Here is a 65,999-nt window from a genome sequence, read left to right on the forward strand (position 1 = left end):
AGTGAGAAAACAGCTAAAAATGAAAGAAGATTTTTTCTCAACATTTCGACCAACTAGATGGTTGGTGATGACAACGAAGTTGTCAAGAGCAGACAAATGCTTCCATCAACAGTTCAGGAAAGGCTATAAGGCTATATACTTTTATGCCTTCCTCTAATGTATGCTGAAATCTTTGGCTATAAATAATGTGTCAGGCATTTGAATGATTAGTAAGTAAGTCAGTACTACAAAACTAATAAGTTAATATTTTTGAGGGCTTAGCTCAATGCGTACATACAGTATACCATAATTACTATGCATCAATCGATTGATGTGATGATAATATGTGCAGATCTGAGACAACCATGGACCCTACTATATACTATAGTAACTGGGCAGATATATAGAGTTATGTATACTCTGATATAATTGTTGAGTGTTGTAGTTTGCCAATGGTCAAAGCTAAATTGACCATTTTAGATAGCTTTTTGTGTTGTTGAAGGAGTCAGGCAAACTCCAGTTAGGGCCAGGCAATAAAAGATTATTTTTCAAAACAGGAGAGGAACATGCTTAGGCCCGCAAGGTACAGGCTTAATCTATTTACCCCTGTATAGTGCAGTACATAAGCCCTTAAAATTGACATAATCGTTCACTTTTTGATAAAAGCACCAATTTTTTTACAGGGTATATGGAACGTGCACTAAGTGTTTTAAGAAGGGGAGGCACGTAAAAAGTCCTCAGGAACACCCCTTTTTGCACCCTGACAAGAAAACCATTTGTTACTATTAAAAATCAATCACGTTTCTATCAAGTTAACTGCTGGGCCTAGTATCATAATAGTACAAAGCATACAGCTGGAACATATTAGCCTATTAGTAATCTATAAAAAACAAATAGTTTTCTCACCTAGGCAGTAAACAAAATCACTAAAATTTTCCATTTGCAGGGATTCTGTTAAAGTTTTGGACCTTCAATGCTGATGATTATGTAGTACTATGTACAAGGATCATCCTGATGTGTATCGTTTCTTTATTAAAGGAGTGTAACAAAAGTTATTTAATGCTAAAGTCACATGTGGATATCTCAACAGAAAACCATGAACTACAGCAGTTCAATTATCAAGCACAGAGCTCAATCAAAAGGTCCCTTGTCCTTATACTGGGCACCATATGAAAGGTACTTAAATTTCTAGTTTAATGAAGGCAGTTGCAAGTTGTTTCAACATCTTGTTCTCAAGTTACAGCGCTTTCAATTCAGTGTAATATAGCATAAGCAAGTAAAGTACACAGGTGAATATTAAGGTATTTCTTAGTGCTGTGATAATGCTCAAAATAAGCATAAAGGAGCTGGGTTCCAATGAAGTGAGATTTTGAGCACTAAGAAGTACCGTATGACACACCCTTGTGCTTTTCTTGCTTATACTATATTACACTGAATTGAAAGCGCTGTAACTTGAGAACAAGATGTTGAAACAACTTGCAACTGCCTTCATTAAACTAGAAATTTAATTACCTTTTATATGGTGCCCAGTATAGGGACAAGGGACCTTTTGTTCCAGCTCTGTGCTTGATAATTAAACTGCTGTAGTTCATGGTTTTCTGTTGAGATATTCACCTGTAACTTTAGCATTAAATAACTTTTGTTATACCCCTAGAGAAACAATGCACATCAGGATGATCCTTGTACATAGTACTACACAATCATCAACATTGAAGGTCCAAAACTTTAACAGAATCCCTGCAAATGGAAATTTTAGTGATTTTGTTTACTGTCTAGGTGAGAAAACTATTTGTTTTTTTATAGATTACTAATAGGCTATTATGTTCCAGCTGTATGCTTTGTACTACTATGATACTAGGCCCAGCAGTTAACTTGATAGAAACATGATTGATTTTTAATAGTAACAAATAGTTTTCTTGTCAGGGTGCAAAAAGGGGTGTTCCTGAGGACTTTTTACGTGCCTCCCCTTCTTAAAACACTTAGTGCACGTGCCATACACCCTTTAAAAAAATTGGTACTTTTATCAAAAAGTGAACGAATATTTGGCTTAGGCGCTGGACTAGTAATGCATCTATCAATGTATTGCCCCACTACCCCTCCCTTCAGGCATATATGGGGCTATAGTGGGCACAACCGAATGTTAAATGCCCCATGGTAGGGCAAACCTATTGTGTCAAATCCCCACCCATTGGCTCCAGTTGCAACGTGGGGATTTACTCGGGATTTGACATAGCGTAGAAAAAATACTTGGGTGCTTAATGAATGATTGTCCCCCATAGTGGGGCAGCAGTTTCATGTCAATTCCCCTTGTAAAGCCACACTTACATCCAAGGGGAATGGTGGGGCAACACATTGATAGGTGCATAATGAGTTTGCATCATAAACCTTGTGTTAAAATTTAGGCTGTCTTGCTTTTGTTGTGCTTATAGCAGCTAATGTGCTTATTCTCAAACAAGGACTGGAGAAACTACAAATTGTCTTCTACCTTTATCTATCAACTAGATCACTGCTGGTTATAAAATTTCCTTTGCTGTTGTAACTTGTTTACCATTATGCTATAACCGTTAGTCCCTCCTAGTTAATATGTCTCCTAGCAACGAAAATTGTTATGTCAACAATGTAGCATAGGTGAGAACCACAAAACAAGTCAATAATATATTACAAAATTGGTCATCAACTGCTACCAGCTTCAGTATGCTGAATAATACATCTTGGGAATGGCTATGTGGGATGCCTACTTTAATGTATATAAAATGATGTGATGCTCATGTTGTATAGATGTTTGTCACACTGTTTTATCTGCAGTCTCCTCCCATACAAGACCTGCCTCAATCTGATCAACCCAAGGAACCTACGTAGGACCTCCTGACCATAAAGACTTTTGTAAAGTACACTGGTTGAAGTCCAACTACAACGTGTGATGAGTATAATTGGAATGTTGGTGTATGTGTGTAGTGCATATTAGTTGTGGGACAATGGCAGTGTCCTGGATTTGAAGAATTAGCCCAGACACATACTTAGCTTGAATAACAATATGTACACACATATGCTACACACACACTATACATATTTGACATGTTAGTCTGACTATATGATTACATGTTTTTAGCTGTGCCTTACCATATACTGTATCCCTTTCTGTATGTGCAGGGTGGATACTGATGTTGTGACTGTTTGTAGGTGAATTTATGGTCAATGGACAAATCATGCAAATGGTGAAGAACAATTAATATGTGGTACCAAGACCCCACTACTATATTATGAACTCTCGGTGGACTTCAAGCCAAACACTAGTGTATCTGGCTTCTTGTGCTATTGTAGTCATTGTTTTTTTTATTTTATGGGACCATCATAATGTAAATGTTTACTATTACTGTATATTCATGCTATCATTAAAGAGTTTCTATAATTGTGGGTGGTTGCATGAGGGTCAAACAAGTGCTGTGACTGAAAGGTGATGCGCTGATGCTGGCTTTTAGTGAACACTGAAGTTTCACCAGCACCGAATGGCTGGACGGAATTAGAGACATGCACGGGTAATGTAGCAGTAAATTACTTCAACTGTATCCCAACACTACAGCAGGTAGGAAACAGCGGCTATAGCTATGCCGGTACGGCCCTGCATGGGGGAGTAACGCTATAACGAGTCAGTATTGCATCCAGGTCTGGAGCCCTTACTTGGCGAAAGATATTGATCTCCTAGAGAAAGTACAGAGACGTGCCACCAAGTTATTACCTAGTTTATTTGATTTATCATACGAAACTCGTCTAGAGAGACTTGGTTTATATTCACTGTATTGTAGACGTCAAAGGGGAGATCTAATTGAGACCTACAAGATATTGAATGGTTACTATGACATCAACCCTACCTCATTTTTCACTTTGAGTAATACGGATACCACCAGAGGTCACCACCGTAAACTCTTTAAATTTCGAACTCGGCTGCTAGTGAGGCATAATTTTTTCACCAACAGAGTAGTTAATTTGTGGAATTCTCTTCCAGCAGATGTTATTTCTGCACCAACTGTGGCATTGTTTAAGAAGAATCTTGATGATTTATGGAGAACAACAAGATATGGGCACTCTCAAAGGCCTGCGGCCTAGCTTGACAGTCTTGTACTGCCAAGCAATTTTTGTCCATTAATAATAATAATAATAATAATAAAATAATAAGTGGAGGTATACCGTGGTGAATTTAAAACAAATCAGTGACTGGACTCACCATTATTAAACCCGGAGTTGACAGCACAGTGTCCATCAAATCAGCCAGCTCGCTATGGCTAATGACCTTGCCCACTTCCACGTAGTTGGGAATTGAGGCGGGCGCCTCACCCCTCGACATCATGGCGGCAAGTTTGAATCTTCAAAGAGCACAAAAGCGATCTCATAAATCAACAAACAACTTTTAGCGAAATTAAATGTACAGATACATTGTGTAAAAGCCCCTGATAGCCGCAGCCTTTTCACAATACGACTTCATGGTTGAAAGAAAATCGCTCCAATGGGATGCGATGATGAAGAAAATGAAAAAATAAGAACGATGCACATTTGAATAAATAATTTAATTAATACATTGTAAATGGGTGGGCGATGGAACAAAACTACTCCAACAATTCGCCTGACTTTTTGTGTGATAGATACTCATTATACAAAGGTTACATTCCCAGAGCTCTCAACCTGTCAGTTACCTTAGAGTGATGACTGAGTTTAAAATGAGTGAGAAATAAGTATGTAGGAGTGAGGCATGCTGGTGAACATCCGACAGTGTACAAAACATACTTAGCTAAGGGGTCTGGTGGCCATGTACCCTGGGAAAATTTTGAAAAATAGCTAGACTAAACAGATTTGAGAGCATCTTAAAATATTATTATTAATGTAAGTGATAAAGCAGTAAAAACAACTCACTTGCATGGTACAACTATACTATTTAGCTACAGTATGTAACATAGTCTATAGAGTTATTGTTTGCTACTGTGAGCTTTATTGTATTCAACACACAAAGAAAACACCATAGCAGTGCACAAAGGCCACTGTGAAAGGGGAGTAACTTGTACTGAGCTAACCAGATATTACAAGTAAACAACCACTGTGAATAATATTGGTGCTATTCACTATAGGAAGCCTTACAGATAAAAATTAAATTTGCTGCTCCATATGAGCAGCATCACAGTGCAGCTGCAGAGGCGTAGCCAGGATTCTTTGAAGGGGGGTTCCAGCACCAGCATTGAGTTACTAGGAGCAGGGGTCTGGAGGCGCAGCCCCCAGCCGATGAGAGACTTTCAATATTTTAATAAATCAAAACTCAGCAAATTGCTATATTTTATGCAAAAAGTACATTAATTATGATGCATTAAGTGCCTATGGGATGAAGGTAGTACTAGATAAAGCCACCTAGTGGAAACAGACAGCATAACACATAGAGACACATATAGTAATCTGTAAGTGATGGTTATATCTCACTGTGGTATAGGAGCCATGAATCCACTGATACAAATGACAATCAAAACAATATAACTATACAAATATGCATAGCATGAATTCATTTTGCATAACACAAGTGATAACTTACTGGAGCTCTATATCTTTAAACACTGCACACCAAAGCTATAGCAGTATAAGGTCATGCTAAGTTTTGCATTTAATGTTGGAATGTCCAAAAACTTCATATGGACATGGATATTTAAATGCATGTTCTATTAGAGTATACCTGACTGCTCTATTAGAGTATATACCTGACTGCTCTATTAGAGTATATCGATCTTTTTAACAAGTTTTGAAGAGGGTTCATGTTACCTCTGTAAATCCTTCCCTGAGAGATGAATGTAAATTTTATCAATTGTTGTGCTGTGCCATTACACTATATTGCTCACTCATTTTGTCCTGCCACACTAAATGGTGTGTTAGGATCCTGCTTGCAGAAGTCTAAATTTTACAGGGGGGGGATTCCTGAACCCCCCGGAACCCCCCCTCCCTACGCCCCTGAGCTGCACGTGTATTTGCATGTGATACAAGCGAGCCGGCGCCGTTGACTACGAAATCTCAAGTACGAAAGTATACGGCTCGTTGTCGCGGGGGTACAAAGATTGTAACAGGCTCGGATTATAAGTTAATAGAGACTATATTATAAAGCTAGACAGTCTGTTTCTGAAAAAATGCGTGATATTTTTGCAAAACTATGCGTGAATTGCAAAATCAAGAGTGAGATAGGAGTCAAATGCGTGTGTCTCACGCGCAATGCGTGAGAGTTGAGAGCTCTGCATTCCCACTGGTTTCGAGGTGGAATCTTTTAGTAAGGCCGAGGTGTCTAACTTTACCAATGCATCATATACATCAGCTTCCGTAATTGTAACCTGACAAAGTGATTCAGGAGAAAAGAGAGGTAAAAAGAAGGTGGCAAATCGTGAAAAGTCTTATTTAAAAAATAGTTATTGAAAGCATTGGCTTTTGCGTATCACCGTGAATTGGAGCTAGTTGAGTTATGATACAAGGTAGAAGGACTGAATAGATCTAGATTTTGTAAATATTAGGAGAGGAGAGAGACGTCTTATTTTGTTAAGACAAAATACAACTTAAGTACAGGGGTTTAGATATTGTTATTAATGTTATATATATATATATATAATGATTGTAAAATTCACAAATTTGAGTATAAAAACAATGTCATTATATTAATTACTATTTTTCATTGAATGTGTCAGTGTTGATTGAAGAACACTATCAAAATTATTTAGGGAAAAAATATCATTGATTGGTAGTTGATTCCATAGGTTAATTGATCTTGGATAAACATATATTTGATTAATTAAAAAGCACTGAACATAGTCACAGGTTATAATTATTATTACCTATGACATAGTAGTTTGGTGCCGCCCGCCCCTTCGCAAAAAAAGTAAGTAACTTTTTTTCCGAAAGGGTGAGCGGCGCAGGCCTATGAGCATAGACGGTGACCATAGGGCATGGCGTCTTAGTCACACGAGCCATTAAATTTTATTATTATTATATTTATTACTGTGCAACAATCAAAAGATTATAACGCACAGGTGTGATCATAAAAGTTACTGAAGTTACTACAAAACTCATTAGAGGTAGAGGAATTAATTTCATCAGCAGGGAGTTGGTTCCATCAATTAGAGCCATTGGTTGGTGATAGTAGCCACTCCTTAAATTTGAAAGTTTAGGGATAAGATCATCTGTAGGCACAATCAAATATCCGTTAATTATTTTGTAAAAAGTACTTAATTTAGCTTGGGTTCTTCTTGCCTGTAACAATGGTAGATTAAGAGAAGACAACATGTTAGTAACACTTGAATATCTTGAAAAGTCATTAAAGGAAAATCTAGCAGCAGTTCTCTGGATTGATTCTAGCTTGTTTATATTCAACAAGGTGTGGGGATCCCAAGCAGACGCAGCATATCCAATGATTGGACGAACCATAATCTTGAAACAAGTACATTTAATGTGAGTATAGGACATTCACGAAAGTTATGATACAAAAAGTTGTTTACTTGTTTGGCCTTGTTAGTAATCCTTTGGACATGCTCATTCCATGATAGGTTGCTTGAAATTGTTACACCAAGGTATTTGGTATGAGCAACTTGGGCAATAGGTACAGCTTCAAAGCAGTAATTAAAGACAATGGGGTTTTTCTTATTGGTAATTCTCAAGAATTCACATCTGCTGGGGTTAAACTCCATCTGCCAAATACGTGCCCATAGTGCAAGAGCATCTAGGTCTTCTTGTAATGCATGACAATCAGATTCAGATTTAATGTAGGAGTAGAGTAATACATCATTGGCATACAACTTTACTTCAGAGCATACTCGAGAAGGTAAATTATTTATATACAATAGAAAGAGCAGTGGGGCTAGCACCGTACCTTGAGGAACTCCCGATGATACTGGGGTTGGATGGCTCTTATGGTTATCTAGTATGACATATTGTGATCTATCGGTTTAAGCCAAAGTAGTAGTGCTCCATGAATTCCATAATGGTGAAATTTTTGGAAAAGGCGTGCATGAGGTACCTTGTCAAAGGCCTTTACGGAAATCTAACAGCAGGACATCACATTGACCCTTCTCATTAAGACACTTGGCAAAATCATTAATGGTGGTAATCAGTTGTGATTCACAGCTTCGTTTCTGTCGAAATCCATGTTGCCCATCACATAAAACTTCATGGTACTGTAAGTGTTTGGTAATGTTGGAATATACATATGTGTTCTAAGATTTTACAGTAAATACAAGTTAGGGATACTGGCCTATAATTGCCTGGATCGGATCTGGCACCTTTTTTAAAAATTGGGACAACTGCTGCTGTTTTCCAAATGCTTGGTAAAACACCTTGGTCTAATGACGCTTGAAAGATAACAGTAAGGATTGGTGCAATCTCATATGCAACTTCTTGTAGGAAACATGCTTGAAGGTTATCAGGTCCAGGTGCTTTGTTCACTTTGATGTTAGATAATAGCTGGGCTACACCATCTGAATGCACTACAATTTGTGGGATACTAGATAATGTTTCACCACTTAGGTCTGGGATATGAGATGTATCTCCGTGGGTAAACACGGATGAAAAGTAGTCTGCAAGCAAATCTGCCTTTTCCTGTGAGCCAGTATAGGTAGACCCCCGATGTTTCGGTGTACTAACTCCTGTGTGATCTAGTTTTTTGCTTTTAATATAATTATGACCATAAACGTTTGGTGACAGCATTACTGTTAGGATCGATGAGATTGGCTACATACTGGTTAAAGCATTTGTGGCATTCATACTGACACTGTCTTTTAATATCCTTATATTTAGCCCAGTCATATTCTGTGTTCTGAGTGGCACGGGCATGATTGTAGGCACGTTGCTTTTTACGAGTTGGACGCTTGATGAAGCTTTTTTTTTTTTACATACAGGGGTGTATATCAGAAAACTTCTTTTGTGGCTATTAATCCAAGGTTGGTGATGCTTATTTGAAGAAAGTTTGGTCGGAACCATGCAGGTCCATGCAAGTATTACAGATGGACATAAAATCATTCCAGAGAATATCAACTGATATTGACGTTGAATGTGTACTGATAAAATGTTGACAGTGATTGATGAATTTTATGATAGTCTAGATGATTTTCGCATTTAAATGATGAATTTTATGATAGTCTAGATGATTTTCGCATCAAGACACACGATAGTGTGTCGTGCGGCCCAAGAAGCCGGCGCGCCACACCGTGAGTATATTGACAGGAAGAACGAAAACGTCATTTTCACACCTTTGTATCTCGGTGATCACTTATCTGATTGGAACCAAATTTGCTACACAGTTGCCCGCCAGCCAAGGGAGTCTACTTTCCAAATTTGAAGGAAATCGCTCCAGCCATTTCCGAGATACGAGCTGCCAAAGTTTGGTTTTTTTTTTTCTTCGTTTTTTTTTTCTTCTTCTTCGTCTTTTCGCACACTTGCAAAAATTGCTATAACAAGCAAACGCGTACTCTGATCGCCTTGAAATTTGGCAGACAGAAAGGGAGTCCAAAGGCGAATCCTAGCATCAAAGTTGGTACAAATCCGATGAATGGTTCAGGAGTTATGACCGATTATTCACGTAAAACAAGATCGATTTGTTGTCACGCCTACAGGGTAAACCGCTTCATGGAATGAGTTGAAAATTGCTATGTAGATGGAGTAACCATCGTAGGAGTGCCTTTTGGTGGTTTGAAAGGAATCGAGATAAAGACCACGGAGATATGACACAAAACCCAACCTGTGTCATAATTACGCGATCGATTTTTATGAATAAAAAAGTATTAGTTTTCACGCCTACTAGGCAAACCGCTTAGATCAATGAGCTGAAAATCGGTGTATATCTGGAATAATCTTCATAGAAAGTTCTTGCAGTAGTACAGAAGAATCGGATTACAAACCGCTGAGTTATGATTCGAAAGCCAACTCCGTGTAGCAAATGCGAGATCGAGATACTCTAATAGAACAGTCACCCTAATACAGCATTCGGCTAATTTATTTACTCCATTATAGAATTTTATTACATCACAAGTTATTCTGTAGGGAGTTCAGCTGCAAACAGTTAATCTTATAGACAGTTCAGCAAGAAGACAGTCACCATGTGGAGAGTTAAGCAAATATATCACTATAGAGATTCAGAACATTACAAGTCACACTGAAGAAAGTTCAGCTATAAACAAGTCATGCACTGTGTAGAGAATTCAGCTACAATTAAGTCACTCTCTAGAGAATTCAGTTACACAGAATTCAGCTACACACAAGTCACTGTGGGGAGAGTTCAGCTACAAACAAATTACCCTTTAGAGTGATCAGCTACAAACAAAACACTTTGCAGGGTGTTCAGCTGCAACAAATCAACCTTTAGAGCGATCAGCAATGAACAAATCAACACAAATCTACCTGTAGAGAGATCAGCTAGAAACACATCACCCTGAAGAGAGTTCAGCTACAAAAAAATCACCCTGTAGAGACATCAGCTAGAAACTAGACACAATGTAAGGAGTTCAGCTACAAGCAATCAACCTGTAGAGAGTTCAGCTAAAACAAATCAACCCGCAGAGAGATCAGCTACAAACAAATCACCATATAGAGAGTTCAGCTACAAACAGATTACCTGTAGATAGATCGGCTACAAACAAATCAACCTGCAGAGAGATCAGCTACACACAAATCACCCTGTAGAGAGATCAGCTAGAAACTACACACAATGTAAGGAGTTCAGCTACAAACAAATCACCCTGTAGAGAGATCAGCTCCAAACTAGACACAAAGTAAGGAGTTCAGCTACAGGTAAATTACCCTGTAGAGAGTTCATCTACAAACAAATCAACCTGTAGAGCAATCAGCTAGAAACAAATCACCCTGAAGAGAGGTCAGCTGCAAAAAATCACCCTGTAGAGAGATCAGCTAGAAACAAATCACCCTGAAGAGAGGTCAGCTACAAAAAAATCACCCTGTACAGAGATCAGCTACAAACAAATTTACCTGTAGAGAGATCAGCTACAAGCAAAACACCCTGTAGAGAGTTCAGCAACAAAGAAACCACCATGTAGAGAGTTCAGCTACCAACAAATTACCCTGTAGAGAGATCGGCTACAAACAAATCAGCCTGTAGAGAGTTCAGCTAAAACAAATCAACCTGCAGAGAGATCAGCTACACACAAATCAACTTATAGAGAGATCAACTACAAACAAATCACCCTGTAGAGAGATCAGCTACAAACTACACACAATGTAAGGAGTTCAGCTACAAATAAATCACCCTGTAGAGAGTTCAGCTAAAACAAATCAACCTGCAGAGAGATCAGCTACAAACAAATCACCTTTTAGACAGTTCAGCTACAAATAAATTACCTTGTAGAGAGATCGGCTACAAACAAATCAACCTCCAGAGAGATTAGCTACACACAATTCAACTTGTAGAGAGATCAGCTACAAACAAATCACCCTGTAGAGAGATCAGCTAGAAACTAGACACAATGTAAGGAGTTCAGCTACAAGCAAATCACCGTGTAGAGAGTTCAGCTACAAACAAACCAACCTGTAGAGCGATCAGCTAGAAACAAATCACCCTGAAGAGAGGTCAGCTACAAAAAAATCACCCTGTAGAGATATCAGCTAGAAACAAATCACCCTGAAGAGAGGTCAGCTACAAAAAAATCACCCTGTAGAGAGATCAGCTAGAAACAAATTACCCTATAGAGAGATCGGCTACAAACAAATCAACCTCCAGAGAGATTAGCTACACACAATTCAACTTGTAGAGAGATCAGCTACAAACAAATCACCCTGTAGAGAGATCAGCTAGAAACTAGACACAATGTAAGGAGTTCAGCTACAAGCAAATCACCGTGTAGAGAGTTCAGCTAGAAACAAACCAACCTGTAGAGCGATCAGCTAGAAACAAATCACCCTGAAGAGAGGTCAGCTACAAAAAATCACCCTGTAGAGATATCAGCTAGAAACAAATCACCCTGAAGAGAGGTCAGCTACAAACAAAACACTTTGCAGAGAATTCAGCTACAAACAAATCAGCTTGTAGAGAGATCAGTTACACACAAATCAACCTGTAGAGAGATAAGCTAGAAACAAATCACCCTGTAGAGAGTAGCTACAAGCAAAACACCCTGTAGAGAGTTCAGCAACAAAGAAACCACCATGTAGAGAGTTCAGCTGCAAACAAATCACCTTATAGAGAGTTCAGCTACAAACAAATCACCCTGTAGAGAGATCAGCTAGAAACTAGACACAATGTAAGGAGTTCAGCTACAAGCAAATCACTCTTTAGTGAGTTCAGCTACAAACAAATCAACCTGCAGTGAAATCACCTACAAAAAAGCACCCTGTACAGAGTTCAGCTACAAACAAATTACCCTGTAGAGAGATCGGCTACAAACAAATCAACCAGTAGAAAGATCAGCTACACACAAATCAACTTGTAGAGAGATCAGCTACAAACAAATCACCCTGTAGAAAGATCAGCTAGAAACCAGACACAATGTAAGGAGTTCAGCTACAAGTAAATCACCCTGTGGAGAGTTCAGCTAAAACAAATCAACCTGCAGAGAGATCAGCCACAAATAAATCACTTTACAGACAGTTCAGCTACAAACAAATTACCTTGTAGAGAGATCGGCTGCAAATTAATCAATCTGCAGAGAGATCAGCTACACACAAATCAACTTGTAGAGAGATCAGCTACAAACAAATCACCCTGTAGAGAGATCAGCTAGAAACTAGATACAATGCAAGGAGTTCAGCTATATACAAGCAAAATCACCCTTTAGTGAGTTCAGCTACAAACAAATCAACCTGCAGTGAGATCACCCACAAAAATGCACTTGTACAGAGTTCAGTTACAAACAAATCACCCTGTAGAGAGATCAACAACAAAGAAACCACCATGTAGGGAGTTCAGCTGCAAATCACCCAGTAGAAAGATCAGCTAGAAGAAGTTACCTTGTAGAGAGTTCAGTTACAAAGGAACCATCATATAGAGAGTTCAGTTACAAAGAAATTACCCCGTAGAGAGTTCAGCTAGAAGAAGTCACCTTGTAAAGAGTTCAGCTACAAAGAAACCATCATGTACAGAGTTCAGCTACAAAGAAACTACCTGTACAAAATTCAACTACAAACAAATTACCCTGTATAGAGATCAGCTAGAAGAAGTTACCTTGTAGATAGTTCAGCTACAACAATTCACCCTGTAGAAAGATCAGCTAGAAGAAGTCACCTTGTAGAGTGTTCAGTTACAAAGAAACCATCATGTAGAGAGTTCAGCTGCAAACAAATCACTCTGTAGAGAGTTCAGCTACAAAGAAACCGCCATGTAGAGAGTTCAGCCTCATACAAACTACCTTGTAGAGAATTCAACTACAACAAATCACCCTGTAGAGAAGAAGTTACCTTGTAGAGAGTTCAGCTACAAAGAAACCATCATGTAGAGAGTTCAGCTACAAAGAAACCACCTAGTAGAGAGTTTAGCTGCAAACAAATCACCTGTAGAGAGTTCAGCTAGAAACAAATCACCCCGTAGAGAGATCAGCTGGACGAAGTCACCTTGTAGAGTGTTCAGCTACAAAGAAACCATCATGTAGAGAGTTCAGCTGCAAACAAATCACCCTACAGAGAGTTCAGCTACAAAAAATCACCCTGTAGAGAGTTCAGCTAGACGAAGTCACCTTATAGAGAGTTCAGCTACAAAGAAACCATCATGTAGAGAGTTCGGCTACAAAGACACCACCATGTAGAGAGTTTAGCTGCAAACAAATCACCTGTAGAGAGTTCAGCTAGAAACAAAATACCCTGTAGAGAGACCAGCTAGAAGAGGTTACCTTGTAGAGAGTTCAGCTACAAAGAAACCATCCTGTATATAGTTCAGCTATATTTCAAGTCACCCAGTAGAGAGATCAGCTGCAAAAAAATATCCTGTGGGGAATAATGGGCATTTAATAACTATATGTATATAATTTGTATAATTACTAATGAAATCAAAAATAATTGAAGTACTAAAAGTCTTCTTTAAGTTCTTTTCTTCTTCCTGTAGTAAAGAAAAAAAACACATGGGTTAAAAAAGCCCCAAAGCCAGCCATAGGCCGGCTTTGCAGTATACAAATACAAAAAGAAGTGATATCTAATCAAAAACAGCCAAGCTGTAAAAAAAGGTGCGGCCCCCAAAAATGCCATGGTGAAAAAAGATGTGAAATCCAAGGTGGCGGCCAAGAAATGGCTGTGATGGTAGGTTAATGGTTACATTTTAATAACGACAATTCAGGTGAATTTTGTGCCGCTTGGTCTTGGCACCAAATTCACCTGAATTGTTGTTATTAAAATGTAACCATTAACCTACCATCACAGCCATTTCTTGGCCGCCACCTTGGATTTCACATCTTTTTCACCATGGCATTTTTGGGGGCCGCACCTTTTTTTACAGCTTGGCTGTTTTTGATTAGATTTAAATATACACGAACGCAAACATTAACAAACTGTGATGCTTAGTGCCGTGGTTTGTCTAGCTACACCGATTGAAGCCATAGCCAACTTTTTTCCAAGACCCGCTCGACATCGCACACACGACCAACGAGTCTATGGTAACCGTACATAGCACTCGAACTTACATGAGCCTGAGCAGTAGCTGCCAAGACCAGCAATACGCCGCATACCAACAGTCCAGTCCGCATCTTCTAATTCGTTCCTCCTAATGTGACTATAACCGCAGCCAGGGGGCGTTCGAGCCGAATATGGGAATTGGCTCACAGTAACCTCCTGTTAGGCTCAGGCTAATCCGACTGGGTGGCCATGGTGGTGGTCAGAAGAACGGCTGTTGCCGACTGCCTGGACTCGAGGTCAAATCAAATAGGTGGCGGTTGAGGCCACTTTTGGACGCCAAACAAGGGTTCAGGCCATTCCAAATAGCTAAATTCTGATTCCTGTCCACTGCCCGCATCTGATTACTGTCAGCTCTAGGCATCGAAACTTTCTATATTCTCAGGGGCGTAGCTAGACGTTTAGTGACGGTAGGGCCTAGGTGGGGCACACCTTCGCATCAAGTCCTCCCATGCAATATAAATACACGACATACGAGTCCATCTCACTGTGGACTCTTACACATTTATACAGAAACCTTATTAAAGTGCATGGTTGTGCCTAGCTAGCTAAATATACTGCTTCACTGCTGTTTCTGCAGCTAATTGACCCTACAACCTACGCTATTACTCGATCAGCATGCAATTTTACCTAATTTCTTCTTCCACAGCTCTCACGGATTAACTCTTGATCCAAATCATCGGCTAGCAACATGTCACACATCAGCACTGCAGTGTTGGAGATCCGCTAAACCACAGCGGGCATTAAAAGGAATGCGTAGTAGCATGCCTCATCATCTTAACAATCTCCTTAGTATCATAGGTCTAATCTCCAATCACTATCAGCTCATTATTCACAACCTTTTTGCAGTGAGCATTAAAAGGAATACTTCATTTATTAAACCTTTTGCACGTCTTCTATCAAGAAGGTGGGGACTATTCTACGGAACGGAACGGAACGGAATGATGGACTAAACCACGGAACGGAACGCTTTCTCAAATTGAAGCTTGCAACTTACCATTGCTGAAACTTCCCTTATAAGTTAGCAGTGGCATCTCCAGTGGGTGATTAAACATAAGACAAAAGGAATTAACGGATCGATTGTGGGTTTTTGTTGGTTGTCATTAGTAACGAAGTATTATTGTGGGATGAGCTGTATCAGTGATGTTCATCCATACGGAAGGGAACTTTATGTGAGCTATTTTTCTTATTTAGACTTTAGAAAACAGTCTGGGCCGGTCTTTCAAGTCATAAGTCAGTGTATAAATAAAGCAAGCAGGAAGATACTGGTAATAGGAAAGAGCCAGCTGAATTAAAACTTGAAGAATTTTGTGCAGTGTGTGAGGAGCAAATATTTTGGCAGACCGCAAGGAGGGTATATTCTGCAAACATCACTGAAGTGTATGCATGGAGTTATTTATATATTAACAGCTGGTGCAGTGGACTAATGCCGTATTCTCAATAGTGAGCTGATTTTATCTGTTGCACAATTCAAGGATGTGTCTGACTGCTAGCCTTGAATGAGGCTAAATGTCAAAACTCCAAGATCAGCCAAATCTCTATTATAAGCCGCATGTGAAACCATGCCCGTAGCCACCAGGCAAATGTGATTTGGACCAGGATGTGTGTGTAATTTCAATGTATCTAGTCAGACCTGAAATGGAACACACATTAATTTCATACCACCTAAGAATCCTAGGATTTCTTAAGTGTAACATTTCACATGCTTCACTTCAAACTAAACAGGTTAAATTTGTTCGTCTATTTTCAAGTGATTCCCAGTCCAGCTGGTCCATGAAATTACAATGGGATCACATGTATTTGTTACAGTGCGGGCTGTCCTGTGTTGGATCTACTCTAGAGTTGAAATTTCAAGGTAGACTCACTGCCAATGTACTGACACTAGTACTGTTGTAGCATGTTTAAGTGGAGGACAAATGAAATAGTAATGCTAGATTATTTATGTATACAAATTTTTCATAATGAAATTGATATCCCATTTTGATTTGAACTTCCACTTTGCAACATATTCAAGAACAAGAAGCTACCACACTTAATCTCCAACCACTGTCATTAATTAACCAAGATCTCACTAGTCTGTAATTCACCTTACTGTAGTGATTTTATTGATTCATCTGTATGTTTTCTTCATTTTCCTTTGAAGTTGTACCAAGAGTTCATAATAAGGTGGAGAGTGTCTAACTTGAATGCATTCACCAAACACCCTGCTTAAAGTAACACCTCGGCCTTATTACAGAACAAAGGCTTTACCTTCTTCAGCAACACTAATCAACAGTTTTCTACCCCCCAGTAAAGGTGTTGATTTGATGAAAGGTGAACTTTACACAGGGTGTTTGTACAGGCCATACTGAGAGTTAGACACTCTCCCCCATACAAATCAGTATTACGAACTCTTGGTTGTACAGTATAGGTAAACAAAGATAAGTTTCTCTCCCATCTTATTCTAGGATTTCTATTGACAAGGAAAATTCAATTATTTGTATACAGGCTCAAAATTGAGAAAATATAAAGAAAGTGAATTAATATTATACAGTCAGTTTGCTTTTGGATATTTAATGTCTCCAACCACAACAAAAATTCGATGAATCCATGCATCTCATCACTGGTCGTCTGAACTTTCTGAAAGTGATACCTCACTCAATCAACCATATATTCTGTTTATTAGACTGAATAAAGTCATGATTACCTAAACAATCACTTAATTAATGTTTTATAATTATCCTATTCCATTTTCCAGGAGGTTCCACTGATAAAATGCAATTTCAGCAATGATAGCAGCTAGCCAAGCTGCAAGTTGATTCAGAAAGAATTCCATTCTGTAAAATAGACCCCATCCAGAATTCAACTCAGTACTCAGGCTGAGATATCTGACAATAGTCCACTACTCTGTTAATGAATCATTGATGTTCACACAATATAGCCTCCTTGAGGTATCTGAATGTTTGCTCCTCACACACTGCACAAAATTCCTTTAGATTCTGCTTAGACTGAGCTGATTCAGCTTGTCACCATACTTGTTTCCTTTGTAGTGTAGCTATACACATACTGATTTATGCCGATTAGAAAGGCTGGGCCTCAGACTGTACATTCTAATGTCAAGTAAGTAAAAATAATTCACATACTAGTAAAAACAAGTCATGCATTAAGTTCCCTACTTGATATATCCGAAGATGAACACAATGAATCAGCTATTCCCACAATTAGTACTTGGTTACTAATGACAACCAACAAGAACCCACAATCGATCCTTAAATTCGTTTTATCTTTCTAGGGGTACGTTTGATTACCTGCTGGAAGTGCCACTGATAACTTGTACAGCAATGGTAAGCTGCAAGCTTCAATCTGAGAAAGCATTCCGTTCCGCAGTTTAGTCCATCATTCCGTTCCGTTCCGTTCCGTTCCGTAGAATAGTCCCCACCTATCAAGAACACCTCACTCAACACCTGTCATAGAGTAGTGTGTTATCACCGACTTGATATAATCACGATGTGTACAGCCTCATTTTACTGACACCTTCCTTCCAACTCACACATTTGAACTCGCGATCACGTGATGGTGGGCATTTAATGAAATTCTAATTCTTTGTCCGCTGATGTTAGTAATAGCGAAATAACAAGAAATTGTATCTGCAGCGATGATTTTCATATAAAAATCTACATGATAGCGTTGTGAAAAATCGTCGCGCGTCGAATCACGTGACTTGCAACATTTACTGACGGTGGGGCCTGGAAAGCTTAAGGTGGGGGACAGGCCCCAGTGTAGCTACGCCACTGCATATTCTTCCATTATTTTCCGGTTATTCTTGCATTGTGTACAGGTTCAGTAAATGCCATCTTGTAACAGTGTCAACTCACATAACAGCAGTGCTATCTAGCCGATAAAACTCACGTGTAGCTTGCCAGCAAATAAGCTGCCAATTTTATACCGCCCGCCCGCATGCCGCATACAGGCTCTGTTATACCATGCAGCATCAGTATGGCAGCCTTCTTGCTTCCTTTGACATCCGACACCAAGCTCATCTCACAACTCTCTCTCTCTCTCTCTCTCACTCATCTGGTGCTAGCAGTGGTCCTTCGTTTGTGGCTTGGAATTCCTCTCTTTCTGCTTACCCCATTGTGTGTGTGCCTTGCTCCTATTGACCAATTTGGTGATCACCTTTTGGAATGTTCCCATGGCCCCATGAGAATTCGTCGTCATGATGCTCTAGTTGATATTGTCTGTCATGCTTTGTCTCAAAGTCATCCGGGAGTTTTAAAGGAGCAACAAGGATCATTCCCACCCAGGTGATGTGTACCACCCTGATTTTCAATATGGTCATCCTGCTTATTTGATGTGTCAGTTCATAGCACTACCCAGCCATCTCACATTTCTTCCGCTTCTTCTTGTGCTGGGGTAGCTGCTGCAGCTGGAGAGTTAGCCAAGAAAAAGAAACATCAAGAGGTTGTAGAGGAGGCAGGGTGTGACTTTGCCCTACTTGTGTAGAAACCTTTGGTGTTTGGTCATCTTGCTCCATGCCATTGCTGACTGCACCACAGCCAGAAGTGGTGCAGTGACTAAACATATACGAAAGAGCTTGTACAGCAGATTTCTGTTTCATTATGGACCAACAATACCCATATGATTTTACGGTACTGGGCTCTTCATTGTGGAGACAGTGATTTTCCCTTCCCCTAACCCCTGTTGTAACTGTGCTTGTAATTTAGTTGTAGTAACTATGTACAGTAGTAGGGTAGTTTTATCATAGTTGTTTTGTGATTATTGTATTACTATCACTAATAAATTCTTTGTTTTCCGTCCTGGACTCAGGCATGTGGGAAGGTAATCTATTTCCATTAGATTGTCTGCTTTTCAAGCCATTATTTGCCTGGAATAACCATAGAATGCTGCTTAAAAGAAACCTTCCTTTATATATAATAAGACAAGTTTGTGTTGTTATATATAAAGGAAGGTTTCTTTAATGTGAATTTGTACAGACTTGATAGCACTGCTGATGACACTTTACTTTTATCTTTAGTGCAATTGTACACTAACTCACTTTTATTGTTGCCGGTGTAATCATGTACACCTGTAACATTGCACTATAAAGTTAATAATTGAATTGAATTACTGAGCCTGTACAGAATCCAAGAATAACTGGAAAATAATGGAAGAATACGGAATAATGGAGGCAATTCAGTGTGATGCAAAGTGCTCACTTTGTGACTCAAAGTGGCCTACCACAGCCCATGTCTTAAGTGGCTGTCCAACTGTAACAACAATATACTTACAGGCATAATCAAGTTCTCTCTGTTTTGGCCTCAGCTCTTGTTGAGGTCTTTGCAAATGCTCCATACATTAAAGAGTACACTGATTTACCAAATTTCTATGCTGATAATGCCCTACAAACAACAATTCCAACTAATCTCCCAATCACCTCTTACCATCCAGATATTGTGATACACAATTCCCAAAGTCCTTCTATCACTTTGTTTGAGTTAACTTGTTCTCTGGACTCTTCTGCTCATATCCAGGCTGCTCGAAGCAGAAAGCAAAATAAAGTTGAATACCTTCAGTTGCTGGCCAAATTTGATCGCCTTACCATTGCTAATTACTATGATACAATTGAGATATCGGTGCTGGGCCACTACCAGCTTCTTCTATCAAGAATCTATTTAACTTATTAAATTTTGTTCACCCTGAATTGAATACATCGAAAGGTTTTATCAAGAAATGTTTGGATGATGCTGCTTCTGCCACTGTTTCAGCTTCAAGAAGGATCTTTCTGGCAAGAGATTGTAAAGAGTGGACCACTGATTAGATAATACTTACATTGTAGCTTATTATTTTTGAATTGGTATTTGTCTTGTTCTTTTTCATTTGTTTGTTTGTCTGTTTGTTTGTTTTTGTTGTTGTTTTCTTGTTGTTGTTTTTTTTTGTCGTTGTAGTTTTCTTGTTGTTGTTGTTTTTTTGTCTTCCCGTGCCATGCCCACAATGGTTCCATACTTGGTTCTGTTTGTGGTCGCATGTTGACCGAGGACCCACATGCATTTAATCTTTTACTTGTATATACTTTCATCAATAATGATGGTTCTTTTCTCACATATTTAGAGCTGATAGTAACCAGATGTGGGCAGTGGACGAACTTTTTTGGAGTGGCCTTATCGAGTTTGCATCAGGCAACACTTCAATGGGGAACAAATAATTTATTTCAGCGAGATTTTAACCGGGGGACCTAATATTTCGTGGGTCCAAATATTACGTATAATACTTCGTGCCACCTGATCATGACCACATCATGACCACATCAACATGCGTATATGGCAGCATGCTACTTTCAGTTTCGACTTACCAGCATCATTGACTGCATGAGTGTTGTCTAGCGTACTGGCACTGATACATCGCGAGAAGCCTATAAAGTGTAGCTATCGGAAGCCTATTATTATTATTTATACCCTACAGTTTCGTCATCGTCTTGGTCGGTACGGTCAGCTGATGGGGCAGCAAAGCACGGCAGCGCTCCTTTTGATTATTTTCATCGCATTAGAAATGCATCAAGCTGATTCTCAATCTGGAGAGACAGGAATGTAAGTAGCATATATTTTGTTTAAGTTATACAGGGGCGGATCCAGGAGTTGGCAAGGGGAGGGGCGCAAACAGGCCAAGTTGTAGATGGTTGGGGAGAACCAGATTCTCTTGTTAGTGGCTGCATTATTGAAGCAGCAAATAATCACCTCTTAGTAGTGTGATTTAGCCATTTTGATCTTTTAAGGTGGTTGTGAGGTCTTAAAAGCTGATTAAAGGCTATGAATGTCTTAAACAACAACACGATAATTATCTTTAGTGACGCTTAGTACGCACGAAAGTGCTGGGTGATAATTTCAGAGCTATTTTGGCTTTGGTTCGCTTTGGTTTCAAGTGGATTTGTATTAAAATGTGCATGTTTTCATGAGTTTATACACTGATCTTTGGACTGGCATAAAGTTTAGTAGCTAGCTATTTTAATCAGAAGTATGGCTGGCTCCACCACAAGGTGAGGGGGAATTTGCCCTAAATGCCCCATCCTGGATCCGCCATTGTTATATAACATGCGTAGCTATAGCTAGCTATATTTCAATTTAGTGTGCCAAATTTGTATCATAATAGCTTGTCCTTAATAAGTGTTAACTTGGTGTTTTTGTGTGTGCATGTGTGTGTATGTATAGTATTATTTCCTAGCCATGCCCACAACTGATCAGATATGTGGCCGCTGTTTGCCCGAGATTCACATAGTACACATACGTAATACGATTTCAGTTTTTGTACACATCATCATGGTTTTCTCTCTTTTACATCACTGGCATCATTCTTGCATCACTATCATTCTAACATCATACACTGGACTTGATTAATTCTGGCTTATACATATTAAAAACTTTGATACACTTGCCGACATGGGGTGAACATAGCTGCTTGTGTCGGTGTGTATAGCTGTAGCTATAAGCTTGCATACAGTTACACTTGCAGTAAGGTTCACACAAAAGTATCCATATATATAATTGGAGGTTATGTGTAGGCTACATAGCTTTTATTATTTATTTTGCTTTTTAATTTAATGCAGGTTATCAAGCCTGCTTTTATGGCCTGTGGGCAACATGTACTCACAGCCAGAGAAACATACATACATGCATACATACATACATACATACATACATACATACATACATACATACATACATACATACATACATACATACATACATACATACATACATACATACATACATACATACATACATACATACATACATACATACATACATACATACATACATACATGCATACAAACTAAAATAATTAATTATCATTACAATTACATATCTACCACTAAGGTTGTAACTAGCTACATATTACTACTAGAATGATTAAGAGTAGTGGGGATTGGTTCCCTAGAACAGCCATGAAACATGGGCGATAGAAAAATGGTATATATGTACAGGCTCTCTCAGAATTAAAATTGTCATTGAAAGTGAATCCAGAAGTAATCAGTTATAGGATGCATATATTTGAGTGTCAGTAAACAACAGTTGTATTTATAACTGGTAAGCAGTTAATAAAATTCTGTTGAAGTAAAATTAATGATGTTGAGTTGCTGTTGACATCCTAACTTTTGGTGCATGGGTTCCAGTTTTGTGGTACCGCTAACAAAGGTGATGTGATCATTGAATTAAAGTTGTAAGTATTGCTATAGGTCCTTGCAGTTGGTGTTTGGCCCTTAAACTCTGCAGTGAAAATTCTGGTCACCTTTGGGACCAAATTTTACCATATTAAACAGGTGGCAGCATTAAGCAGGTCACTTTATATACAAATAACACACTTGGGGATTTACCAGTTTAGTTTAAACAGTAACCTGTTTATACAGGTTTCACTGTTAATGTGACACTGGCTGCTACAAATACAAGCAACGCCAGTGGAGGTGGTAGCTATCCAATGATGAAGGAAGCAGTACAGAGATTTCTATTGCAGCATTTTGTAATTCTGAGGGTATTGTTCCAAGATGCTCAAACTTTTTAGTATCTCAATGTCTTAAGTGGGTGTAGTTTATTTAGTTACATGTCTCTTATAGTGCCAACCCAGCTGCTTCTAAGTTTCTTAATTGATTTGAATGACTCCTTACATCTGCATAATTATATTATGTTTCTAAGTACAACAATTATCACTCTTCTTTCTGTAAGTTTGCCTGCAAACCATAAACAACAGGATGAAACTGAAAGATTTTCTGTATGGTTAGTGTAATTATTAAACAAACAATTGACATTCCAATTTGTGGAGGAATGTTACAGGGGCTGATCCAGGAATAAATGAAAGGGGGTGGCTGGCTTAGTTCACAAGCTTTACATGTGCAGTAAGGGTGTAGCTATACACTGGTGAGAGAGGTGACTGCAGACAGCGTGCGGAGCACGCTTAGCGAAGTGCGAAGCACGAGCTGTCTAGGGGGGTCTGGGGGCATGCCCCCCCAGGAAAATTTTTAAAATTAGGTGTTCAAAACATGCTATTTAGATCAAATTTTACTTAGTTTCAAAACTTTTGTTCTTATACAGTAACTGTTGGCTGCTACTGCTACTGCCCTAACTACACTATAGTGTACAGATACAATATCCTAAAAGGGTCCCTTTAGGATAAATTGTATCTGTACACTGTAGTGTAGTTAGAGCAGTAGCAGCTAAGAAAAGCAGTAGCAGCTAACAGTTACTGTATAAGAACAAAAGTTTTACCGTAGCCCCCTTCCCTCCACCCTGAATCCACCAAAGAATTAGATTGAATCTGGAAGTGATTTTGACTGAAAAGAACAATTGTATGTAGCTACTAGCTAGAATTTCAGACAGTGTACTAGCTGTTTAGAAGAAACACTGTAAAGCTAGCTACAGCATATAGTTTAAAAACTTGTTGGCAGCTGTGCTATTATGTCCATTTAACAACTGCAGCTGTAAATGAACAAAACCATAATAATAAATGTCCACCTGAAGGTTTTGCTTCAAATAAAGTGCACTGTTAGTGTAGATGCCATGTGCTAGTTTGTACAGATGTCCAGGTCTATTTTAGATTATTTTAGATCAAAAGTTATAGCCCAACAAGGACAGAATCCTCTAAGTGAAACCCTTACTACTGATGGAAGTAACAGTGACAGTGAAGTTGGGGAAGAAGGTTTGATTGACAATGAGACTGAGTCTGGAAGTGAAACTCCAGTCACAATCACTAATGAAAGTGGTATCAACAATGACAGTGATGGGAATGAATGTCAATCTCAGGGCATAAATGAAGAGACAGAGGCTACCCCTTCCACTACTGAAAGTATTAGAGTTAATGCGGATTTCATTGAAGCAGCTAACTGGCCAGATAATTTGACAGTGAGCCTTCAACAATCAACTGGTGAGCTTTGCCGTGAGGTTGCACCAGAAACTTTCCATGATAGTGATCCTGTTGAATTTAATAGCAATGGTGAGCCATCTTATCCTAACGTGAACTTTGTATCTAACTCAGAATCTAGTGATATTCTGCAAGTGGCCATTAGTAGATCAAGAATAATAAAAGATCATGAAAAATATGAATTGATTACTTCATCACAAAGCAATCTAAGGAGCACTGATTTTGACACAGTCTACTTCACTGTTTCTGGAGGAAGGAAAAGAAAACAGATAACTTTTCAATCTCGATGGCTTCAAGATTACAAATGGTTACGTTATGGTTTGGAGAATAGTCAAGGAGGATGGTGTTTGCCCTGCATTTTGTTTTTAACTGACAGTGAAAAGACACATCTCGGTGCATTTGTGTGTACGCCCTTCAAGAATTACAACAAATCCAAGGAGTTGATGGAGAGGCATGCCAAACATGCATATCATTTGAGAGCAGTAGATCATGCCTTTGAATTTACAAGAAGGTGGGCTAATCCTGAATCAAGAATCGATAGTCAGTTAATTGATAAAAGCTCTAAGAATTTTAAATTTAATACTGAAGTATTGCCAACAATTGCTGAGACAGTATTATTGTGTGCAAAGCAACGAATTTCTCTCCAAGGTCACAATCAGGATAAGGTGAACTTTACACAGGAGCCATTAAGAAATGAAGGAAATTTCATTGCCATACTTAGATTGCTGGCAAAGAACAATAAAGCACTGAGCGAACACTTAATACTTGGTCCAAAGAATGCAAAATATACCAGTAAGACCGTTCAAAACGAGATACTGGAAATAGCTGCTGACCAAATTCGTGCATTTTATCGAACCTGCATACAGAAGTGTCCACATTTTTCATTAATTGCTGATGAAGCTACATCTCATGGTAAGGAGATTTTGTCGGTTTGCTTAAGGTTCTTGGAAATTGATAATGAAAATTTTCGTGTGAAGCCAATAAAGCACGAAGTGTTACTTGACTTCCATTTTCTTCAGAGGATAACTGGGAAAAGCATTGCAGATGGCATCTTGCAAGTTTTACAAAAACATGAAATTGATGTTAAAAATTGCCGAGGGCAGGCATACGATACAACAGCTTCCATGAGCTCTTCAAATTCTGGTGTACAAGCACATATAAAGAATAATGCACCAGATGCAGAATTTCAAGGTTGCTGCCTGCATAGTTTGAATCTAGTAATATGCCATTCTTCAAAGGTTCAAGCTGTAAAAAATATGATTGATAACTGTCATCAGGCGTTCTTATACTTCCACAACTCTCCAAAGAGACAACGGTTTCTTGAACACATAATTCAGCGCTTGTGTCCATCTGCCAGGAAATCTAAGATAAATGGGCTGTGTAAAACAAGATGGGTTGAACGGCATAATACTTTCACCACAATTTTAGAATTGTATCCTTACCTTATTAAGACTTGGGAACATATTTGTTCACCTGCTGATGATGACAATGAAATTTATCCTGATGGAAATACTTGGAACTGGGATTCTGAATCTCGTAGCACTGCTAATGGTTTGAAGCACATTTTTACTAGCTTTGAGCACGTGGTTGCATTTTTGCTATCAAAAGAATTATTGGAGCCGATTAAACCAATTGCAGAATGTTTACAAGGTAGACTACAAGAGGTATACTTTGGTTTTAAAAAAGTTGATGAAGTCAAGGAGCATTACAAGCAACTTCGTGAAAATGTAAATGCTGAACATAATAGAATTTATCATAAAGCTCTAAATCTATGCAGGGATATTAGCAGCAGCGAAAGTATGCCCCGTGTTATAAGAGGCCGTCAAACTAGACCAAACCCTACAGTAAGCTCACCAACTGATTACTGGAGAGTGACAATTACCATTCCTTTGTTAGACTCAATTATAAGTGAATTGGAAGCCAGATTTTCTGTAGATACACGAGCACATTATGAACTGTGTGCATTGGTGCCCACTGTAATTACCACAAAAGACGAACATCAACTGTGTACCATCTTAAAATCTAAATGGAGTCATTTGCTACCAGCAGAAGATGACCTTGACAGTGAACTTGCTAGATGGAAAGCTCACTGCAATAAATTCCATGCCACTTTAAAGGAGAAGTCTATAACTCACTTGCTGAGTGAAGATGCAGATCCAATATTCTTCCCCAATATAAGAGAACTCCTGTGCATATTGGTAATACTTCCGATTGGAAGCACTGAAGCAGAAAGGACCTTTTCTTGTCTCAGGCAAATTCATTTGTGGTTGCGCACCACTATGACGGATGAAAGACTGGGCAACCTTGGGGTGTTAGCAATGCAAGGATTTAGCTTTCAACTGAATGTTGAACAAATATGTAAAGAGTTTGCAACTAAACATAGCAGAAAAATGTGTACAAGTAGTGTTTTATATGATTAGTATGAGCTGTTAATGCTTAATTTGCATGCCGTGATATATAGTTTAATCCAGGGTGGGTGGCTAGCCACCCCATCCACCCCCCCTGGATCAGCCCCTGCTGTTATATAAGTTTCCCTGTAAAGGTTTAAGTTGTAATCAAAAGGTAATACACTATATGTATCATACAGCAGCATTGTAAGTGGGCCGGATTATCTGGGTCATTTGGGTCACATTTTGTCCGGGTCAAGTGGGTCTTATCCACTGCACTGAATATCTGGGTCTGACCCGGATGAGTTCACGCGTGACCATAAGTTAACAAGATCGATTGTATTGGTGGAAATGCAGTTGTAAACACTCAAGAAACTTACGTGGAGCCACACCCACCATTCAGGAATATGCTTTGCTGTCTGTGCAGGGTATGTAGAGCCACGCCCACTTATTGGAACTGTATCAGCTGTGCTCTGTGAGCATGCATGGCATCACCAGATACGTGTTGCTATTTGAAATGTAGGTAACTAACTTCTGGAAATTCTGTAGCTGTATGTAAACTTACATGGAGCCACACCCACTTGATAATACGTAGCTACTCACGTCTTGCAGACAATCCTTTCTATAGTGTAAAAAAATGTAGGGCTAACTAGTGGAACTTGTGGAATTTAATCTAGCTCTTGGGGCACACCTCTAATTTAATTAAACCGAGTCACATGAGGGTCAGATCCGGGTCCCATCCGGATTATTATTCGGGTCAGTGGGTCAAACGGGTCAACAGTACTGACCCACTTACAATGCTGTCATTCAGTATCTTACCGTAATTTACTTTTTAAAAAGTTAATTGGGTTGATCAACTCGTACTTTAATACTTGGCATGTTGAAGGTAGATCTTTTGCATTCACACACGCACACGCGCACACACACAAACACACAATAATGATTGCAAACAAATACTGGTTGCAGATTGTGGTTTGAATCTCTTACAATATGAGTATAGCACCCACTTTTCCGCCATCTTACTTAATGCTGCAGACTGTTAAAATATGGGTGTTGTACTAGCACCTTTAAAGGGTGCTCAGTTGCATGTTTAAATATAGTTCCCTGAAGTGCTACGTAAATGTGTTATGGGTACACCCCTAGAGTGTTAGGCAGCACTGCTAAAGAGCTATGGGAGTGTCAGGCAGCACTCCAAAAGTGCTATGGGTACACCCCTAGAGTGTTAGATGTACAGTTATAATAACACTAGGCACTTGTCTATTAATTTCCGAAGCTTTGTGTGGGTGGAGCTCTTTTCATCTTGGCCTGCATGTTATGCATGGTTAATTGGGAAATACATATAACCTGTGAAATACAGTAATCAAACAAGAATACAGATAGGCTTACTTGCTTCTCTCTATATACACTTTATATAAGTAGCAATTTGTACTTATAACGTAACCACCAAAAAAATTTTAATTGTGGGATTTTATCCACAGAATGACACCCTGGGTGTTCTCACCACACCCCATCAGAGTTAAAGTGCAGCACTTAATATGCTATCCCAAACAAGCTAGCTTCAACCAATCAAGAACAAACAATGCAAAGTTTACTCAACATTAAATATATAATCACCCTTGCAAGTGTTTATCTTGCATAATAGTGACTAATACATTTTAGCATATATTTTAGCTACAAATCAGCATAATGGATGTTTTTATGATTGCTGTTGAATTGTGGAACTAGGAGAGTTTAGAACAACAAAGGGTGCTTGAACATATCATTACGAGGCTTATAGATTAGGCAACACCAGGTATAACAGATTACCATGAGTGGTGTCTTCATGACACCCTGACACAGAGGTGTTGAGAAGCACAAAGGGTGTTCAAACACATTCTTTTGGGGTGTTATACATTAGAGAACACCCTACAGGTGTAGTTGTAGCACCTTTACACTATTTGTGAGTGCTATCACAACACCCCTTTACAATCGTAGTAAATTAGGGGTGTCACACCAACACCTGAATTTTAACAGTGATAGCCTTACACATACATGTGTGCCACTGATTAGCACCAACTGTGCTTGCATTGATCTGATACTATGCACAATATTGACATAACAATCCAGTGCACAAGTGTTAAATTAAAATTATAGCATGTATCTTTTAACATAGTTACAGTGTTTGTTCTACAAACATGACCTCATATCGAATGAATGCAAATACTGCATATCGAACTCAATATCGAGCCAGCTATTACACATACAAATGTGGACGCCGGTGGAGGAGGCGGAGACGATGCACAGGCTCCTCGTAAGTATATTTAATGTATGCAGATAACTGTTAATTACAACTAAATTTACAGTGCAACCAGCTACAGCCAATCTTACGTTTACTACCATCAATCTGTATACTATACATCTGTACCAATTTGCTGTCCTGGTTACAATGGAAATCCTCCAACATGTCAACGTAAGTGTTTTTTGCATAATAGCTATTGTAGCTGTACATGGACTAACTAAAATGTATAGTAGTAGTATGCAACTAGGAGGAAAAATTCGGAATTTAAAAATTGGATTTGGGATCAAATAAGTAGTGAACAAGGGAATAGAAACAAGAGAGGTTGCAGATATACATACTAGTGGACATTTAATCTGCAGGTATAGGCAGGTGGAGAAAAGTGAAAAGGTTTGGGAGCTAAATATTATTAATATTTTGAGCTTACACATGTATGTGGAGCTTACACATAGTCACTGTAAAGTGTTAATAATAATTGTGTGGAAGCTGGAGACTTGTTCATGGTTGCAGTGATTGCAAAGCATGCTCCCTTTAGGGGTCTGGGGGTATGCCTCCAGGAAAATTTGAAAAATAGGTGAATGGGATTGAAACTGATAGCTCTTTTGGCAAATTCAGGTGAGACACACATACAATGAATCCATCTAAATTATATGATAATATAACTACCAGCTCGAAAACCAAGATGATATTTCATCAAGTGATACACTCATGACAAAACACAAGGTATTTATTGGAGGAGCTCTGCCCCTCTTATCTGAAAGTTAATTTAATGATTTAATGAATACAGGGCAACTGCATCAGCTATACGATCTGTTTTCAGCAGTGCCCTACAATTCAAAACATACAGCTATATACAACCACAAAGCAACACAAGTACCAGCAACATAAAGCAAACAAGGAGTACAAGAACAAAAAACAAAAAAAAATCAATATGCACTTGCTTAAAAGCAGAATTAAAATTAACAGATGATCATGATCAACTGATGTAGGGGTAAATTGTTCCAGATTACAGCTCAACGATAATATAAACTACTTCTCCCAATAGAGCTGTTGATTTCTGGGGATAAACAATGATGCTTGTTGCATCCATTGCATCCTGTGGGCTCCAGGCCCTCTAGCTCCCTCCCCACCCCCCCTCTTCTGCTGCCACTACCTCTGTTGTTTCTATTCCATACTTTTTGATCCATCTCTAATCAAACTTTAAAATTCCTAATTTTCCTTCTGCTTGTCTATTGAAATGTGAAGTGCCATTAAACTTTGTTTTCAGCCATCTTTAACCTGTTACACTGCACTACAGATGAAGAACAGTATGTAAACATCTCTTCATCCAATTTAGCCACCACAGAAAATATGGACCATCTCATTATATTAAAGCATGATAGTCAGCAGAGAGGAAATCATGCATTATATTATTCTTGCTACCATGAATTGACATTTTGTACTGTCAGTGAAAGAAATAAGACACAAATGAGGTCCATGATCGATGCATTGTAGGACTATACTGTGGTATGACAAAAGGTACCAGTTCAGGTGGGGCACCTTAAAAAATCAAGCTCATAGCCTTAGTGGTTATCAAGTTATGCTTCAGTGTCTGAAGGAATTAGGCAGGCAAGAGTTATATAGTTAGTCAGTAGAATATTCTGCTCAACACATTTTTTAAAATTCTGTAGCAACTTATTGAAAGTGTTTATGGCTGCTCTGAAGACACTTTGGGGCTTGATTGTACCTCACAAACACTGCGGTGAAGGTATTGTGAGGCTGGTTTTGTGGGTAACAGTTTTGGTCAGAAAAGCCCAAATATTCGTGATCCTTAATATACAGTACTATCATACTATAAAGAAATCTGAGGATTTCTTGGAAAGGGTTAACGTGATATAATTATGTAAACCTAACTGTGTAATATCTTGAGTTAATGAGATAATATTATATGCACTACCTTAACGAGACATATGCACTGTTTACATTGCGTACATCTCGCTAACTTTCCTGAACCAGTGCAATATGTGATATATGCACTGGCTTTTCTTTGATCTGAGGTGCGTAATAAATAATGCAATAGCATAGCTATATATATATATATATACAAGTACACAAAAAAAATGTGGAATTTTCAACTAGAGTAGGGACCATAGCACATTGATAAAAGTACTGAAACAAGCTGGAGTAATGCATGATATTAAGTCACAGTAAAACAACAAGAAGTGTTATAGCTATCCCTACTGTGCTCAAGATTCCATAATAAAAATGCACAGTAGGGATATAACAATTCTTATTGTTTTACTGTGATTTAATATCATGCACTACTCCAGCTTGTTTCAGTACTTTTTATCAATGTGCTATGGTCCCTATATACTCTAGTTGAAAATTCCAATTTTTTGTGTACTTGTTTGTTAACTTTTTATTATGATTGGTGAACCCACGTATACCGCATCTGAAATGGTGCAGTGCACCCCAACTGCTGTATATCAATTATTGTCTGAAAAATGAAGTATCCATTATGCTTTATTGTCGGCTATTTCAACCTGTTACACAGCAGTACAAATCAATAACTGTTTGAAAAGCACCTCTGCAATCAAAATAGCCACTGTGAAAATATGGATGATTTCCATTTCAAAGGGAAGCCATCACGTGCTACCGCCAAATCGACACTTTTCTCTGTCAACAAAGATGAATGGGACACAAAGGAGGACACTGGTAAGCCCATGAAGAATGCATTGTACGTACTGCGGTATGCCAAAAGTCACCTCTCGGGCTGAAGCAACGTCAAACAGTGAAAAAATCAAGTCCGTAGCCTTAGCAGTTATCAAGTCACACAAGTCTGAAAACATGTAGAAATTCCGTTAAATAATTTTTTAAAGATTCCGTAGCAACTTGTTGAAAGCGTTTTGGGTTGATCTAAAAGTTTGTTTGTGTTTAGTTTTACTTAATCAATACTGCCTCATCTTTGTTGGGAAAATTGAGGCTGGTTTTAAAACTGAGGCTGGCCAAAAACCTATTAGGTAAAATGATAACATAGTAATACATAGTTGGTTTTTTCTAGATGAGTTAACTAGCACATGGGTGTGTACCTACAAACACAGTTAGATTGGTACAGCAGATAGGTACGCGCATGTGCGCACACACACACACACACATTTTGTGAACACAATTTCAGTTAACCAGGCATATGTACAGCCAGCTGAAAGCCGGTGTGTGCATGCCTGTTAAAAAAGTAAGAATTGTAAGTTGGATTAGGGGTCAAAAAGATAGGGATCAACAAGGGAATGGCTAGAGGTAGTGAAACAAGAAAGGTTGCAGTTATAGCAATCCACTCAAAAACAGCTAAGCTGTAAAAAGTGAGTGCGGCCCTCAAGAGCCTGGGTGAAAAAAGTTGTGAAATCAAAGGTGGCTGCCAAGAAATGGCTGCAATGATGTTAATGCTAAAAAAATTTAATAATGCATACAGCTAACATCATTGCAGCCATTTCTTGGCCGCCACCTTTGATTTCACAACTTTTTTCACCCAGGCTTTTGAGGGCCGCACTCTTTTTTTACAGCTTGGCTGTTTTTGAATGGATTTCACTTCTTTTTGTATTTTCAGAAACCAAATCCTGCAACTTTTTACTGGGATATGATTTTCAGGCTGTTGCATCACAAGTTTTGTCAGCATAGCACTTATTATGATGATGATTGGCATGAGTCGGTCGTATTAGTCTGCTCACAGACCCCTGGGGGCGAAACTAAGTTAATACTACAAATATACCACTGATTGATATGAAAATGGCTCTGATTTGATGAAATAGCAACTAGATTGAGCCTCAAAGTGTTGCAACAATAGTATGGTGCTAATGCTCTAATAGAGCACATGTTTTTGCTTTTGCTGAAATCATCTAATAGAACACACATAGAATGCTCTAGAATAATCTAGATTTTCTATTGGTAGATCAGTTTTACTTATAAAGCTAGAATTTTCATTTATAAGGTAGAAACTAAGTAAAGTGATCAGCCGAGATAACAGTGGTTCAGTAGTTAAGGATGCAGGCATTAGGTATGGAGGTTCTTGGTTCGAACTCTGGTCATGATCAGTTCAATTTTTTTCAACATTTTTTATACACTTTTTGCCCCCCCCAGTGACTGCTCTATTAGAGTATCTCGATTTCGCGATTTTACACTTGCTCGGTTTTTGCTTTATAACTTAGTAGCTGTAAATCTGTTGCTGTTCTAACCACCAAAAGGCACTCCTACGATGATCAGCCTATGTACACACGAATTTTCAAGTTATTCCTCCACTCGGTTTACACTGCAGCTATGACAAAAGTTTCATTTTTTTTACGTGAATAAACGCTCATAACTCCTTGGATATTTATCAGATTCATAGCAAACTTGGCACGCGAATGTACCTTTAGTTGTGCCAAATATTGATACAATGGAGTTACAAGCTTGTGTTTTATAGCAATTTTTGCAAAGTGTGCGGAAAGAAATCGAAGTCCCCGTAGCCCCCCCCCCCCCCCCCCCCCCCCACGGTGAAGAAATTAAAACGAAACTTTGGCTACTCATATCTCAGAAACAGCTAGGGAGATTTCCTTCAAATTTGGCATGTGGCGTGGCCTACCTGGGGGGCACCTCAGAGGCGCATCCAGAGTTTGGAAAGAGGGGGGGAGGAGTCTATTCTACGGAACGGAATCATGGACTACAGATGGTTGCAGAATTGTTGGAATTTCTCTTCCCGTGCCGTAAACATTCCGTGGGCTGGAAAACTATTTGTAGTGACGCCGGATCACCCGGATTGAGGAAAAAGATTAATGTGGTTCAGTTGCTGTTGAATCCGTGGCAAGGACAATAAAATTTACTCAGAAGGAGCCTTACGTAGGGTTTCCAATGTAAAAATTCGATTTCTTCAAAATAAGGCCATACCTATTGGATTTTGTTGCACGGGCCCGACCGACTGTCTTTTTTCATGACCTGAAATGATAATGATAATCATGTGATATAGGATCACGTGTGCCAAGAAGGTCAATCTCGTATGTGCTAGTGAAAATCAGCTATTGGGATAACCAGGCTCCTCTAGGGATTAAACTCTTCAAAAGGTTGAGCTTTAATGGTGAAGATACTCCAAACGAAATAGTTCTTATATTCAAGAGGTTTGATTCATTGTACAGCAATACATTATGGTGCTGCAGAACACCCTATATTAGGCATTCCAACCTGATTTTTAAATTCTGGAAAAATGGGCTTTTTATATGCTCAATAGATAGAGTATTGATTGCTGATCTCAGAAATATATAGTTTGTTGGGTTGGAATTAGCTACTTTGGCATGCACAGTGCTTAAAAACTGAAAAAAGGTACATTTTTTTCCAGGGCTCCCCATACATTTTAAAGGAAAAAATGGCACAATTGAATCAGGAAGCCATCTAGCAATCTGGACTATCTTGAAACTACAGTTGCTTCTAGCTGCAAGTTTGTACATGTAATGAGAGTAACTTCAGGTCTTATTGAATCTCAGTGATCTTTGTATGCTTTGTGGTGAGCAAATATGCTTCACCTATTGCACACTTCTCAATACAATGGCTATACCCAAAGGCAAGTAGCTATCTCAAGTTGGTAAAAACATCAAGTTAGCAACTTATAAAGGTAAACAACTACAGTGGAGGTGCCACAATGATGCAACAATACCTAAGGTGGAGTTGTGGTTTCAATTATGGCATTGTTATGCCGACTTTGAAGTGGTTTATACTTTTGAGCTGATGACACAGTCATCAGAAATTGCTCTGGAGCTGAAAATCGCTAACTCCAGTGAAGAAACTATGCACTTTAAAGTAAGCACCAGTGACTACCTTTCACCCGACAGTACGTTTTTTAAAGTTCTCAAGTATTGTACATAGATTACAAGGCTTGAAAAGATCACAAAACAACACAAAATTTAATTAAATGTAACGCGCACGATAAAACTAAGATTTTCATGATGATCAGCGTGTGGACAAACCCCACAGCGATTTTCATCCTCGTTGGAGCTCGGACGACGGAGCAATCCCAAGTTAAACACGAGCTGTCATTTTGTGCCAGGGTTCTATTGGGGAATATACAGAGAATTTTTTTATTAAAAATCTCGGATACTGGAATGCCTACCTATATGTTTCATGAACGTTTTTTGTAGTTGTTGCTCTTTTTGTATGGTTCATAATACTTTAATTTTCTATTATGTACTAATTATTATTATCATTATCAAATCGACCTACCTATCCAAATTTTCTGAGGTTTCGCCCACGCAACATAAGATCCAGTAGGTATGGCCTAATTTGCTAACTGCTGTTACATGTTGGACTAACTCTCTCTTGAATACAGCTGCAGTGGCAATAAATTCCATTGCCTTCTGGGGGTAGAAATCGATCGAAATATCTGCAAAATCCGACATTACGAGCTGTAACTCTCAGAAGCCAAGATACTTTATCGCAATACTGGAGTTCAACCTTCCTCTGTGAGTAAACCTTCGCCTAAAAGCATTGGTAGTTTGATTAGTGAGGTAGGTTTCTCATCGCTGCATCATTTGAGCACGATTTTGAGCTCCAAAGATGGATTTTCATCTACGGACACCAAACGATTGAAAGCCCAAACTTCCTCACACCACAGTAGTAATCATCCATCGACAAAGAAGTCACATACGAAGTATGGTTAAGTTGTGACATCTGTAACCATCTGGGTGAGCGTGATATAGGGCAAAATTAGCCGGTAATCATACCTTCACTACATAACTTCTCCACTCAACTGTTTAAAAATAGGTATCTCGGTGTAAAACATCTGTATGATCCATAAAGTATAACTAATAGCGAAGTTATCGTCGCTGCAATTCAGCTACAAACGCACTTAGCAATCAGGCTCATGTGACTAGGCTTGGGTGTGGTCAACAATGATACACTGCCTACAGTTAATATTTGTTTATTATTATACTGGGCTGGCAATATTTGTATTGAGGGATAAAATCACAGTTGTTGTAGCACTGTAGAAGACATCAAATGTTTAGATGGCAGAAATCACGCGAGCTTAATTGTAATTTCCTTAGCGCCATTAAATTTTATTTTACTATTCCTGACGACGATAATCTCACTTCTAGCTGTACTTTAGGGATTATACAGTTGTTTTATGTCAAGATTTATATTTTTAAGCAGTTGAGTGGGCAAATTATGTAGCTAAGGTGTGATTTCCAGCTAATTTTGCCGAGAATTTTGCCCTATATCAAGCTCACCCAGATGGTTAGAGATGTCACAACTTAACCATACTTCGTATGTGAGTTCTTTGTCGATGGATGATTACTTCTGTGGTGTGAGGAAGTTTGGGCTATCAATCGTTTGGTGTCCGTAGACGAAAATCCATTTTTGGAGCGAGTAAAAATCGTGCTCAAATGATGCAGCGACAGGAAAAGTACCACATCAAAGAAGTCGAATTTTTACATTGGAAACCCTACCTTACGGAAACACTCACAGTACGGCATACTTTTTTCAAGAATTCTGCAATCGACTGTAAACTACGGAACGGAACGCTTTCTCAAAATGAAGCCTGTTTTTTTTTTAATTTGTATTTTTTTTTACTCGGACTTGATGGACTGCCCTTGCCTACCACCCCCAGCACATAAATGGCCTGTGCTGGACAAACCGGGACTTTCTTAGTCCACGGCAAACTGAGACTCTGCCCGGATCAGCTCCACAATTGGGGGAGTCTTAACATAGTGACCGATGGATGAGCGGGCTCCGCGGATGCATTGTATGGAGGACCACAAGAGAGAAAAAGATAGACAGCACCTTAACCACCCCATGACAACAGAGTAATCATCGCCCCACTTGTTTGAAAGTTGATGAACCAAGCGTTGATAAAAAACAGAAGCCTCATGAGCCAGACCACCAGAGGCTGACATTACCAGGGGGGTAAAAGAGGCATGCTCCTCCTCACGAATTCTCTGAGCATACGCACGTTTCTTAATGTTCTCGTGCCTCCGATAACAGGAGGCCAGTGATGAGGACGCATTAGAAGCAGCCAGAGAGTTGAACACCCGCACATCCACAAAACATCTTTCACTTCTTCCACCCCAAAAACCATTCATGGCGATGTCAAGACGGGCACCATCTTGGATATTGGCAGAAGCAGGGTAGTCCTGCTGTGAAACCGGCTGGAGCTCTGGTTCAACAGCTACCTGAGAGCATACTTCAGTCAACAGGGTAGCAGTTAGATCTCTGATCTCATTGTGTCGGATAGAAGGTAAGCCACCCTTGGGACAGGATAAAGCATGCTCCACTGAAAAGGAAGTCCCACATGCACAATGAGCAGGAGTCCGCTGAGGAGACCACCCATAACGTAGTGCCACGGCATCGTGAAACGTGGACTTATGCAGTGCAAAGCCATGTTCCTGTAGGGGCCGGGTGGTAAGCCAGTTGGAGGCCCCTTTGGCTGAGGTTAGATCTAAAGCGCGTTGAGAGGAGGGATCTAAGTGGGTACGCAAACTGGAAGATCTATCCGAATAGTTGGAAGATTTGGAATTGCGGATTGCGGACTTGCGAGATAGCTGTTCTGTTTTAACAATAGCCGAATTGATACCCCGGTCCAGAATGAATTGTGAAAGAGGCTCAGTAATGTGACACGAGGCTGAATACTCCTCAGCTGCAATAAGAGTTGGGTTTATGATACCCAAACCACCATATCGAGGTGGAAGGGCAAATAATTTACGGATTGTGTCATTTGGTGGAGAGCAACCCATCAAAGTAGGGATAAGTACCAGCCGGATGTTGTCCTCAAGGGGTTGTAAAGCCTCTGATATGTTTGGAGTAGTGCGACAAAGGTAGAGCCAATGGCTTGACAAGCCATGAGTGAGAGCGGAATAAGCAGCATGCGGCTGAACTTGTGCGAACTTGGCAAGCCGTGTAATCTCTGCTGACCAACCAACAACCTTGTCCCTCACAAATTCCAGGACATAAGCGTTTGAACCAATGGCAGCCCCAAGGTAGGGACGGCCCGCAGAAGTAATTTGAACATCAGTATCTGAGAACAGAGTAGTAGCAATTGAATGGAACCTTTCCTTAGAAACTAACCAAGTTTTAGGAGCATTCACAAAATAGCCAAAAGCAGGTCCCTTAATACAGAGCTGGTTCCACCAGATGAGCAAGTCCTGTATACTGCCACAAGCACAAGCATCATCAGCATACCAGACCTGGTCCACTGTCCCATGAAGTTGATTGATTAAAGGCACTGTAGCAAGGGCATACATAGGCATAGCTAGTGGGTCTCCCTGTGTAGTACCCTCCTCTGATAAAATAACCTCCCCAGAAACAAGCAAAGAGGCTGGAGACCTATAAATATTGATCAGAATAGTGGAAAGTGGCAGGCACAATTGTCTGATGTTGTGTAGAGCCACCAAACGGTTCAGCGAGTTAAAGGCATTGGAGGCGTCCACCAGCAACACAGCCTCAGTGCTTCCTTCCTCAAAAACCTTTCGGACAGCATGAACTGCAGCCTCCGCCCCAGATAGTTGCCCCGCACAAAGTTGGTGTGAACCAGCTGCCTCCTGAATGTCATCCCGCAGGATGACCAGCACAGCCTTAGCAACAATACGTCTCATAACCTTGCACACACCAATAGGCCGCACCCCAGGATTTTTATCCAAAGCAATGAGGCGACACACCAAAAAAGGCGAGAGCAAATCTGGGGAGAGGAAAACAGTACATAAACGACGAGCAAATGAGGACATTGCAACACACAATTCACCTGAAGCAGAGTGGAATGAGGTACAAAGTCGACGCCAACCACGAGCGTCGATCCCAAAGGGTCCAGCCGCACCAGATGTTCGCAAAGCAGCAGACCTGATAACAGCAGCATTAAGAGAAGAGAATATAACAGGGTGTACGGATGGTGGGTCAGCCCAATGCTGTAGAAGACACTTAGGATCCAAAGGCTGAGCTGGAGAATGTTTAGCCCGCAGAACATCGCGAACACAATGGCCGGGAGAAGCAGAATCAGCTATCTCATCCAAGTTTAGAACTCCACCACGTTGGTAACCTGAGACTAATCGTAAAGCAGCCTTGGTTTTACCCTCGAACATTAGCTTAGAAAAGTTACGTACAAGTTGTGCCTCACTTAGTTTTGGTAAATGGCTCTTGAGACGACCCTGTATAGCTCCTCCCTCAGTAACCAGTTCAAGTAGATTCCCATCCTTCCACTGTTTCAGCCGCTGCTCCAATAGGAGAGTGTGATCCTTGTCCTTAGATGTGCGGCTTGACTTCTGGAGCAGTAATATACAAACCACAACAATTGCCTTAAGGGCGACAGATTCCAGGGAAGAACCCTCACCTACAGCACGAAACAAACGAGCCAGTTCAAGTACAAAAGCCTTACCAGCTGAACCCCGTGGAACTGCAAAACTGTTCTTCTTCCAATGTATCACTTCCAAATAAACTTTATCCAATTCTGAGATAAAACAGCTTCCATCAAGATTCCCCCACTGAAAGTTAGGCTGAACTACAGGTTGAAAATCAGGTAGTCAACAACTGACGAATTGTTCATTAGAATGTCGTTGGAGTTGTTAGAAGTCAAGCAGGGGGCGTTAGATTCTTCCTCCTCGTCAACCTGCACGACGGATGAGGGACTTTCCTCCTGGAGAATTGAACTCTGCAGATCCAAACTGGCCCTCGAGCTGGCCTGGAGTGTCGCATTTGGTTCAAAACGGCAACGACGCCTGCCCATCTCATCACGATAAGACACCAAAAACTTCGATATGGGCTGGTCTTGGTAGCGAATGGTTGTCTTCCAGTTCTTAGAAGAAGCTTTACCCGCTTTGCGTTGAAGGTCACATGGAGTCAAAAGGTCCCCATTGAGCCAAACACAACGACTGGTGCCATTGGACAGTTCCTTGGTTATCAACTTTGCTTGCAAAGTCCCACATACTATGTCGACGGCCTCCAGAGTTGAGCGACTCTCTGGAAAACCAGGGAGAGAATTGACCATTACGATTCCCACAATCGTTTCAGCAATGGTAGCCTGTAGCTTACCATTGCTGAAACTTCCCTTACAAGTTATCGATGGACCTCCAGCCGGTGATTAAACAAAGCCCCAATAAAGATAGTCATAGAAACAATTAAAGGACTGATTGTGGGTTTTAGTCGGTTGTCATTAGTAACGAAGTATTTATTGTGGGATTAGCTGTCTCAGTCGATGTCTCAGTAATGTTTATCTAAGAAGGGCAGTTAGTGGATCGCTTATTTTCTCTAAAGCTTACAGTATGTACCTTGTTTACGCTTAGTGTGACTATAGACTACAGTGTGGGGCCAGCATTTCAATCATAAATTAGTACTCTGAATGTTGTATGCTACAAAGGAAACAAACAGAAGGCAATGGTGACAAGAAAGAGCCAGCTGAAGGAACTCAGTCAAAATGTAAGGAATTTTGTGCAGTGTGTGAAGCGCAAACATTCTGGCGGACTGGGCTGTGTGCCACAAGGAGGCTATATTCTGTGAACATCACTGTAAGTGCATGGATCCATTAACTAAACAGGTGGGATCTATGGTACAGAACAGAATGGAATGATGGACTAAACTATGGAATGGAGTGCTTTCTCAAATTGCGGCAACTCATTGCTGAAAATATCCTCATTACAGGTTATCAGCAGACCTCCAGTGGCAGCGTGTGATCAAACATACCCCTATTAAAGGATTGATTGTTAGTTTTCATTAGCAACAAGATTAGCCTTCTCAATGATTGTTTCCCTAGTAGTGCTCTTCAATTCATTTATTACTCGATCGTGAGGCTGTTACTGGATATATACAGTATAGCTAATTGGATGGTGTCATGCAGTTAATTGTTTCTGCTGATATTGATGAGATAGTACAATATTTAGAAGGTTAATCAATTTCATTGGTTTCAGAGCATAATCACAGTAGAATTTCCTGAAATTGTCTTCAGAAACCAGAAAGACACTGGTGTGACAGGAAAAGGCTATATATAGTTGATCATAACTCGATTTTATTAAACACATAGTACATGGTATCACTTTCAGAAAGTTTAGACCACCAATGTGAAGGTTGACTAGATGCATGGATTCATCAAATTTTTGGACATTGATAAGAATTTTTCTCTCAGTAAAAAGAAAATTGTACCACGTTTTTAACTGTAAAAATTCTTGCCTTATATACATAAATAATTATGTACTGATAGTCTATAATTATTGTGTGCTACTTAATAAAGTATATGTACTATTTATAAGTGCATGTGAGTTGGATGATACTCTTGTTGGTGTTTCTTACTGACTGAAAACTTTACTATAATCTGTAATCTTTTAGATGGCATTCAAAGACGAGTGAGCCTAGATTTGGGTTGCAAGACATTAAATGTGACCGGATTTCATATAACAAGGCTTCCACACACACAAAATCAAACTTACGTTTTTACCAGAAATGGATTGCTGGTCTAACGCACTATCATATTCCACACTGTACTTCCTTCAGGACTGGCAAGTCTGGTTTCTGTAGAAGCTTTCTTCTGACCCTGTCAAAGCCACGAGTGGGAGATTGGCGCCATTAAATGGCCATGGCTTTGTGATAATGGTGTGTGGCGAGCTGGGACTTCACAGAGAGCTCGCCAATAGTGTTCCCAGTCAATTTGGAGAGATTTGAGGGCCATGGAGGGCCCAAATTAAACTTGGCCTCTTGATTCCATTCGTCTTCTTACTTCATTTTATATCCCTATATTAAGTCCACCCACTACCCCCCACCCTCCCACCCTATTACTGCCACCCTATTACTGCCACCCTATTACTGCCACCCTATTACTGCCACCCTATTACTGCCACCCTATTACTGCCACCCTATTACTGCTACCTGTGATATTATAACCCGCTTGAAAAAAGCTGCCCAAAACAGGGCAAATTTTGGGTATCAGAAATTAATACACTCACTCACTGATAGCTAGTAAATAGATGAATAAATGGTGCAAGTTTTGTTCGCACAGCTGTAGGCACTGGGAAGTTATTACATAATGATTACTTAAAATCGTCATATCTCCTAATGAAGTTTTGTGCGTCGAAGCCTTGTTTTGTCAAATTCAGTCACAAATATCCAAATTAAAGCAAATTGACTGTCATAATTATTGTCTTCTAAATTTTAAGTTTGTTTAACTTTTCTCAGTCAATAGAATCCTGCTTTAAAATTTACATACCTAGCTATTTTGTACTTTACAAATGAAGATATACACATAGCGGCAATTATACAATATGGCGATTATAAAGAAATGATGTGAATTAGAGTGCATGGCGAAGTCTTTGGCTAGGTTAGATATATAATTTCACAAAATCACTGATGGAATAAAGGTGGACTGATTTGAGCTGGGTCTTGGATGAAGGTGAAGGTTGGAGATTAAAAGGTGGTAATTTCTTGTCTTGAATATGTTGCTAAGTGGGTGTATGTACATCAAATAACTTCACATGTTGGGATAATCTTAACATTTTTTCACCACTATTTTTGAGTGAGGATTCTTAGTCCATGCAGCTGGTCCAGTGGGATCACAGGTTCTTGCTATGAAGCGCGCTCTGCACTAGATTTGCTGTAGTTGATATTTCAAGGTAGACTCCCAGGGAGCCCACACAAGCCACACTGTTGCAGCAAATTACAGTACATGCTAGTTTTATTGTATGGAAAGAAGCATGTAAAATGTTACACTCTATATAGAAACCCCTAGGATCTTGGTCCAAATCAAGGTCTGGTGACTATGAGCATGGATGCATGAAAGGTTTAGGAGATCTGGTTGATTTTGTCGGTGGTCTCAAGTATTGATTCAAGGCTAACAGTCGAAGACTTGGCAAGCTCTTTATCATACAACAGAAAAATTTCAACTCACTACTGGTTTTAGTCCACTGCAGTGTTAATGAATCCATGAACTTTATTGATTTTCACAGAAATAGCCTTGTTGTGGCACTCAGTCTGCCAGAATGTTTGCGCTTCACACACTGCACAAAATTCCTTATATTTTGACTCTGTTCCTTCAGCTGGCTCTTTCTTGTCATCATTGCCTTCTGTTTGTTTCCTTTGTAGCATACAACATTCAGCATACTGATTTATGATTGAAATGCTGGCCCCACACTGTAGTCTATAGTCACACTAAGCATAAACAAGTGCAAACTTCAGTGAAATAATTGATCCATTAACTGCTCTTCTTGATAAATTCTTAGATAAACATCACTGAGACAGCTAATCCCACAATAAGGCCACTCCAAATAAATTCTCTGTTTCCCGTCCACCGCCCGCATCTGGTTACTGTCAGCTCTAAATATTCCATTATTCCGTATTCTTCCATTTATTTTCCGGTGCTCAGTAAAAGCCATCTTGAAACTGTGTCAGCTCACGTGTCAGCAGTGCTACCAACTCGGCACAGACTTCATGTTTGTGCTATTTTTGAAACTTAAAAGGAAGGAACAAGCTTAAGCATTCTTTTATGCAGCGGTTTATGGTTGTGCCAGGCAAATAATGGCTTGAAAAGCTGCCAACCCTATAATAAAATAATGGAAATGGACCGCCCACCCGCATGCAAACATGCCTGAGTCCAGGACGGGAAACAGAGAATTTATTTGGAGTGGCCTAAGTACTTCATTACTAATGACAACCGACTAAAACCCACAATCAGTCCTTTAATTGTTTCTATCTTTCTTGGGGCTTTGTTTAATCACCAGCTGGAGGTCCATCGATACCTTGTAAGGGAAGTTTCAGCAATGGTAAGCTACAGGCTTCATTTTGAGAAAGCATTCCATTCCGTAGTTTAGTCCATGATTCCGTTCTGTTCCGTTCCGTAGAATAGACCCCACCGATAGGGGACACCTTGTTGAAAAAAAGTTGAAGAGCAAAGAAAAGAAAAAGGAAAGGTCACAACAATAATAGCTAGTTATCCTTTACCAAATACATTATATCACGTATGTTATGTAAAATAAAATCCTTATTTATAGCTTCAAAGGTAAGCTACACTGCCTCATGAAGTGGCCATTATGCTTCTTTTTCAGCTATGTTCCACCCATTACACAGTGTTACAAATGAAGAGCATGCAGTAGGAATTGTTTTGCAGTCAATCCAGTTGCTATGAAAATATGGGTTTTTACAGTATTACACAGGGAAGCTGTATCATGCTATCACAAATAAAAATCTTGCGTTGACAGCAGAAAGAACTGGGGCACAAAGGAGGACAAAGGTAGGCCCATGATATGTGTGTTGTACATACTGTGGTTGGTGAAAAGGCACAGGAAGATTTAAAAGAACATTCTGTGGGTCCCTACTAGTGAAGTAGATGTAACTTGTAGTATATCATGGTGTATAATAGATAGTGATAAAACATTTCCTTTGTTTGCATGTAGCTATCTGCTCAGGTGGTTGCCTCAATGAAGGAAACTGTACTCTTCCAGAAGTGTGTACATGTACTCCAGGATGGACTGGTAATAATTGTGGAATAGGTGAGAAATGATGTTGGTATGAGTGATATCTACCTTATGATCATGTTCAAGATTTCAATGAATGTAATGGTGATCATGAGTGTGATCATAACTGTATTAACACTGTTGGATCTTTTGTGTGTTCATGTGATGATGGGTATCTGTTACAAGGTGATGGAAGGACTTGTGAAGGTAAGCCAACTCGATAACATGACATAGTACTCATGTGTGTGTGTATGCATGCATGCGTATGTGCGTGCGTGTGTGATAAAGTGGATAATCTAATCTTTAATCTCTAGTATACTATGCTATGATATTATGTGCCTGTCTTTGCCTTATTAGCTATTTGTAGCTATTGTGAATTGTCAAGAGCCACTTCATGATAAGAAGCCAAAATAATAGTACACACTAATAATCACCTTCGAAAACATTATGGTGCATGCATCCATAAATGCCTAAAACTTACACATTAGATTTTACAACATTCCATACAAAGTCTTATAACGTGGCACTCGCATGCACTATTTCCATGAATCAACTGCCATTTTATTCCTTTTACATTGGCGATCGCGATGGTACTAACGATTTCTTTCTTGAACACTAGTAAGACCATTTTAAAACTAAGTTCTTAATTTATACTTAGAAACCTGCTGTGACTTCATCCCCATTTATATTTAACTACAATGCTGGGATAAACATCAAAAGTCTCATCATGTCACAGCACATCATACAGTGTGTAGTATTGTACCACATGATTAAAACTTAATAAAATGGTGGAGTAAGATGAAAACACGACAAGGGGGTGTCACATAGATATGCACTGTAGGTAGATCTGCAACTGCGGTCAAAGTCTTGACCCGCCAAAATTTTGATTTGACCTGTGACTAAGAACCTTTTTCAACCTTTGACCGGATCCTTAGCAACAATATTTCAGTACTTTTCGATTGTGTCAGAAACTTTTACCCTTGATGCGGTCGTAAATCAACCTACAGTGAGTGCCTGTGTGTCACTCCCTTGTGCGATCAATGCAAAATGCATCTTGACAATCACACATGTGATGGAAGAGGAAAAAAGACCTTTCAAACTTTATGGAATTACTTCTATACAACTATTTTGCATTAGACAAATATGTTCTGTGAGATTCAAGAACATTTTACTGGCATTCTTGTGATCTTTATTGTCAGTCAATAGCTTTTGTATGCTGCTTGAAATTTCTTTTTATAAAAATGATGTGCTGAAACTGTTATAAGTCAGGGCTACTGTTCTGTATGTAAAAAATCTTTTGTAAAAAGTTGCGTGGTATGAAGGGAAATCTGTGCAAGAAAGGATAACGCTTTGAGATTATGACAGCACAGAAATTTCTCCAAAAAGTATTTGATGTCGCACCTCCAGTGGGCATGTCATGACCTCACCCTTTAAGTATATTATAAGTCAAGTTTTCCACTTGATGTCCAAAAATGGTTTGTCTAGTAGAAAGTTATGGGTGTTTTAAAATTTGGGCATTTAAGGATGCAGGCAAAATATTTCATTTCAAAACTATTCTCTGATCAGTTCACCTTGAAGTAATAGTTTTGGATGAAACTACTTCATGTAAATTTCTTTCTTGTTTTGTTAGAATTTGAGCAAATATTTAATCTAGTGTGTGCTGGTATTAAAAAGCTTAATTTGGTGGTCTCTGGAGTGGGTAACACCAGTTAGCACAAATCTTGGTGAAGTTGATTATACTAATGTTTGTTGCTACTTCACATACCTAGAAGCTCTCTGTGTGTAGCTATGAATCATTAATAGCAGCTGCAGATTAAAAGTGGTACGGGTGTATAACCAAGCTGTTTGAATATCATAAACTGCAAGCAAAAAGGGAGAGTTTTTATCATAATGGTCTTACCAGATGTTTATCAGCTGGTATACACAGAGAACCGTTATTCCTAGTTGTGCTGAATACGAGATAAAGTGTGTTACAAGTGTCATGAATCTCATTCTAAGTTTCCAAGCCTGGCACTTCAAGCATGCATTGTGTTGTTGCATCTTTTTATAAGTGTACACAATTATGTGAGTCACATTTGTACTAGGGTGAAAAGGTATGACTAAGGATACTTGAGAAAAGTGAAAAATATTTCACTAATTGTGTGCAGTATTATGTAATTGCCATGTTGGCTATACTGTACACACATGACAGTAATTTTATTGTAGATATTGATGAATGTTTAATTGATAATGGAAGATGTGCACATACATGTGATAACACTGATGGATCTTATCAGTGCTCCTGTAATAAGGGATATGAGTTGACTAGTGATGGCCACAATTGTACAGGTATTATGGTTTGTATATTTTCAATCAATTATATAATGCAGCTACTATATAAAGGTGGCCCCTACACCTGTACCTATACTAGTACAGTAGCTAAATGTTTAATCCTTCCTCTACCCTTTTAGTTACAGCCAAGGCTGAAGCATAGATTAAAACCACTAGTACAGTTGCAGATGTAGACAACCATCCTTGCTTCAATGCTATTATTTCTATGAACCAAATATAAAATTCTAATTGTTTGCAACGTAATTGTGACTGGTTAACATATGTATGCTTGTCAGTAGTTATAACAATGGCCACAAGGGATTTGCCTGATATATATGCCCAAGGGCTGTAGACTGAGGAAACGGGCATATATCAGGCAAATCCTAAGTTGCCATGGTTGTGATAGTAGGACCTCGATTATCCGAATTTTGTTATCCGAACTCTCAATTATCTGAATAGTATAAGTGACTGCTCTATTAGAGTATTACGCCATTAGTAAGTGTATGTTCTATTAGAGTAGTTGAACACAACTTTGAATAAATGAATGGGCTTTATCCATGTTTTCTGAACACTTTTATGATTGAACTGGTGCACAGGTGTTCAGATAATGGAGGTCCTACTGTAATATATACCACTCAGGCGTGCCACCCATTAGGTGAAAAGACAAACTACATGCATATCTCAGGGGCGGATCCAGAGTTTGGAAAGAGGGGGGGCACCTTTCTGAAAAACAGTTGAAGACCAAAAAAACTTGCTGAAAACCAGTTGAAGACCAAAAAAAAAAAAAAAAAAAAAAAGGTCACAACAATAATAGCTAGTTATCCTTACCAACTATATCACGTCTGTTATGTAAAATAAAATCCTATTTATAGCTTCATAGGTAAGCTACACTGCCTCATGAACATTGTGACTGCTTTATTAGAGTAATTGACTGCTTTATTAGAATATCTCGATCTTGTATGCAATTTCTTGAAGGGGGGGGGGGGGCATTTGCCCCAAATGCCACATCCTGGATCCGCCACTGTATCTACATAATCGATTGTGGGTTAAAATTGTGGGCTATAGTATTGCCAAAATGTCATTCATACACCACCATACAGCCTGTACACAGCCTTTTTCAAAAAATGCTGTGTGTTTTTCTAATCTTAGAAAACAGTATGTATAAAGTGCTTTGATCTTTGGGAGATAACAAGGTCTTTAAAATCCTTGCTTAAATGGTTAAAAACTAAAGATCTCAGGCACTGCAATCTCACCCTTCAATCGTTGATTTGCTATGTTCTCCCAAGCATATTACAGGCTATTAGTCTGCAGTGTAAGCCTGTGTCAAATATGTCAGTATAATAAAAGCATAATAGACTGGAATGCTAATGCTAACATAGTAGGTGGATATTTCAAACTATGGAACTTAAATTCCATGAAAATAGACCAATAATCCCTAATAGAGCAGTCAGTGGAAACATCAATACTCTAATAGAACAGTCATTTTGTAGTGAAATACTCTAATAGAGCATTCACTGATTGATATGTTCCAAGATTATTGTAAGAAATTTTGTTACCCTAGGAGCATAACGTAAACATAATGGGAACACTGAAGAGCACAATAGGTGAACAGTCTGGTAAATTTCTGAAAGCATTTTAGGCAGAATTCTCAGCATATTTGACTCAGACCTACTGCAGTGGGCAAATCACCTAAGCCAACATGAGTTTAATCACTCCATTCATTTTATAAGCATGCCTAAAGCAATCATTTATGGGAAAAGTACAGCTTAACATTTTAGCTACATTGCCAGAATGAGTGTAGAAGTCCAGTAGTATCATGGAATATTCTGTTTAGATTGTAAACCAAAAATGTTAAGCCATTCATACCAGACTTATTGTGGCAAAAACTTGGGTAAACGAGACATCTAGGGCAGAGCTATTATTGGTTCTTCCCAGACTCTCGCTATTCTAGGCTAAATCTGACACAGATATGACATGTACGATATTTTCTATCTGATATACATCAATGCTTCCATAACAAAGGGTTCTCAGACAGGGCTTTGTAAATTTATGGGCTTATGGCATGTGTGCTTGAGTACCAGGTCTATCTTCCTCAATGTTAAGTTGAAGTTAATTGTTTATAGTTAATATCCTGTTCACATTTCTGACTGTGACTCACTTGGCATGCACCTTTAAATCAGTAGCCCTGACTACAACTTCTTTCTTGAAAACATGTACTTGGCTGTAGAAAGAAATGTTGTTTGCTATTCATCACCAATAATAAGTCTTCTTGACTAACTCTTACGTGGACGACCACTAATGTTCACATAGAGTTCTTAGTTAGAAAAAGCCATCACAACAGATGCAGGTGATTTTGTTAGGAATCGTTAAATACCTAGCAAAACCTATCCATGCATGCCATCATAGTTTTAACTATTAATCAAGTGATGGTCTGGAGAAAATGTTATTTGCAACCATGCTGGTTGCTAGCTGATGACTGGCTTTGATCAGATGCGATGAAGCCCAATGTGCTGACAATCTACTATAGATTATTCCTTTGTTGGCTGTATTCCCGTAAAACATTTTTCTCACTTGCATGATGTAAGTATTGGAATTTTTATAGTTGTTTTTGCTGTTGCAGGATATGTGAAAGATATTACTTGTACTGCCTCAGAATCTAAGACATATGTGGTCAGGGCTATATATATCATGATACCGCCCTATCCACAGGACGATATGTGAAACATAATGTTTCCTTTGATCTGAAGTGTCAAGTGATAGATGATGCATGTATGTTACAGATATCGGAGAGTGCCGCAATGGCCTTCACAACTGCTCTCAAGTGTGTGTAGAATTAAATGGAAGATTTGGATGTGATTGTGTCTCTGGATTTCAGTTGATAGCAGACAGAACAACCTGCATAGGTTAGGTGTGCACATGTAAAACAATGTTTACCTACTGTTACAGACATTGATGAGTGCTTACAAGGAACAGCAGGATGTAATCATGGTTGTAGGAACACTAACGGAAGTTTCATTTGTACATGCAATGATGGATATCAGTTACATCATAATGATCTGACTTTGTGTGTTGGTATGATTCTGTGTACTGTATTGCAGTTACTATTTCATCAATTTTGTTAAGATATTGATGAATGTGTGGAGTCCAATGGAGGATGTCAACATGTTTGTGAGAACACTATTGGTAGCTACTCATGTACATGTCATACTGGATATGTACTTGGAGTGGATGATCACCATTGTGAAGGTACTAGTACTGTTAGTTGACTACACAAAACCACACAAATGCTTTAAATTGTATGACCTATATATTTTATTTTCAATCAATAATTTTATTTAAAGGCTTTAGAATACACATCTAATACTGATCATATCATGAGACTACTGTAATTTGCATTTTTATTGTATATTGTACAATAAAATTTGCATGCATGTTTACCTAAAAAAGCCTTGGCGAAAGAAGTTGTAAAATCAAAGGTGGCTGCCATGAAATGGCTGCAATGATGTGGATGATACCTTAATTTACTTTATTGTTTGTGCAAAAAAATCTGTGATAAAAATTTTTGTGTAAAAATATTTTTGTATGATTTTATGACTGACTGCTCTATTAGAGTAGTTCGAACTTACGTGAAAATTTCCTTGTAATAAATTTTCGTACATGTTTTACGAACTAACAAAGAAAAAAAGCAAATTACAGTGATAAGTTTAATAAAGGCCATTATTATAATTTATTATCGTCCACATCATTGCAGCCATATCATGGCCACCATCTTTGATTTCACAACTTTTCAATATAGCTGGCTGCTTTGCGTGGGTAATTATGATACTGTATTTATGTCACATGAATTCAGTAGCTGCATGGGCCTTCAAGCTTGTTAAATGATTTCAATTATAATATTTGTGGTTGATCTACATGACTTTTTACATTTCTTGACATCTTGACTCTGTATCACAAAATTTAAAACCATAAATATCAAATATCCCAAAGTAGTCATAGCATGCATCTATAGTCACAACAGAGCACCATGCTCCAGTACCCAATGGTTGCACTGGGACCTTATTCTTATTATAGCTTATAACTTAGTACTCTGCACCTAGATGACTCTACACCTCAATGCTATGCTTATACATCAGAGATGCATGCACTTAGTTCCTTAAATCTTCTAACATTGTCAGCATATCTCTCATTAATTTGTCTCCAACATTACTGTAGTGAATAATTGTAAGACACAAGGTCTGCATGCAAGTTATTAAAATTTTTATGATCAACATTATTATGTTTTGTTTATTTAGATATCAATGAGTGTGCTAATTCCAATGGAGGGTGTCAACATGACTGTACTAATACAGTTGGTAGCTACTACTGCACATGTTTTGCTGGATATACTCTTAATGAGAATGGTCACAATTGTTCTGGTAAGTAATAGTACTGCTATGTATATAGTCTGAATGGCCTAATCTCTACATTGGCATGTTATTTCGATATTTTCAATTCTAACATAGGGTTTAGTGACATACAGTACCGTTCAAATGCAACATGGTCTCATAAGTGTGTGAGTGATTAAAAAACTTGCAATTGAAGGGTGTGGCAACCATTTCACCTGTGAGTATTTATCCCAAATGGAATAAGATGAATACTCACAAGCAAAATGAGTGTCATACCCTTTAATTGGTGAGTTTTTCAATTGCTTGCACTCTGGCAAGGCAACGTTGCATTAGAGTGGTTGTTCGTGTCTCTCATTTCACTACTTAGAATGTGACTTCATTTTTTAAAATTCAATATGCTAATTTGTTTACTTTTGGTATAGCATAGCTATGCTGTTTATGTGAGACTAGTATTGTTCTAGTAGAATATTGAACATGGCTGTTCTGGTAGGGTGCTTGCTTTATGAGAGTATATACCTCAATCTTACTGCTAATTATGAGTGAGCCTGTGGTGAAGGCATTCCACCTGATAAATCAATAAGGGACATAGTTGCTGTGCTCTGTTTTCTGTATAGAAGCAAATTGTTAGTAGTGCAGCTAAGGGCATGGTCAACATGCTCTGTTTCAAAACCAATCATAAAAGCTATCAGGTGAAGCTATCTATATGTACTCTGTATTACAATGCTATATAATCACTTCAAATAATTCTGTGTAGGGACCCGCCGATTATGCTCATAATTTTACCTATTATGCTATGCTGCACTGCTCAAAAATTCACCTATTATGCTTAAATTAATGCTCAATATTTACCTATTATGCTCAATTATGCTCAATGTTCATGCCTTAGTTCATATGCTTTGCTACTAGTTTAACACTGTATAGAAAAAAAATGAGTGGCTGGAGCATAAATGATAAATTGTTGCTGCATGTAAGAGAAAAGATCGATATACTCTAATAAAACAGTCAGTTTGATGATTGTTCTATTAGAGTTACTGACTGCTCTATTAGAGTATATCGACCTTATTTTGCAATTGTCATTTTCCAGCAAGAATTTATACAATCGTACAAATAATTAACCTATTATGCTGGCATTATGCTCAATGCTTTTAGGTACCTATTATGCTCAAAATTATGCCAGCATAATCGGCGGGTCCCTAATTCTGTGACATCTATACACGTATCTCTAAAGGAAGTGTCAATTTAATATCTCATTGTGGCTTCTTTGCATCAAGAAGATGACAGCTAACACATATGGAACTGAAAGGTGAAGGCAAAGTTCAGAGAGCATATGTTTATTAGAACTCAAACAGGTGCATGCTATGCATATAGGTATGTACACATGAATTTGTTATTGCGATATAGAATGGTAGTTGTGCACTGCATAGTTTAGCCTCTACTAGAGCCTTTGCAATTGTGATCAGGTATGTAGGTAGTCAAGTAGGCAGGCAGGTTATTTATACAATTTTGTTAAAAGACTGGGTTGTACAAAAGGACAAGCCTACTCCTCACAAACACATGCAGGTTGCATTGATTATTTTGTAAATTTGGTACCTCTGTATAGGTGTTAATGTTAAACACATAATTATAAGTAGCTTCCATTATGTAAGATATTTCTATGATGATTTTAATGGTAGAATTTATGATGCTGTTTTATTTATGAGATTCCTAATATACAATACTACCACCATACAATAATATTTATGTGGTATGGAATAATCACTGTGCTTAATACCTGACATTTTTCAGATAACAACGAATGTCAAACAAATAATGGAGGATGTTCACAAACATGTGAAAACACTGATGGATCTTTTCAGTGTTTCTGTTTGGAGGGATATGAGTTGACTGATAATGGCTACACCTGTGATGGTAAGGTCTACCACAACACACTCTTTTTATTATTATTTGTGTAGGGAACTTAGATTGCTAAAAGTTTGATGCTTTGTGTAGTTGATGCTTGGTGTCACTAATATGGTTTATTTCCATTAGTTGATGCCATGTTTACATAAGTGCATCATGTGGCCTGCCAAGCAAAACCCCGACTAGTTTATATTTTCTCGAACTTCATTTTATGACTTCTTAGTTGTCTAGAAGGAAAAACCAATGGACTGTTAAAGAGTCAGCCTTATCTGGTAAGTACTTTTGGAGTTATTGCGATAGACAGCAAGAAAAGCAACACAGTTGATCTGTGCAGTGCTTTTATGGAAAATAAAGTTCAGTCACTCATATAATACATGAAGTTGCATGACTGAATGAGGGATTAAATGTCCACTGATATAATATTTGCAGGTATAGGCAACTTTCCTTGATTCACCCCTTGTTTCACAACTTTTTTTTCTTTGCTCCCTAATCATCCTAATTTTTCCTTCTACTTGTTTGTTTACATTTAATAACAAACTTGTGACAAATGAACCAGCACATACCGCAATTAAAGAAAGAATGGTGCCAGGAATGCCTAAAAAGTAATTTTGTGTCAGAACACGTGCCCCAACTATTAATTGCATAACAGAAAGGGAAGTGACCATTACACTTTGTTTTCAGCTATGCTTCACCTGTTACACAACATTACAAATGAAGAACAGTACGAGAAGCATCTCTGCTAGTTTCTAGGAAAAATATGGGCAATTAGCCAACACAGCCACAGGGAAGCCACATTGCACTATCGTAAATTGACACCTCATGTTGTCAGCAAAAGAACTGGAACACAAAGGAGGACAAATGCAAGTCCATGATGCGTGTATTGTACATACTGCGGTTGGCGAAAAGACACATCTCAGGATGAAACAACATTGAACAGTGAAGAAATCAAGCCCATAGCCTTATCCATGTCGAGTTATGCTTGGCTGAAGGCATCAGTTAGTTGTCAGTCAGCATAAAATTCTGTAAATAGAAAAATTTTGAAGTTCTATAGAAACTGTTTGGAAGGGTTGGGGTTGATCTGAAGACATTTTTAGGCTTGGCTGTGCCTAACAGGATCCGTCCTATGCTAGAGTACGGTTCCATCTTGTATTCAAGTGCAGCTTTGTCTCATGTAAGTCATTTGGACAGCCTTCAATCCTGTATTGAGAATATGTGCGGCTTTACGTTTCCCTCTTTGACTGACTGTCGCAATGCCTCTATCTTGGGTTTTACATGTCGTCTCTTGAGGGAAAGGCAACCTTCAAACTTTCTGCCCATAATTTAAGACAACAACACACAGATTATCTAGTAGACTACACAGTTTTGATCCAGCCAGCCATCTTCATTTTCAGTGCCCTTGTAATTTTCGAATGTTGGACCACTTTCAACGTAGTTGGCAAGTAACAATAGTAACTTTGTGGGCTTCAATCCCAGCAGAGATTCTGTTACAAGGTGACTGTAGGGGATGGAGAATTGTTTTGAAAGACATTCAGAGAACTATTATCAAAATAATGTTATGACGTGGTGCATAATAACTGTATACTGTATGCATAACCAAGATTTAACAAACGTAAAATATATATATAATTTTTTTTTTTTTTAAATGTTGCCAAGCTGTCATAAAGGGAAACGGAGGCTGGTTTTAGGATGATATTTTTGGCTGAAAAAGCCCAGTTCTTCATGATCCCTAATATACAGTATTACCGTACTGTATGATACTGTAAGTCAGGAGTGAAACAGGCTATAAAGACTTGTGTTATTTTGTGAACTGGGGAATTCAACAAGGTACAGTACATGCACCCCTGCTATGGCTTAGATTTTACTGCAACATATAAAACAAACACACATAACTCATGTTTTCTTTGCACTATAAAAACAAAACAAAGATGCAAATCCACTGTTGTATTAGGTTTTCAATTTGAATCTTCTGTCACTCTTTAATGAAGCGATTAAAACATGTATAAATTTCCTTTGGGTTTCCAATGTATTTCAATGGAATTTATCACAAAAACAGAATTTAAGTCATTGTTAGGTGATTTTCTGTTTCTCATCAGAAAATCCTAATAATAAAATGCAGGTGGGTGGGCCATTACTATTCTCCATTCAATTACACTACATGCCACAATACCCAGGTTATGTCCAAATACTGGTCCAATTCCAATGTACAGTCAGCTCCCCTGACAAGCACAACGGCAATCAAGAATGTCTGTTTGACATGCCTATGGTCAGTTTAACTTCTTGCTTGCAAAAACTCTGTAATTATTATATTGTATGAGCGTTCACTGCACGAATCAGACAATCCAATAAGTATTGCTTGGTACTGTTTTGCTTGTGAGTATCCATCCCAATAGGATGAATACTTGCAAATAAATTGGGTACCACACCCTTTATTTAGCGAGCTTTTAATCACTTGCACTCTCACAAGATGATGTTACATTTGAGCGGTATATATGAACCGTATATGTACGTATATCCACAAATTCTTTTTTACCTATGCATTTTACAACTATTGCATATTTCACAGATGTTAGGGAGTGTTTCATTGGTACACATAACTGCTCTCAAGTCTGTGTGGAGCGAACTGGAGGATTTGACTGTAACTGTTTGGATGGTTATGGGTTACAAGAGGATGGAATATCCTGTGAAGGTTAAAACTATTACCTCATTATAAAAATGATGTACAAAAATGTCATCTCTTTTGTTACAGATATTGATGAATGCTCACAAGGAACTACAGAATGTAATCAAGATTGTATTAATATGAATGGAAGTTACAATTGTTCGTGTTATGATGGATATGAGCCACATCTTGATAATACAACTTTGTGTGTTGGTATGCAATTCAATATAGTATTTGGTAATAGAATTATTAGACTACAAAATGAGTGTTATAATTTTTATAATACAACTTTAGCAGGGGGAGGCACACCAGAGTGGTAGGTATATGTGTAAGTGGCTGGGCATATTAGAGCAATTTACTATTAGTGCTGTTCTAATTTTATTAATTTGCCAGGCTAATGAATTGAGGTTTGCAATTTTTGACTGAAATATCATCCAAAAATTCCCTAAAATATTAGCCATATTAGTTTGGCGGTATTGATTTATTATAATAAGTTGCTTCTATGATGTTCAAAATTTGTTTCATTCAGATGTCAATGAATGTCAAACTGATAATGGAGGATGTACACAAACATGTGATAACACTGATGGATCTTATCAGTGTTCCTGTTGGAATGGATACGAGTTGACTAGTGATGGTCACACTTGCAATGGTGGGCAAACTGTTCTCTTGTTTGGTACTAAGATATCTATTAGTGGGTTGTTTGACTCCTAGATGCCAGTAGTGTAGCTATCAAATACAACTTCTTAATTAAAATTAATGGATTGGATGTTGAGTTTGATCGAAAATACTTAATTTTAGTGCTTCAAAAATTGAATGTTTCAATACAGCAGTCATTGCTATACTTAACCACAATCAGATGTCCTTCAATGCTATACCAGTATTTTCAGGCTATGATTATGCTTACAGTATTATAGATATACTGTATTTCAGTATACTGACGTAATTGAGTGTAATATTAGAGAAGTTGAATTAATTCGGTTAACTGCTTCCTGGCCACCTGGATCGAGGCTTGGCTGTTTGCATGTCAAGAGTGTATGTCTTTGCTGCAGTATTTTAAAAATAAGACACATTAAATAAAGTATATACAAGTTGCATGGAATGAGCTTCTAACTACAGCAATTCCACTCCAGTCCCATTGCTTGATTTGTGACTGACACCTTCTGAATATGGGGTGCAGCATCCATGGAACGATGCCACACTTAAGTTTCACTTTTACCAATTAGCCACATAACCATAATGTATGAGTTATACAGTAAGGTATGCGCACTATTGGACAAATACAGTGGAACCTCAGTTATCCGGACCCCACTTATCCAGATTCTCAGTTAGCCGAATTACGGAAATGACTGTTCTATTAAGGTTGTTGAAAATACTGATATTTTAAAAATTTTAATTACGCTATTTTAAATGTTATTTATACACAGTTTCAGAGATACAGACTTTTCAGACTTATGGACTACCTCTGGTCCCAAGGGGTTCGGATAACTGAGGTTCCACTGTACACTAAATTTATGCAGAATAGATATGTAAGGAGTGTTATGAAAACAACCCCACTTAGACAGCATGCTTGATCACATGTGTAGCCGCTTTCTGCCACATCCTTATACTATTAGAACATGCCACTACACCCTTAAATGATCAGAGTATATATGGCAACCTCATCCCTTATTGATCTAGCTGTAATCAGCTGCAGTTTACTATAGAAAATGACATGTCAACCGTGCCCCTTAATTTATTGCATAACTCTCTTCACAAAACAGATAGAGATACAGTATTCTAACTAAGAAGTCACATATCATACCTGTTCTCTAACAAAAAAAAGTTGACAAACTAAAGTAAAGTAGGATTTCAGTAATGAAACAAAAGATACAACCTGTCAAGTATTGGTCATATAAATAAATGAGTGGTGCTATACAGTTTATAGTATCCAAGCAAATAGAATTACTATATAGGGTTTGGACTTTTTGCTGTAATTTAATTTTTGTTTAATAAGTTTTTTGGCCACTATTAATGATTTATTAGCTTTGGTAGTTTATTAGTGTAATAGTACCAGTCTTGCACTATTCATCACATTTTCAGATGTCAATGAGTGTGAGAAATTCTCCAATGGAGGATGTGATCACATTTGTACTAACACTAATGGTAGCTACAACTGTTCTTGTCATGATGGCTATGATCTTGGAAATGATGCCTCCAGTTGTATTGGTATGTGTGATACATTGTGTGTGGCTAATAGTTACTGTTGTGATTCAGATATCAATGAATGTCTAACTGATAATGGAGGATGTAAACAAACATGTGATAACACTAAAGGATCTTATCAGTGTTCCTGTGATAAGGGACAAGAGTTGACTGGGGATAAACACAGTTGTACTGGTGAGCAAAATTGTAGCATACTTAATGCTACCAAGTTTAATGGAATTCAAGGGAACTCTCTTTAAAGGCTCAATTGACTACATATATTATGACTATGTTGTTCTGATAATTCTGGTACTGTACTAGAGGTCCAATGAGAGGACTACTAAAGTATGATTGCACTGAGGGTGTCAGTATCTTGTTTTGAAGTAATAAGATTTTACTTTTTTAAAAGTAATCATATTGAAAAAGAATACACAATAAGCTCTGTGTCTGACAGTAGCTATATCTAATCCCAGTGGCGTAGCCAGGATTTTTTGAAGGGGGTTTCCAACATCAGTATCAGTGAGTTACCAGAAGCAAAGTCTGGGGGCGCAGGCCGAGATGCCCCTGCTGAGAGACTTTCAATATTTAATGAATCAAAACTCAACAAATTGCTAGCCTACGGTATATTTTATGCAAAAAGTACATTAATTATAATGCATATAAGTGCCCCTGGGATGGAGCTAGTACTAGATAAAGCTACCTAGTGGAAACAGACAGCATAACACATAGAGATACATAGGGTAATCTGTAAGTGATAGTTATCCGATTGGTATAGGAACCATAAATCCACTGATACAAATGGAATGACTTACAATCAAAACATTATAACTACAAATATGCATAGCATGGATTCATTTTACATTCCCAAGTGATAAATTACTGGAGTTCTATACCTTTATATACTGCATACCAAAGCCATAGTAGTATAAGATCATGCTCAGTTTTGCTTTTAATGTTAGAATGTCTGGAAAACTCACTAATGAAAATGGCTATTCTGCTTCTTTGTTCTATGTACGAATTATACAGCATTATTTGCTAATGAAGAACAGCAAGACAATGCCTTTACAATCAATATAGAATTGCGACTAGATGCACCTCCAATTAAAATTCACTGAGAAACAAAGTGGCCATTCCACTTTGTTTTTGGGTACCGTAATTTGCTTTATTTTTTTGTAACAAAAATTTTTGTGTAAAAATATTTTTGTATGATTTACGTAAATGACTGCTCTATTAGAATAGTTCGATCTTGTATAAAACTTTTCGTGCATGAAATTTTCATACAAATTTTGCATACGAAAATTATTTAACAACAAACAAAGCTAATTACGGTATGTTCTATTTGTACAGCATTATTCATACAAACAAAGAACAGCAAGAGAGGTATCTTTACAATCAATCCAGTCAGTACGGAAATTACAGATGATTCTCGTGACAGCAGCTGAACTGAAGCCATCACACATTTACTGCTAATTAACACCTATGCAGTATGTAGTGGAGAATGAACAAAGGAGGACAAAAGTAAGTCCATGATGCATGTACTGTAGTCACTGCAGTTAGCGACAAGGCAGATCTCAGTATGTGATGTATGTCAAACAGAGGAGAAATCAAATCTGTAGACTTCACCATAGTCAAGTTATATGCTTGGCTGGAGACATCAGCTACTTAGTTAGCTAGTCAGTACATAAATTCTAGCTATAGAATTTTTTTTAATTTCTTGTTAGAAGAGTTTAGGCCACTCTGAAGGCTTGGTTATGCCTAACCAAAGGAAAGGTACTGTTTTTTAGGTGGCAAGAAAGCCCAAACCTCCATGATCCCTACTATACTACTGTATGGTTGTGTAAGATTATTTTATTACTGCATGAAATGATTGATCAATTCTATTATACTTGTTGTTTGTGTATCATTCATGACAATAGCCATTAAAGGAACTCAATCTTCATCATCTGGACAGGTAAATAGCTGCATTTAATAGTTGCATATATTCAAACTTTTCAATTATTGCAGGAGGATAGTGGTGGATTAAATGTCATACCAATAGCTGGTGGTATTTCAGGTACTGTTGGTGAGTGCCATTTAATGTGCTTATTCTGTTAACATTATTAACATGCTTTCTTTCTACAACATTATAGTTGCAGTTTTGGTGATTCTGGTGATAATCATAATAATAATAGTGGTGAGACGAAAGCGAAGAAGTAGGCAGAGTACAAACCTAGCTTCAGCAGCAGCTCAACCATTTGAAAACCCTATGTACCAAGGAGCAGCAAAACTGACTGACGAGACTGTTAAGAACTCACATTATGCTGCTGCGCCAGGAGCTGCTACACAGGAAAATATCTATGATAATCCTGAACAATCTACCAGCAACACTTGTGATGAACCTGCTGGCTCTTATGAAAATCCCACCAATGCTTATCAAAATCTACCAGGAAATGATCATGAGTATGATGTTCCTAAAAATAAAAAGATTAGTACATCCAGTTTGACTTTAATGCGTCGTAAAGAAAGCAAGAGCAGATATGAGCGACTCTCAACTGTTGAGCAGCCTGGAGATGACCCTTAGCTGACTGACTGTTGGGTGATATTACTATTCATTTTGCTGCTTTAAAGGTTTATATTGTAGTTTTCCTGCCTTTATGAACTGCATTTATATTTTATATAGGTAATAGGTAGAACTATGCATGTAGCATCTGTTATATGATTATTAATGCACAAAGAAAAACTCTACAGCTTGTGCACTATTTGTAATATCAATTATAAGTTAACACACTGCTGTGAAATCAAAGGTTACCAAGCATTGGCTGCAATTATGTTAATAATGGCCATGCATTGTGCAGCTGTATGTGTATGGCAATAGTGATATATTCACTAACTAGTTATTGCAGTGACCACCTACCATATGTACATGTGTTGATTATGAAGCTGATATCTTGCTGTATGTACGCGGCATACAAATGGAACACCAATTAAATAGGCAATAATTATTCAGTCAAGTCTAAGCGACTTTCTGCACACACTAGGTCAAATACTGACTCCTTAAACGAAGAGTGAATACCAACCATGGTATGATGACCTAAATTCCCTTAGGCATTAGTGGTGCAAAGAAAAAAAATTAACTAGCACCTCAACCAGTTTAGTGTTTTACTGTAAGACTTCCCAGAATGCTCTGACAAAAAGTTGCAATACAATTATACGTAAACTACAGTACCATTCCTCCAGTACATTAAACAACCAAAGCAGTAAAAGTTCCATGTTTAACCCCCCATACACTCTTTTCATGCATCCTCTTCTTCCACTCGCCTGTAACACTGAAGTAGAGACATATTAAAAAGTAATTGGGAGCCAGAGAATTGAACACCTAGCTTACATCAAAAAGAGCCTTTTGTCCATGTTATCAGAACATGCTCCATATTAATGGTCTATAGTGAAACAATTCTCCACACAATGTTTGTAAAGGATGTTCAACCCCAACATTATGACATATTTCAGTCAGAAGATCTGCAGTAATATCCCTTAATTTGCATGCTTGACTGAGAATATTGCTTTACACACACACACACACACACAGCTACAGGTACATGTAGCAATGGTGGTTGCGAGCCATATCAGAGACAAAGAGATCCCAAAAGGCCCCTTTGTATAAGTTAAAGCCATGTTGACAATGACTACCCTTGAATGTAACAATTTTCACACCCCTACAACAATTTTACATTACAAATGCAATACTAGGAGGACATCATAAAATTAGAGAAAAGATTCCTAGTTTCAAGACAATTGGATCATATACTTGCGTACAAAAAGAACAGGTACTGTACAATTCAAAAGGTGCATGAAATCATTTAAGATATGGCTAAACAAATTTAGTAAGGAAGGTTTCCAACTCTACTTGCCATGCTGCACTTTTATATAGGTATAGAGATAAATAGGGAGCACACCACCTTAACTGCCAATACTGATACGGCATTAGCTAAATTGGAAACAAAATTTCAAACAAAGATTGAAAATACTGCTCAGAAGAGGATCACTGAACCGGGAACTAAACTTAAACAGAAGAATGAGCTATTAGAATCACTTCACATATATAGTAAAAGGACTATTCAGCTTGTCACTGATGCAGCAAGGTTACCATCATCAGGTAATCAAGTTGTTCCAGTGATTATGAACATGTCCGAGTACACCAAAAAGTACAGCAATGAAGTCAGCTGGTACAGTGGCTCATTCTATACTCATTACAATGGGTATAGATGTGCTTACGTGTTGACCCTCTAGGGTACATACTTAATGCTAGTGGAATACACTTGTCAATGTTCATTGAACTGTTCGAAGGGTTCATGTTAAGGTGGCCACTTCAGGGACATTATGAGGTGAAATTGTTAAATAACAGTAACAGAAATGGAGACTATATTGTATTACCTATGATGATGGTAGTAGGGCTGAGTAATTATGAAAATTTGCTACCTTCACGATTGTAAGGTGGATCGGAACATGTCACGATTATGACAACCATCACGATGCTATAACTTCACACGCAATAATTAACAGCATCAAATATGCACAAATTAATTTGTATGAACAATTTATTTTAGTAAAAAAAGGCAAAATTGTGAACTGATCAGTCATAGGCAGTTACAGTTTAATACAAACAGTGTAATGAATAATAGTATCCTTAGAAATTCAACGGTTTGTAACAGGTAAGTAGTTCACACAATGAACTGCCTGAATTAGTCTGGCGCCACTAGACATTGCATGGTACCATTGGTGTGTATTGGTAGTATAGGTACAGCTGGAATGTAAGTGGACAGCCCTTGTGCTTTCATTAATATAATTATTAGATTTTATGATTACTGCAGATCATGATCTCACTCATCAGTAATTGTAGCTATGTACATAAGATTTAAAAATGTTTCTTGTTATATCAGTAAGCACATTAAGAATAAAAAATGTGGCAAAACAGTATTATTCTAGTACTCTAACAGAGCATTCAACACGGTAGCTACTTTTTACTATAATACTAACAGTTCAGTTTTCACAGTGTTAGCCAATGGCAGATCCAGTATGGGGCATTTGGGGCAAATGACCCTCCCACCCCATTTCTCACCTTGTGGAGGAGCCAGTCATACTTCATCTAATTAAAATAGCTACTAAACTCTGTCAGGCCAAGAAACTCATGAAAGTATGCACATTTTACTGCATTTATTACAAATTTACCTGAAACCAAAGCGAACCAAAGTCAAACTAGCTGTGAAATTGTCCCAGCACCTTCATACTGTACGTACTAAGTGCCTCTAAAATAATTATCATGTTGCAGTTGTTTAAGACATTCAGAGCCTTTTAAACAGCTTTTAAGACTTCACAACCATCTGAGAAGGCAAAAATGGCAAAAATCAACGGTGAGATACTACTAAGAGGTGATTATTTGCTGCTTCAAAAATGCAGCACTGAACTAGATAATCTGGCTCTCCCCAACCACTTACAACTTAGCTCCTCCCTTTGCCAACTCCTGGATCCACCCCTGTTAGCTATCTGATAATAAAGTACATGTAGTGCAAATCATGCAAAAACATTATCACATGGAAAATTTTATCATGTAAGTATATCTTGCAAGAAAATATGCAAACTATGTATGGTAAGAACATACTTACTGTACCTTTAGTGCTGTAGCGTTGTGACACATTTTGCTCATGGATTGCCATTCTGGTTGTTCTCGTAATGTGTAATAGATACCTACTTACCCCTTTGAATAGCCAACTTCATTAGCATACATATAGGTAGTTATTAGTGGTGCAACAGTATATCGATATATTGCAATATTTTCTATCACAATACAATACAATATGCGTGATGAAACATATCGATATATTGTGTATTGCAATATATTGCTGTGTTACAATATATTGTGTAATATTGCAGGGTTGTAATGGGCTGTGGCTTGTGGATAATTAGCCTATTCAGCTGCCACCCTTCTGGGCAATTGGAAACAGTGGAAATGGAAACTGGAAACGGAAAACGTCAAATCGTCATATAAATGTACCCTAGTGTAAAACCATTGTTTAGTGGCCACCTCTTAAAGACTACCTCTGTACAAAGACCACATTGTAATTAGATCTCAAAGATGGCCAAGGACCACTTTGTGGTCACCTTTGATAAAGACCACTCCTTATTTGGTGTAATATTTGGTAAGCTTCAAACATGTATTTCATGATTCATATCATGTAATCTCTTTGTCTTGAGTCATATACCATCATCACTTTGTTTGTACCAGAATAGATAATACTATGGTACCAGAATGTGTCATACAAAAATATTCCATGCAAGTGAAATGTAGCTAGTACACTACAACCTTCTGTATCAACAAAAAATGTTTAGTGGCCACCTCTTAAAGACCACCTTCTTATAAAGACCAAATTGTAATTAGATCTCAAAGATGACTAAGGCATACTGACCACTTCATGATCACCTTTTATAAAGATCACCTCTTTTACATTGCAACAATAGCTAGATTCCAAACATCGCATGTCATGACTGCTTTATCAAAACAGCTAAAAGACTAGGCTCTTAAGGTCATCATCTCCTATGAGATGTCAAGGGTTTTACTCTAGGGTACATTTATATGACGATTTGACCATTTCCGTTTTCCATTTCCAATTGCCCCACCCTCCTGGAGGGTGGGCATCAAAGCCACCAGAATGTAATTGTTGATATTTTAGAAGCCACATATCTTAAACAAACAGTGCTGGTTGTAGTACCGCCTACTTGTACTGTAATACCTATTTAATAACTGTTGGCCATTATAAGCAGCTTTTGACTGGTGGGTGTACACCACATGACACTAATGCTATCTGTTGTATCTTACGAAGCTTAAATCCATGAGTTATTTACACAAGTATAGTTCTTCAACATCACCAAAGGCCCTAATCCAAATATTGCAATACAGCAATATATTGTAATATTTTTTAAGGCAATATGCAATATGGTATTTACCCGTATTGTTGCATCTCTAGTAGTTATATAAAGCTCTGGATAGATAAACAGTACAAAACTATCAATACAAAACAACACTGTATCACATAACACAAAAACACTGCTGTAAAAGAACTTCATTGTATATGAAAATGTATATATCAATTACATCACCATAATTCATTGTGCTCTGTAGCTAGATGTTTTCTTTCCAGAATATTGTCTATGAAATTTAGCAATATCTTCCTCTGAGGGGACCTGCAAAATAATACTTTTTATAGCTATGATAAACTTTGAAGTTGCCGCATGTCCAGACAGCTCATAAACTAACCAGTGTGCATACTACATGCAATTACATGTGGTAAAATTTATACACAGACAAGCACACATATTTTTGTATGCATATACTTGCCAGTACAAATATTAAAAATGCACATACGTATGTCCTTTTAACCATAAGTAAAATGTATAGCTGATTTTAGGAGGCTGTTTCAAATGCAACAAAGAAAACTTGTTTTAAACTGGTAAAATAAACATCACCCATATGTGAGAAATTTGGGTTCAAATATTAAATATTTGGTAAAACCGCCATTTACAAAGTTGTCAAAAAATATTAATAAAGCACAAATGGGCAAGGACAAGAGAGCACTAGGTTTTCCCCTTAGCTACAAGAGGCTCTTAATACCAAACACCCCACCCACATGTTTTCAGACAACTTTGTAACAGTTATTTACAATGCCTAACTTATACTGTCGAGCTGTTGTAAAGAAAAACAAAGAGAGTGACTATTTTTGGTGACATATTTTTGGCAGAAAAGCACAAACCTTTATGATACCTACTATATAACTGCACTGATGATATATGTAACCAACATGTTAACCCTCTTACCTGAATACCATCGTCATCTTCACTAATATCAACATGGTGACCACTAGTAAATTTCTCTCTCTTATTACTCCAGTCAAACTCTTCATCAACACCACCTTCATCATCTGGCCACTCCTCCATGGGGCCATCAGAGCAGTCTTCTGGTTCTTGTGGTATTTCTACTGCTTCTCATCCTTGTCACTT

At 38.3% G+C, this 65,999-nt stretch overlaps 3 protein-coding genes across 6 annotated transcripts; 2 read left to right on the top strand and 1 right to left on the bottom strand.

The window, feature by feature from the left end:
- Nucleotides 1-8,006: 8,006 nt before the first annotated feature.
- Nucleotides 8,007-8,688, bottom strand: LOC136267649 (uncharacterized). The gene is made up of 2 exons (XM_066062799.1): nucleotides 8,233-8,688; nucleotides 8,007-8,159 (listed from the first exon to the last, which is right to left on the bottom strand). Exons 1-2 carry the CDS (start codon nucleotides 8,686-8,688, stop codon nucleotides 8,007-8,009), a joined length of 609 nt encoding a protein of 202 aa, XP_065918871.1.
- A 12,231-nt stretch (nucleotides 8,689-20,919) lies between these two features.
- Nucleotides 20,920-60,695, top strand: LOC136266171 (matrilin-2-like). 4 transcript variants are annotated; one of them, XM_066061164.1, is made up of 19 exons: nucleotides 20,923-21,146; nucleotides 29,005-29,142; nucleotides 29,195-29,301; nucleotides 44,475-44,570; nucleotides 44,622-44,741; nucleotides 46,740-46,862; nucleotides 49,625-49,747; nucleotides 49,791-49,916; nucleotides 49,968-50,090; nucleotides 51,137-51,259; nucleotides 53,015-53,137; nucleotides 55,692-55,814; nucleotides 55,875-56,000; nucleotides 56,317-56,439; nucleotides 57,870-57,995; nucleotides 58,044-58,166; nucleotides 59,888-59,922; nucleotides 59,976-60,033; nucleotides 60,101-60,695. In XM_066061164.1, the coding sequence occupies exons 1-19, from the start codon at nucleotides 21,055-21,057 to the stop codon at nucleotides 60,529-60,531; spliced, it is 2,439 nt and encodes an 812-aa protein (XP_065917236.1). In that variant the 5' UTR covers nucleotides 20,923-21,054; the 3' UTR covers nucleotides 60,532-60,695. The 4 variants fall into 4 exon arrangements, with proteins under 4 accessions (XP_065917239.1, XP_065917237.1, XP_065917236.1 ...); XM_066061165.1 differs by lacking the exon at nucleotides 53,015-53,137 and having other exon boundaries at nucleotides 20,922-21,146; XM_066061166.1 differs by lacking the exons at nucleotides 49,625-49,747; nucleotides 49,791-49,916 and having other exon boundaries at nucleotides 20,924-21,146.
- On the top strand, nucleotides 22,354-26,898 carry LOC136266169 (52 kDa repressor of the inhibitor of the protein kinase-like). The gene has a single exon (XM_066061160.1). The coding sequence runs from the start codon at nucleotides 24,123-24,125 to the stop codon at nucleotides 26,883-26,885; it is 2,763 nt and encodes a 920-aa protein (XP_065917232.1). The 5' UTR covers nucleotides 22,354-24,122; the 3' UTR covers nucleotides 26,886-26,898.
- Nucleotides 60,696-65,999: the final 5,304 nt, after the last annotated feature.

Source organism: Dysidea avara, chromosome 9 (assembly GCF_963678975.1).
Source record: "Dysidea avara chromosome 9, odDysAvar1.4, whole genome shotgun sequence".
NCBI classification, from domain to species: Eukaryota; Metazoa; Porifera; class Demospongiae; order Dictyoceratida; family Dysideidae; genus Dysidea; species Dysidea avara.

Excerpts from the sequence above, each read along its gene's own strand:
- LOC136267649 (XM_066062799.1), bottom strand. The coding sequence starts at position 8,688 with ATGCTGTCACCAAACGTTTATGGTCATAATTATATTAAAAGCAAAAAA. Across the intron at positions 8,160-8,232 it reads ATCCAGGCAATTATAGGCCA|TACCATGAAGTTTTATGTGA; the intron begins GTATCCCTAACT and ends AAACACTTACAG.
- LOC136266169 (XM_066061160.1), top strand. The coding sequence starts at position 24,123 with ATGTCCAGGTCTATTTTAGATTATTTTAGATCAAAAGTTATAGCCCAA.
- LOC136266171 (XM_066061164.1), top strand. The coding sequence starts at position 21,055 with ATGGGGCAGCAAAGCACGGCAGCGCTCCTTTTGATTATTTTCATCGCA. Across the intron at positions 29,143-29,194 it reads AGACGATGCACAGGCTCCTC|TGCAACCAGCTACAGCCAAT; the intron begins GTAAGTATATTT and ends CTAAATTTACAG. Across the intron at positions 55,815-55,874 it reads GGATGGAATATCCTGTGAAG|ATATTGATGAATGCTCACAA; the intron begins GTTAAAACTATT and ends CTTTTGTTACAG.